Source organism: Camarhynchus parvulus, chromosome 1A (genome assembly GCF_901933205.1).
Source record: "Camarhynchus parvulus chromosome 1A, STF_HiC, whole genome shotgun sequence".
Lineage (NCBI taxonomy): Eukaryota > Metazoa > Chordata > Aves > Passeriformes > Thraupidae > Camarhynchus > Camarhynchus parvulus.
The window spans coordinates 66,110,866-66,172,028 of record NC_044586.1 but is presented as its reverse complement, the minus strand read 5'-3'; the positions used below and the strand labels follow the sequence as shown (position 1 = coordinate 66,172,028).

General features: G+C 46.3%; 1 protein-coding gene across 3 annotated transcripts; it reads left to right on the top strand.

Moving 5' to 3' along the window:
• Nucleotides 1–2,928: 2,928 nt before the first annotated feature.
• On the top strand, nucleotides 2,929–30,959 carry GATA3 (GATA binding protein 3). 3 transcript variants are annotated; one of them, XM_030961003.1, is made up of 6 exons: nucleotides 2,929–3,060; nucleotides 11,966–12,566; nucleotides 15,486–16,022; nucleotides 18,878–19,023; nucleotides 24,451–24,576; nucleotides 30,449–30,959. In XM_030961003.1, the coding sequence occupies exons 2-6, from the start codon at nucleotides 12,326–12,328 to the stop codon at nucleotides 30,731–30,733; spliced, it is 1,335 nt and encodes a 444-aa protein (XP_030816863.1). In that variant the 5' UTR covers nucleotides 2,929–3,060; nucleotides 11,966–12,325; the 3' UTR covers nucleotides 30,734–30,959. The 3 variants fall into 3 exon arrangements, with proteins under 3 accessions (XP_030816863.1, XP_030816862.1, XP_030816864.1); XM_030961002.1 differs by lacking the exon at nucleotides 2,929–3,060 and adding an exon at nucleotides 11,172–11,315; XM_030961004.1 differs by lacking the exon at nucleotides 2,929–3,060 and adding an exon at nucleotides 11,172–11,315 and having other exon boundaries at nucleotides 18,881–19,023; nucleotides 30,449–30,855.
• The last annotated feature ends 30,204 nt before the right edge of the window (nucleotides 30,960–61,163 follow it).

Genomic DNA, 61,163 nt, shown 5'->3' with positions numbered 1-61,163 from the left:
GATTCCGCAGGGATTTTCCCAGCCCTATGATGAGGAAAACACCCCCCGAGTGATTTCAGCTGTATTCTCCTTTATTTTTATTTATTATCTCACACCCCGCAAGGATTTATGCCCGGCTCGTCCACAAGGCTCAGTCCAAACCACACAAGCCTCGTGGCTTTAAAATCCTCTTTTCGAAGCCTTTCCTTAGCAAAAGGCACATTTCTTGTCGATGGTAGATGGGCTCATCCCTCCTCCCCCCGCCATTGGGGTACCCGAGCTGTTTCCATCGGTGCTTGGCGCTGGGAAGGTTCCCTTCGTGCCTCTAATGAGCTTTAAGTTATTACCTTAATTGAATGTGTTTTCTAAAGATAGAATTGGGAGGCGATCGCGTTACCTTTCACCTCACAGAGAGTCACTCTAGAAGCAGCGATAGCGAACTCCCAACGTCAGCAGAAAAATCCCAACAATATCCCTCCGGGACCAGAAGGGTGTGTATATACATATATATTTATTTTTTCCCCCTAGGTGACCAATTTTCGCCCCACTTTCCGCAGCGCCGGGATGTGCCCGGGGGGTCTCGGCCGGGTACTGCAGAGCGGGGCCGGGCAGGGCGGTTCTGCATCCCCCAGGGTGGCTGTGCATCCCTCAGGGCAGCTCTGCATCCCTCAGGGCGGTTCTGCATCCCCCAGGGCAGCTCTGCATCCCCTCAGGGCGGTTCTGCATCCCTCAGGGCAGCTCTGCATCCCCCAGGGTGGCTGTGCATCCCTCAGGGCAGCTCTGCATCCCTCAGGGCGGTTCTGCATCCCCCAGGGCAGCTCTGCATCCCTCAGGGCAGCTCTGCATCCCCCAGGGCAGCTCTGCATCCCTCAGGGCAGCTCTGCATCCCTCAGGGCGGTTCTGCATCCCTCAGGGCAGCTCTGCATCCCTCAGGGCGGTTCTGCATCCCTCAGGGCAGCTCTGCATCCCCCAGGGTGGCTGTGCATCCCTCAGGGCGGCTCTGCATCCCTCAGGGCGGTTCTGCATCCCTCAGGGCAGCTCTGCATCCCCCAGGGTGGCTGTGCATCCCTCAGGGCGGCTCTGAATCCCTCAGGGCGGCTCTGCATCCACCCAGGGCGGCTCTGCATCCCCCCAGGGCGGTTCTGCATCCCCCAGGGCGGCTCTGCATCCCCCAGGGCAGCTCTGCATCCCTCAGGGCGGTTCTGCATCCCTCAGGGCGGTTCTGCATCCCTCAGGGCAGCTCTGCATCCCTCAGGGCGGTTCTGCATCCCCCAGGGCGGTTCTGCATCCCCCCAGGGCGGCTCTGCATCCCCCCAGGGCGGTTCTGCATCCCTCAGGGCGGTTCTGCATCCCTCAGGGCGGTTCTGCATCCCCCCAGGGCGGTTCTGCATCCCTCAGGGCAGCTCTGCATCCCCTCAGGGCGGTTCTGCATCCCCCCAGGGCGGTTCTGCATCCCTCAGGGCGGTTCTGCATCCCCCCAGGGCGGTTCTGCATCCCTCAGGGCAGCTCTGCATCCCCCCAGGGCAGCTCTGGATCCCCCCAGGGCAGCTCTGGATCCCCCCACACCATCACCGCCGGGACCCCCAATCCTGGAGCCTGGGATTTGCCTTATGCATCTGGTTTAGCCCTGGAAATAAAGCTTTATCCCAGGTTTATTCCCGAGGAAGCATCTTCACCCCAAGGGGTGTTCTTCCCCCTCCCCACTTCTCCCGCTCGGAGGTGCTGCCCATCCCGGTGGTGAGAGGGGCCATTCCCGGACGTGTTTTCCGTGGATAATCCCCCTCCCGCCTTCCCCAGGCTGGTCCTGCGTGTCTTGTCTGGTTTTGGTGGCAGGACACCCACCCACCCACCCCGAAATGAGCACCCAGCCCTAGCGAATAAAAATATCATCACCGAAACCCGGGGAAGTTTTCTTGTAAGCGAATCGAGGATCGAGGCCAACGGGGGGAGAACGCTGAGGCTGCAGCAGTAGGTCTGGGGGAGTGACATGAGTGGGGGGTTAAATATGGAAAATCAGAGCCCCCGTCGGTTCCTCCATCGCTGAAAGATCTGGGGCATCCTCCGGAGCCTGCGGGGCGGCCACAGACCGGCTCCCCGGCTTCTCCTGCCCCTACAGCACTTTAGGGGGGTGTTCATCTTCCTTCCACCTTCAAAACGCCCAGGTGTTCCCGGGAAAGGAGGCTGAGGAGCGGGCAGGGGGCTGCAGATGCTCCCGGCCCGTCCCTTTCACTCCGCATCGGTCCCGGGTTCAGCCCGTGCGAGTCTGAGGGGACAGGGAGGGGGACACCAAGGACCCCCAGGGCTGGGGCTGACCCCTACGAGCTCACTGTAAAGGTGCTGAGCCTTCCTCGTCCCGAGGAGGAGTGGGAGAGGGGGAACAACCCTCGTCCCACCCCGTTCTCGAAGCGCCAGGGGATGCGTGTCCATTATTATTATTATAATTATTATTTTTCTGTCTGTACCGTGGAGCCTTACACAGACACAAATTCAAAATAAAATTTAAACAAAAAAGAGAATAGGGTCATTAAAAGTCCCCCCCGGGAGGAGAAGGGGCTACGGAGGAGAAGAACCAGCCCCTTGTCGCTAATGTCACCACTTTTCCTCGAAAGCTTTCCGATGCGGCGGAGCGAGCCCCGGCGTTATTTGTATGATCATACGCTTAATTACATTTTCCCCCCTCTGTTCCCGGCGTTCCCGGCTGCCGGCGCTGACAGCAGCTCCCGGGACGGGTTACATCACGCTCACACCGCTGTACCTGGCGCGTCCCCCTGGCCCTGCCCCTGTCCCCCCCACCTCCGCCTCCCCGCCCCAGCGATGGGTGTGTAAAGAGATGGCCCATCATATTCCTCTCGCTCCTGCTCTGCCCTTTCCCAACCCGGAAGAGCTCTGATCTTCAGCCCAGCCCGGAGGAGGAGGAGGAGGAGGAGGAGGAGGGCAAGGGTGGGCGTTCGGAGGATGCGGCTCCCCCAGGTTTTCCCCCTCGGTGAGAGCTTGCGACATGCCAGCAGCGGCTCCGCTCCTCCCGCACTCCTGCTCTGAGCGCTCCAGCGGAACCGGACAAAACCAAAAGCATCTGCCCAGGTCAGTGAACGCCGATTTGTGTGTCCCTCCATGCCACCCTCCTGCTTTTTTTTTTTTTTTTTAAATTATTTTTCTTTTTTCTTTTCTTTTCTTTTTTTTTTTTTAATTTTTTAATTCATCCTCCTTTTACTCCTTGTGCGCGTGGAGGGCGTTAGGACGGGGAGCTCGGCTCCAAGGATTTGAAACTCAGCCTCGACCCTCCTTTATTGCTTGGGGTGGATGGAAGGGAGAGCCGAGTTTTCTCGGTGACCTTGGGGAAAGCCCCCCTGCTCCGTGAGGGAGGGATTTTTGGGAAGCTGGGGAGAAGAAGAATTTTTTTTACCTATGAGTGTTGGGGGCAAAGGAGTGAGGCTGGGCTTGCAGGGGCTGGGATGTGGGACATAGCATTGGAATAGCTGGGATGAGAAATATTAATCTCAGGACGGGAATGGATTTGTATTTGAGGGATATGCAGGGCCTTTCTGTGCCTGGCTTTGTACCTATGTGCATATAAATATATATATATTTGTGTATATTTATATGGTATATCCGGACCCACACACTCCGGGTATCACTCTGTGCACAGCGATTTTCATGCAGGCAGGCTCGTGTCGATGGCTGCGGTTTTGTGCTCTTCTCACAAATAATTCCGATTCAATTTGATCCTGTTAGGTTGATATGTGCTGTATAATATAAAATACACCCTGTATATGTAGTACTCTATGTCTTCAGGTTAAAAAAATCTGTATATCATGCATAACAAGAATGCTTCTAACACAATGTACTTAGGGCGATTTTATGCAGACATTTCTTATTTTTTTACCTTAGAAACGCAAAGCAGAGCTACCCTAGAGGTGTGTGGTTGAGGCAGGCTGGGATGAGGAGGGAGATGGCTCCGCTCCGGGGCCGGACACGCTCCTTCCCCGCGGCTCCGGGTCCCGCTGAGGAGATCCGCGGGCCGGGCCGGGCCGGGCCGAGCCGAGCCGAGCCGGGCCGCCTTGGGCTCCGGCAGGACTGGGGACTGAAGAGAGAGAGGAGAGTTTCCTCTCTTTCCCGGCATCCCTGCATTCAGTCTCTCTCCTCCTTCCCCGCCTTGTAGGAGAGTTTTTCACCCTCCAAACCGCGCGGAGGATGTTCCCGGAGGGAGCAGAGGGAATGGCTTGTGCTGTCAAAAAATCCACATTGTCTGTCATGGAGCGTTTTGAAAGCAAAAAGGGGAGAAAATCTATCTATCTATCTATCTATCTATCTATCTATCTATCTATCTATCTATCTATCTATCTATCTATCTATCTATCTATCTATCTATCTATCTATCTATCTAATCTATCTATCCATCCATCCATCCATCCATCCATCCATCCATCCATCCATCCATCCATCCATCCATCCATCCATCCATCTCGGCTCCTCTTACCTTCGCGTGTCCGTACACAGGCAGCGGGCTCCGGGTGACGGATTTTAATGAAAGCGGATAATTAATAACCACCGGCCCTGCTTGTTTTCTCCATTATTTATGGGCCGCAGGTGCGGAGCGGGGCAGCCGGGACCTGTCGGTGCCGCGGGCGGGGGCTGCTCAGGCGGACACCGGTCCCACCTCCCCGCGATGCAGGACAGACACCCCCGGACAGACAGGGGGGACACAGAGGCTCCCGGCAACCCGAGGGCCCCGGGAAAGGAGAATCAGGCTCTCGGAAAGGAAGGAGGGGAGAGGGAAGCTTTACCCCCACCCCGCCGCGGCATTTTGCTCCCGGCTGGGGCGAAGCGCTTCCTTCTCCCGGGGATGTGAATTTCTTTTTACAGAGCCGAGGGAAGCGTTTGAATTTCGCTGGGGAAAATAAGGCGAGGAGGTTTTTCCCGGCAGGGGCAGGTAGGGAGAGGGATGCGGAGGAGAGGGAGCACCCGGGGGGAGGCTGCTCTGACCCCCCGGGATGCGGAGGGCATCGCCTTGTGCTCGGACGGGGGCGGGACAGCTCTCGGCGTGCCTGTGCTCCTCGGGGGGGTTTGGGGTGCGGTAGCCGTGTCTTTAGGGCGAAAAGAAACCGTGTGCGTTCTGACACCTTCGGTGCTATTTGAATTTCGGAGGCTCTGACGGTAAACGCCAGCCCAACATTCGCGGAGTGGGCTGCCACAGCCGCTGGGGTCTGTGGGCACGGGAGGTTTGTTTTTGGGGTTTGTTTTTGGCGTTCAGGGACTGCTCTAAACTGACAGCAGCCGGGCGCCTGCCGGAGTAAATCGCTCCGGTTTTAATCCGGGGAAATGCCCTTGCGTCTCACCGAGGAGCTGGTGTTAATTCTGCCGCCTCCTCCTCTCACGCCAGCCGCCGGGTGGGTTTTTTTTTCCTTTATCTAAGTCCCAGGGTAATTTCTGCTTTCGAGTGAAAAAAAAAATGGAAGAAAAAAGAAATAGACAGAAGGAATCCTTAAAAACGTCGGCAGCTTCACTTTCTCCGTGGGCTGCGAGGAAAACTGCTCTTGCCGGGTTTAAAGCCCGCAAGATGCTTCAATCTATCGCTCAAAACGGTCCTGGGAGATAAAGCAAAATCGAGAAACCCTAAACAAACCGGGTCCCCTGATTCCGTCATCTTAATATATATTTTTAATTTTTTTTCCTCTATCGAGCACTTCTTTAACCTCGCCGTAATTTGGAGTGGCTGTTCAGGCGATTTGCTGGCTTTTTCTTCTCTTATTTTTCAATTTTTGTGGGGTCGAAGCCTTTCGGGAGCGCTGCCCAGCTCCCTGCAGGGATTGCAGGGGACCCACTCCAGGGTGGGGAGAGGGGGTAAAAAGGGACAATGGGGTAAAATGGGGAGGTGGAATAAAAGAGAGGAGACCCCCTTGCCAAAGCGCACTTTTGCTGCCTGAGGAAGGAAAAGGCGGGGGGGAAGGGACGAAAGGGACTCACCGGGCTGAGCTCGGAGCGGGGCTGTCTCTGGCAGGGGAGGAAGGAGGGAGGCAGCGGGTCCTGCCCGGGTCCTGCCGGCCGGAGCAGGACGGGGCACGGCCGGCGGGGCTGACACGAGTCCCCCTCCCCTTGTCCCCTTTGCCCGGCTCCTCTCCGCGCACTTTGGGGAATGTGTCGGGGGGAGAGGTCGCCCCTGGGACTTGCGGAGCCGGTTTTTGATCTTTCTCAGACCTTTTTTTTTCCTTTTTTTTTTTTCCTTACTCCTGCAGTGTCCCGGGGCAGTCGCCCTTCTCTCAGCTTCAAAGAAGGTGGGGGGGGGGGGGGAAAAAAAGTCCCAGTTTCTCTCCTCTCAATTTTAATTCTTCGAATTTCTTTTCTACGGCAGAGCAGGGTTTTCCCCCGTCTCTTCCCACCCCTCCATCAAATAGCATCATTTGCGCTGAAAAAAAAAAAAAAAAAAAAAGTGTGTGCGTCTGTGGTGGGTGGTGGTGCACGAAGGGAGAAAAAATTGGACCCGGTGTAATCAGCCGATGATTCGTTCTCTCTTCGAATTTGCATGGCTCGGCACTTCTTTGTGTGCGTGTTTATGTTTCCTCCCGATCTTCACGAAGGGGAGATAACAGAATTATTAGAAAAGAACGGAAATACGTATGTATATTAAAAAAAAAATAGAGCGAGTGAGATAAAAAAAAAAAAGAAAAACCAGCCATGTGGCTGGTTTCGAAGTGGAAGGGAAGACTCGTGTGGGATGGGAAAGGGGAGAGGCAGAAATGCCAGTCTCTCTTTCTCTTTGACTATTATTATTTTTTTATTATCATTATTAATAATAATTTGCCGCTCCTAGCTGGCCGGACGTTGCTTACCGTTTAAATGATAAAGAGGGGGATGGCCTTGAGGAAGTGGATCGTAATTCCTGCCTAATTCACGAAGGGAGGGAAAATAAAAAAAAAAAAAAAAAAAAGAGGAAAACAAAATATTCCCTCTTCTCTGCGCCTTTGTTTAACCCGAGATTATCTCAGCAGGACCCGGTACCCTCTCGGCAGGGCCGTCCCGGGGACTGGCAGGCTCCGTGCCCCGGGAGGGGCTGCCCCAGCCGGGGAGGTGACATCGGGCTCACAACCCGGGTCTGTCTCCCTCGGCAAGTTGCTGTACACAGGCAAAAAAAAAAAAAAAAAAATAATAATCTTCGGAGCTCTGCCCTGGGCCGTGTCCTCTCCATAACCCCCCGATTCCTCGCTCCCGGCTGTTTGTACAGCTTTACCTGTACTATTCTGGTACCCTGGAAAGAAAGAAAGGAAAAAAAAAAAAAAAAATAGCCCAGCCCGACAAACGTAACTTAATCCCCTTCCAGTCAATTGTCGTTTAAAAGGGGGCTAAAGGAGAGGGGGGAGCGGGGGACGCTGCCTGTCCCCGCCCCGAGGTGCCAGCGGCGGCCCTGGGCACCAGCGAGGCCGGAGGAGCCGCTGGCCCCGGCTCCGGCTCCAGAACAACCTTTGCTGTGCCCACTTTAACAGGAAGAGACGAGGGAGATTAAAAAATAAACTCAAAACCAAAAGGGAGGCAGCTTTAGTGCCCTTTCACCGGTCATTTTTAGGGGAGCGGGCTAGGCTGGGGGGCCGCCCCATCCCACCGAGTTTGGGGTTTTGTTGTTGGTGATTTTATCTGTTTGTTTTTGGTTTTTTTTTTTTTTTGTTTGTTTGTTTTTTTCTGAATTTCCCTCTTTTTGGGTGTCTAGGTGACAAATAAAGTGTCCAAAGCGTTTCCTCGTGACCTTTTAGAGGCAGAGTTATCTCCATTCCTCCCATCACTCCCCGAGCACGGAGAGATGCCGGAGCCCCGCTCCCCGCAGCCCCCTCCCCCCCGGCAGAATTAACCCCCGAGTCCCCGACCCTTATCTGGCGGCTGGTGGCGAGCTCGGGGCTAATTGCTCCAACAATGGGCTCCTATTAACGCCGAGCTGTCACTGCAAACCCTGCTGGGGGCTGCCGGGGGGGGCGAGGTGATGGATCTGCAGCCACAGCCTGGGAAAAGGACGGTCAAGGCCAGCGCTCCTCTCAAAACCCCCGGGGATCACAGGATAATCGGGGGAAAAAATGATGAAAATGATGGGTTTGCTCTTTTTATTTTTTAAGTGTTCATTTTTAAATTTTTAATTTTTTTTTTTTTAGTAGGGGATGTTTTTGCACTCCCCACCGCGGCTTCCTCCAGGCTGAGGATGGGGATAGGAAGATCGAGTCTATCGAGGACGGGTTGAAAATAAAGGGACAGCCTAAGCAAAGTGGATTTAAGAGCGGGTGTCCTCCTCCCGCGGCCGGGGCTGTGGCTGCGAGGGACAGGCGGGGAGCAGGGTCCCGCCGTGCCACCCCTGTCGGGGCAGGACGGAGCCCTCAGGGCTGTTCCCATTTCTTTTCCCTCCTGCCACTGATGGGATTTGGTGCAGCTGTTGGTTTATTATATTATTTTATTTTACTTTTTTTTTTTTTACTTTATTAATTTCATTTTGCATTAATAATTCCCTGCCCTCCAAACAGCTGAAGGAAAGCGATTTCCTCGCTACCTCCGGACAGGGCTAAAGGCACGTTTTAAAGTGGTTTAGCAATTTTGTGACCTTTGGATGGAAATTCCCCTCCTGTGATCCCACGGCTGTAGGTCTCAGGGCTGTAAGCGCCGGAGGGAGCGGGGGTGGGAACCTCACCTCACCTGCCCAAAGATCTCAGCTCGCATTAAGCCCCCCCTGAATGTTAAAAAACACAAAGTGACTTTTCCAAAGTGTCGGAAACCCCTCTGGCCCGCAGGATGAGGAAATTTGGGGAGCGGGGATGAAGAGGCAAATCCCGAGGAGACTCTTCCCGCTAAAATGGCCAAAGTTGGGGAGGGGGATGGCGGGAAGAGGAAAGTTTGTTCTCCTGAGCGCTGCTCTCCTCTTGGCCGTCCTCCCCCTGTCCAAGGAATCCCCCACTCCCGGAGGAGGAGGGGTGGGCAGGAGACCACCCTGGTGCTGGGGCGCCCCCGAAAGTGCGTCAGGACAGACAGACAGACAGACAGACAGACAGACCGCGCCGTTCTCCCCTCCGCTTCCTCCTTCTAGTCCTCCTTCTAATCCCCCAATTCCTGGAGCACGGAAAGGAGGGGAAATAAAACCCCTGCAGGCAAAGAGACTCCTGCGATGGGACGGAGGAAACACGAGCGTTCCCGGAGCGGGTGAGAGCCCCCGGCTCGGGGAGGGCCGTGAGCATCCCCCCGCTCCCCCTTCCCCCGATGGGCTGCAGGGAGCGCTTCCCACCGCCCGGGCTCCGGCGTCGGCGGGGCTGGAGAGCCCGGGGGAGCACCGAGCCCTGTCCCCGGGCACTTCTGGGTGGGGGCGACCTGCCACCCCCTTCCCGGCTCGTCCGTGCTAACGCGTGGCTGGTTCAGGGCTCTTATACCAGCCCTGGCCAGCTTCTTTTGTAAATATATATATATATATATATATATATATATATATATGTGTGTGTGCATCCACATCTTTCACGTGTGAAACCTCTGTCCCCACGCCCAACGGCGACGGGCTGCACCGGGGGCTGAAACTCGGGCTTAAAACGGGCGTCCTCGAGGATCCATCCATCCATCCATCCATCCATCCATCCATCCATCCATCCATCCATCCATCCATCCATCCATCCATCCATCCATCCATCCATCCATCCATCCATCCATCCAACGGGCGGCTTGGCTCTCCTGGCCGTCTAGGAGCGGACCCCGCTCCCGGCCGCAGCTGAGCCCAGCCCTGCCCCGCTGACCGGAGGCGGCTCCGGCGCTGCGGAGCCTCGGGATTTAACGGGACCCCCCGGTATAAAAACTCCGGGAGCCACTTCCTCCCGCACCGGGGCTGACGCGCTCTGGCCGGCGTGCGGAGCACGCAGTGAGTGACTCCTTCTAGTGCTTTTTAAAAAAATTAATATTATCCTTTTTTTCCCTCCTCCATCATCCTATCCTATTTCTCTCTTTTCTTTTCTTTTCTTTTCTTTTCTTTTCTTTTCTTTTCTTTTCTTTTCTTTTCTTTTCTTTTCTTTTCTTTTCTTTTCTTTTCTTTTCTTTTCTTTTCTTTTCTTTTCTTTTTTTTCTTTTTTTTCTTTTCTTTTCTCTTTTTTCTTTTCTTCTCTTTTTCTCTCTTTCCTCTCATTCTCTTATTCTCTCTCTTTCTCCCTTTTTTCCCTCCGTCTTTCCTTTCTCTCCACGCCTTTTGTGTGCGTCTCTCTCTCCCCACCCTCTGTCCCTGGTTCTCCCTTTCCCCCTGCGCTCTCCCTGTCCCCCCTGTCCCCCTGTCCCCCTGTGTGTCCGTCTGTCGGTCCCGGTCCGTTCCCGCCGGGATGACCCCGGGGTGCCGCTAGGGGATGCCCTGGCTCAACGCAGCGCCCGCCGCTGCCGCCGGCCCGCGGGCCCGCAGCCAATCAGCGCCGCCGGGGGCCGGCGGGGCGCGGGCCCGCAGCCAATCAGCTCCTCCCGAGCCCGGCGCCCCAGTTCCTGCTGGCCGCCCATTGGTCGAACAGGCGGGGGGGCGGGGCCGGGCGCGGCGCCCGGGGGTCCCGTCAGTGCCGGCCCCACTCGGCTCTCCCGGGTCCCCAGCGAGGCAGGAGGGGGAAAAAAACCCTAAAACCCCCTAAACACCCCCAGATCGAGTGTACAAATTTGGCCGTAGCTGTGCGCTTGTATCCTTAAACACAACAATAATTAAATCCGTTCTGAGCCGCGCCGCTGGAGCAGGCTGCTTTATTCCAGCGGGGAGCCCCCCGCTCCCGCACCTGCCCGCACATCCCCGCTCCCGGGGGGCTCCCAGCCCGCTGGCATCCCCCGGGATGCCCGCCCGAGAATCCAACCCGTCCCCTCCACGCACCATCACTCCGGGCTGGCCGCTCTCAGAGTTCTTGGGACAGCGGGAAAACTTAATTTCCCCCTTAAAAAAAAAAAAAAAAAAGTAGAAAATTAAAAAAAAAAAGAAATTAAGAAAGGGTGTGTGGAGGGGACATGGAGAGGAGTTTGTTGCCGGGGGGTTCCCGCGGGGGCAGCGCGGGGGCGGCCGGAGCCGGTCCCCTCCTCAGGCTCCGCCTCCCCCGGGCTTATGACACTGGAACCTCCTTAAGTTGCGTCTCGCCACAGCTGTCTGTAAGCACTGAGCCGGCTGGCGCCATCCTGCTCCTTTCAGAAAGAATGCCTTCCCTGTAAAAAAAAAAAAAAAAAGGAGAAAAAAAAAAGATAAAAAAAGGGGAGAGGGGGAGAGAGAGAGAGGAGGAAAAAAAGTAGGGAAAAAAAAATAGTGCGAGCGAGCACAATCTGATCTGATCAAGCACTTTCAGCTTCATCCCTCCTGGGTCACATACTGCTTCTCCAGCAAGGTTTGTGCGGAATTTCTTGAGCAACTTGTCGCTTTTTAAATTTTTCTTTTTCCTCTCCCTCTCCCCACCCTCCTTTTCTCCTCGCTCCTTCCTTTCACCCCCCACTCTCTTCTCCCATCGCTTTACCCCTTCCCTCCCTTCTCTTTTCCCCCCGTTCCCCCCTTTCTCGGTTGCATAATAATTAATGAGCAATCAAAGTGACTCTGGGCTGCGCAGCAGCGAATGGCACAAGTTCTCACCGGCTTAAGCCACTGGAGCTTCTCAGGTGCAAATGGAACAAATAAAAAAATAAACAAACAACCGCGGCGACCAAAAAAAAAAAAAAAACGGGAAAAAGAAAAGCCAAAAAAAAAAAAAAAAGCCCCAAACCCAAGGAAAAGTAAGAGCTGGGCGGTAGGAACGCGGTGGGAGCTGCTGGGCTCCGCTCCGAGCCGGGAGAGAGCGAAAGAGAAAGAGGCGCTGGGAGAGAGAGGTGGGTCCAGGGCAGAGCAGGCGCTTCCCAGGGATGGCTGCCGAGGGATGGGATGGGTTTGCTCCTGCCTAAAAAGTCAGGTGCTAAAGTTCAGAACTTCTCAAGTACGTTTCTCTCCCTGCCTCTCTCTCTCTCTCTCTCTCTCTCTGCTCCTTCCCTTTCCTCTTTCTCGTTACAGGTGATCAAAGAAGAGAAACATCTGCAACAGAGCGGAAGAAACGAGGGGATCTCGCTTCGTAGAGAAATTTTTCCCCCGAGATTTTTTTTTGTTTTCCCTTTTTTTCCTCCCTTTTTATTTTATTATTTTGCCCTTATTTTTTTTAATTTTTTTTTTTTTTGGAATCGATCGTTTATCACCATACCCCCAACTCCCTCCACACTTTTAAACCAAACCTAACCAGAAACATCCCCGAACTCGCCGAGCACTTTTAACCCGCCCTGCACAACTCCGGCAGCGTCTCCCGCTCCCATCTCAAGAAGCCCTCCGCGCCTTGCTGAGGACGAGGAGGAGGAGGAGGAGGAAGAGCAGCGGCAGAAGATGGAGGTCTCCACGGACCAGCCGCGGTGGGTGAGCCACCACCACCCGGCCGTGCTCAATGGGCAGCACCCGGACTCGCATCACCCCTCGCTTGGCCATACCTACATGGACCCCACGCAGTATCCTCTCGCCGAGGAAGTGGATGTACTTTTTAATATCGACGGACAAGGCAACCCCGTCCCGCCGTATTACGGCAACTCCGTGAGAGCCACGGTGCAGCGGTACCCCACGGCCCACCACGGTGAGTGTCCGTCTGTCTGTCCCGCCGAGCCCCCAGTCCTGCCCCGAGCCCCCCGCTGCTGCCGGGCAGACCCTCTCCTGCCGGCGGGGAAGCTACGTCACGGGTGGATTTTGGGGTTGGCTTATTGGAAATAAATAAAAATTCAGGCTTCCTTTCTTTCACTTTCTTTTTTTTTTTTTAATATTTTTTTTCTTTCTTTCTTTCTTTCTTTCTTTCTTTCTTTCTTTCTTTCTTTCTTTCTTTCTTTCTTTCTTTCTTTCTTTCTTTCTTTCTTTCTTTCCTTCTTTCTTTCCTTCTTTCCTTCTTTCCTTCTTTCCTTCTTTCCTTCTTTCCTTCTTTCCTTCTTTCCTTCTTTCCTTCCTTCTTTCCTTCTTTCTTTTTCCTCCTTTCCTTCCTTCTTTCCTTCCTTCTTTCCTCCCTTCTTTCTTTCTTTCTTTCTTTCTTTCTTTCTTTCTTTCTTTCTTTCTTTCTTTCTTTCTTTCTTTCTTTCTTTCTTTCTTTCTTTCTTTCTTTCTTTCTTTCTTTCTTTCTTTCTTTCTTTCTTTCTTTCTTTCTTTCTTTCTTTCTTTCTTTCTTTCTTTCTTTCTTTCTTTCTTTCTTTCTTTCTTTCTTTCTTTCTTTCTTTCTTTCTTTCTTTCTTTCTCTTTCATCCTCTCTTTTTATCTCACATCCCTCTTCCCTCTCTCTCTCCTTTCCCTCCTGCTCACCTTCCTTCTATTTCTTTCTTTTTCATCTTCCTCTTGATTTCTTCCTCTCGCCCCCTTCTCTTCCGCTTTGGTTTCTCCCCCCTCTCTTTAATTAGGCTAACACTTAGTGTTTTCACACTGTGTTTAGTTTTTGCACGATTAAGCTGCTCTGGGGAAGCAAAGCAAGCTGGAGAGCAGGGATGTGAAAATTACCCCGCTGTCCTCACGCTTGGGCTATTTAATTCGCACTTGCTGAGCTTGTTAGGCTTGGGACGAAAGTTTTGCACATATACCCAGGGCAGCACCATGGTGTGGGTTTAAAATAAGAAAGAAACTAAAAAAAATTATATGTAGCCCGTGGTGTAATTAGGTATCAGAGCCGGTGTGTTGTCCTGAGGGTCCTGCAGGAAGGTAATGATCCACAATGTGAATCTTGTTCCTGGGTCACAGCTCTCAGAAAGGAGGTGAAATACCTGGGGCCGGTGGGGCCCAGGTCCACGGGGGGATGAGTACTTTGGTGCCGTCTTTTGTGGAGAAGTGGAGAGGTTTAGTGTTTATATCTGGAGTTTACCTGGATGGTTTAAAAAATAAGGAAAGCAATACAAAAAAGAAAAAAAAGGAGGGAAAAGAACAGCGGGTGGTTTGTGAAGCCGGACAGTGATCTCTGTCGTGGCAAAATCTAAATCCGCGAGGTTTGCAGTGGAAGGAATCCCAAAATCATGGAGAAAATGGGATGAGCGGAGTGGAGATGGAGCCGAGCGGGCTCCGGAGGCTGCTCCCAGCCCTCAGCAACTTGTTGAGTGTGAGCCTGCATTAGGCTCCGCTCGGTAACTGCATTGTTCTGCTATTAGTCCCTTTAAAACAATTATTTTTAAGGATCAGCAGCCTTTGTCCTTTCTTTCTTTTCTTCCCTTTTCATTTCTTTTTTTTCCCAATATATCAGCAGAAAGTGGAAATGCGGTCTCTCTGATCTAGCCTGAATATTATTTACTATGCTACTTCCTGGGGAAGATAATGAATCTTGACCCTTTCTATTCGTATAACCCACCTTCCCTTCCTTTTGAGCAGCGACTTTCAGTATTGTTCACGAGTGCCTGGTATGGTGAAAACCAGTTTGGAGCTTTTCTAGGCACACAGGAGCTCCCCATGCAAACAAACACGTGTGTCCACCCTGTAACTATCTGTGGCTCTATACATCCATGTTTGCATCTCTCCTGTATGTTCAGCAGTCTCTATACACGTATCACAATGCCTACAGAGGTTAAGGATCTATGGGTGTCAGAGACTTTCCAGGGCTTTATCATCAGACACAAACTTGCTCCCTTCCTATTGAATAACTGCGTTTTCCATCTTACAGCCATTCGCTCAAGTTGCTGTGGATTTGGATAGATTTAATTCTTAGGATGGATTTTTCTATTTGCTTAGCAAGGGCCAAAAATAATTTAAAATATTAGGTACAAGCCCTTTGGAACATTTATAACCAAAGGGAAAAAATTCGACTGCAGAAATCTAGTGGATTTTTTTTCCCCCCACAAAGTCCAGGTCTGTATTTTAAAAGACAGGTGAAATGTCCCTTGTCACAAAAAGGGTATGGAGCGTTTCTTTTGAGGCAGCTGGTACCCTCAGCATGTGCCGTATCATCGCGAAAAAGCCCTCGAACATTTCTGTGCAGTCTCGTGGAAGAAGAAAAGACAAACTGAGTGGTTTGCAAAGTTTGTCAGCCCCTTTGCAAAAGTCATTATCATGTCTGTGGGCATTTTCTGGTCTTCTTCGTTTGACCAGAGAATTCCCAGGGTTTATAGCTCAAGGCTCTGTTCAGGAAATAATTTTCCAGCTAAGACAAAAAGAAAAATATTTCTGCAGTCGGGACTTGGCAATTTCACGCAGGATCTTTGCTTCAAAGTCTTCGTGGGATTGCCTGGAAAACGGAGAGAGTGAAGCAGAGCTCACAAATCCCGTGTCACAGGGCTGGCACCCTGCTTGGAGGGTCCCGACCCCAAAACCCGCTCCTCAACAGGACCGGAGCTGCCACTCCGTGCTCTCGTAGCTTTTAAAATCTAATTTTTAATGAGGAACGGGGTTTCTCATCAGATGTAATTTTCCTTGCATGCTGAGCTCTTTGGCAAGGACGAGGGGTGGCGGAGGGGGAAGCACGTCCCGGGACCCCCACGGGGGGCTTTGCCAGGGTGGCAGAGGGATGTGACCGACGTGTCTCCGTGTTTTCTCCGAGCAGGGAGCCAGGTGTGCCGCCCCCCGCTGCTGCACGGCTCGCTGCCCTGGCTGGACGGGAGCAAGGCGCTGAGCAGCCACCACAGCGCTTCCCCCTGGAACCTCAGCCCCTTCTCCAAGACCTCCATCCACCACAGCTCACCGGGACCCCTTTCCGTCTACCCACCCGCCTCCTCTTCCACTTTATCCGCCGGCCACTCCAGCCCGCACCTTTTCACCTTCCCGCCGACCCCTCCTAAAGATGTGTCCCCGGATCCGTCCATCTCCACCCCCGGCTCCACCGGCTCCACCCGGCAGGACGAGAAGGAATGCATCAAATACCAGGTGTCCCTGGCCGATACCATGAAGCTGGAGTCCTCTCACTCTCGGAGCAGCATGGCCTCTTTAGGAGGAGCCACCTCCTCCGCTCATCACCCCATCACTACCTACCCACCGTATGTCCCAGAATATGGCTCTGGACTTTTTCCCCCCAGTAGCCTCTTAGGAGGATCGCCAACCGGCTTTGGGTGTAAATCGCGACCAAAAGCACGGTCAAGCACAGGTAGGGCTTTTGGCTTCTTCATCCCCGTTGCTCGGGAGAGGAAGCTGAGGGGGGGAAAAGTGGGGGGCAGAGGAATGGGGCAGAGCCCTCGCTCCCCCTGCACGCAAGGACGTGCTCAAGCATCCCTGTGATGAGCAGCAGGGGCTGAACCCTCGTGGGGGACACACACGACGCTTCACCTTCCCCACAGGTTGCTCTGCTAGGTTTATAACCAAATTCCCCCTCATCCAAGCCTGGCTGGGGACAGAACCGGGCCCAGGACCCCAACCCACCCAGCCGGTGCCGCGGGGCTCCGGTCCCGGGGGCGACCCGGCCCCTGTAGTGCCCACGGTGCGCTCAGCTGCGGCGCCCGGGGAGGAAGCGAAACCGAGGGAACCGCAGCATTAGCGATCTCCCTGTATTTTAATAATGGTGCTAAATCCCGGCCAACTTCCCCCGCCCGCCCTCCGCCTCGCTCTTCCCAGGGCCTCTTCCCATGCGGCGCCCGGGGATGCGGGGAGGGTTTTCCCCGGGGCCGTGCGGGGAGTTCGCCCACGCAGCCCCCAGCCCCGGCCAGCTCCGTGCCGGGGGGTTTGGATCACCCACAAGGACAGTCCCCACAAGTGTCCGCCTTTCCCGGGGGAGCTGGGGAGCCCCAGCTCTGTGCGCTCCCCGCGGGATGGGCTGCGAGGGAGCTCCGGCTCCCGACGGCCGAACACACCGGGCTTGGACCTTCGTGTGCACGGAGGGGTGGGAGTGAGCCCAGGGGAGTGTGTTTGTGTGCAGAGGAAAGGGCCATTAGTCAAAACTCTTTTTCCCCCTTTTATTTTTCTTTTTTTTTTTTTTTTTCTTCTCTATTTTGTTTTTCCGAGGAGGCTGCTGCGGGGTTGCCTGGCATGAATGAGATCAGTTTTCAGGGTTTTTCCAGGGTGACATTTACTCTGTCTGTCTGAGCAGGGACTGTCTCTATTTAGCTGATATGTTTGAGCTAATCCAATTATTTTCAGACTGCTGCACGCGACAGTTGCATTGTTTATCCAGCGCCAGGAACTTTAATAGAGTCCGGATGCGGTTAGAGTGACAAAAAAACCCAGACCTGTATGTTTTGTACATGAAAGCAGGAGAGAGAGAGAGAGATGGGGTGAAACAAAAGAGAGGGACAGAGACTCAAACAGCAGCGGCTGCCCCGTTTAACCGGAGGGGAACAAAATGACCAGGGTATTAACGGGACCGGCTCCCCGGCTGGCCCCAGCACGGACCGGCTGCCATGTCCGGGGTAGGGACCGGTTTGTTGTGGCCCCGGGCGGTGCTGAGCATCCCCCGGCGCCCGCCGAGCCGCAGCTCCCGCCGGGGCACCCACCGCCTGCGCGGTATTTTCAAACCGCCTCGCCCCCCCTCCTCCATCCTCCCCTCTTGTTTTCCTTTTGCCGCTTTCTGTTACTTTAACTTCTAGAAAGACATCTGCGGTTCGTGATAAACCAACCCCAGCAGCAACACCTATTTTTTTTTTTCTCTCTCTTTTATTTTCCCCTTTAGAAGTTGATCTTAGCCAGCTAGGACCTTTCAGACAAAGAGGGTTAGGGCTGGAGAAAAAGGAGGAAGGGGGTGATTTTGCAGGATAAAAAAGGGAGAAGCGGCTGCAAATGTATTTTTTGTTGTTGTAGTTGCTGGGGAGGTGTGAGAGAAGAGGGGTTCAGTGCGAAGGCTCTGGAGAAACGGTTGCCGTTTGTGGTTAGGGCACGGATGCCTCTTGCTCGAAGGCAGCACGGGCTGGGGCAGCGGGGAGCCGGCTCTGTGCTGAGCTGGCTCTGCTCTGCTCTCCCCGGCTGAGCTCTGCCGCCGCTCTCAGGTGGGCCACCACTGACGTTAGGTACAAAAAAACTTCCCCCACTAAACCAAAGACGCAACAAAAAAACCCCCTCAGCCCTCTGAAAGTAGCTGAGAGGCGGGGGCTGCGCCTTCCCAGTTCCCTCCTCCAAGCTGGGGGAGATATCCCGCTGCAATAGACAGGGGGAGGATAAAGAGGTGCCCAAAATGAAGAAGAAGGAGGGAAAGAACTTCTGAGGCAGGCTTGGGGCTGATTGCTACCCCAGATAGCCAGGATGGACCATCAGGCTGCAGATGTGGTAGGCAAACCAGAGAGGTTTCTGAAAGTTCTGGGTGGTGGAAGCTTAATTTCAAATTAATCAATAGCAGATATTGTCAGAGCTGTTATGCATTGGAGCTGGGGAGATGTTTTGGGGGTTATCTGTGATTATTTTGGGGATCCTTGATGTGGTTTGACCTGAGGCCAGGGGAAGAGCCCTCCAGGCTCATGAATGCCTCTGGGAGCTGGAAGAATGCTCAAGGACTGACCCTGGGGTCCTCATACACATCAGAAAGGGGGTCTCCATTAAATTCTGTCCCCATTATTTTGGGTGTAGAGGGCTGGAAGCTTACTGGTGCCTATGGAAACATGGGGTCTCCAGAGTTGTAGAAGCCCTTAATCCAAAGGTGAGGGGAAATTGTCAGCTCCCCCCACTCTCCCCAAGAGACCTGTGGGAGGAGTGAGAGCTTCTTGGGGAGCTCTTGAGCCACCATGGCACTCGAGTTGTCACTGTCACCATCCCACTTCCCTGCTGCTGGGCCACAGGCCTGATGCTGCCTGTGGAGCGGTGCTAGGGAGGGGAACAGGATCAGAGCCCACCAGACTGTGCCAGGGACATCGTTCAGTCATGGACCCTGTTTTGGAAATCCTGAGCTCGGGGGGGACTGGCAGGATCTGGCATGGCTGGGTCTCTGGGGAGGTTCTGGGATTTTTTTGGGGAGGGGGGGCTTTGCCCAGCCCCTTTTATCTCTGCTTTCTCTAAGTGAACCATGTGCTCTCTTGTTTCCAGAAGGCAGGGAGTGTGTAAATTGTGGGGCTACCTCAACCCCTCTGTGGAGAAGGGACGGCACTGGGCACTATTTGTGTAACGCCTGCGGACTCTACCACAAAATGAACGGGCAGAACCGGCCCCTGATCAAACCCAAGAGAAGACTGGTGAGTCTCCTTCTATTTTATTCTTCTTTTTCTGCAGCTTTTGCTTCCTATCTGCAGCTTGGGATGGACAGGGAACCTCAGCCAGCTCCCACTGTGTCCGAGGGCTGGGAGGGAGGGATGCTTGGAGAGATGGTCCCAGCTGCTGTGGGCCTCAGTTGTCTGATCCTCTTGCAAACTGCAAAAGTAGAAAAGCAAACTACTCTAGCAAACTGCAAACTGCAAAAAAAAAAGGTTTAAAAATCAAGGTCCAGGGCTTCTTGCAAACCAAAACTGAATTTTCAACTCCACACGGTGACCTGAGGACAGTGACATTTTCCAGGGCCTAAGGGCAGGATAATAATTTCCTAGTGACCAAAGAGATTATCAGGAATACAGGATTTCTCCTGGGCTCTCCAAACTTCTGCCCTCCACTCTTTAATGTGTCTCTATCCTCCTTAGCTGGTGGTGTCATGGAAAAGGGACCCAAACTGGATCTCAGGTGTCACTGGGGTGTCACTGCTCCTGCAAAGAGCTGGAACCATCAGCTCCTGGTGCCACTGGTACCTGGTGTGGTCATTTATGTCTGTGCCATCTGGGTCTCAAATGGTGTCACAAGGGCACAAGGCAGAGAGGATGGTGAACGTGCAAAGCCAAGTGTGTGCCCAGGCTACAGAAGTTGGAGGAAGATGAAATTAGTGGGTAAATGTTTGAAATAATAGTTGCAAGACTGGTGACTGTTCTAAGCCCAGGCAATAAGTTACAGCATCCCCAGCGATCTGTTCATGCATTTCCCTGGAAGCCACAAAAAGGTCTGGGAGCTGTGGGCATGGCTAATAAATGTGTTAAAGTGTATTTGGCAAATAATCAGGCAGACCACAAGGGGAAAAAATATATCAAGTGGGGGAAAAAAACTGATGGTCCCTGCTTGGGAAGTTATTAAATGTTTTGAATCGAGGCACGTTTGGTTTTGTCAGGATTAAAGATGTGGAAAGGCTCCTGGGGGCTGCTCAAAATGTGGAGGAAAAGTGGCTCTTGCCTCTCTGTGGAATTTCTGAGCTGATCCATGGATCTGGCCAGTTTGGTGAGGCCTGTGCCCGGCATGGCCCGACCCCACAGGCAGGACAGGGCTGGTTCATTTGTGCTCCCCTTGAAGGTGCTCACAGCTCTTAGGTCGGGATCAGCCTCCTCACCTGCGAGACACCCATAAAATCATATCAGCTTTGCTCCCTCTGGCTCTGGGAAGCATTTGCAGGGTACATTCCCAGGAAGGGCTATGCTGTGAGGGGCATCAGCAATAACTCTGTCTGGCTGTGTGAGTTTTGGGGAAGATGTGGGTTTTCTCCTCTACCCCGCCAAATTTCCTGCGTGTGAAACCTCTCCGTGCCCTCCTGTACGGGCTCTTCCCGTATAGGAAAAGGTTTGTCTCTCTCATCTTTCACAGTCTTGTTAGAAAAGAGGAAAAGCTTTCTAGGGAGGGAAGTACAGGCTGGAATTTTGATTTTTTTGGGCAGCTCTCTTGTTCTCTTCTCCTCCTCCCCCTGGCCCTTCTGTCTTAAACACACAGCCCTCATTTTCTTTATTTTTTTTTTTTCCTCGTTCTCTCTCTATGTGTAAAGTTAACTTCCTAGGAAAAAGCTGCCGGATATCTGAGCCCTGGAGATAACTCCTAAACAACAGCTCCGTTTCCCCAGTCCAAACACACAGGAGCTTGAGCATATCCAAACAAGCAGAGGGGGAGGCAGAATAGGAAAGCGGCTGGAGAGAGGGGGAGAGCTTTCAAAAAGTGTCTGATGGAACCACGAAAGAATGTCCCGAGTCACCCTGAGCCCGGCACATGTAAAATGAACTATATAAATAAATACATAGTAAAAGGTCATTCTTGGGGAAAAAAAAAAAAAAAGAGGAAGAAAGAAAAGAAGTAAAGAGAGACCTTGTCTTGCATTATCGCTCCAATCTTTTGGGCATTTTAGTTAAAGTTACAAAAAGTTCCCATTCTTTAACTGCAGCCTTTGCTAAATGTGAAATTTGATTTTTCTACTTTCTCCGTCCCCCACCCTCAGCACTGCCTGGGAAAAAGAAAAAAAAAAAAAAAGAGAAACATCCCTAATGCTGTTTGCACCTATATTTATTTCCTTTGCTAACCTCTGAAAAAAAAATTAGTCAGAAGGCACCAGAGCTGGGCTTGCATTTGCACTTTCTGTGCCTGGATGTGGACGTGCATGTAGCTGTGGCTTGACTGGATCTCTCTTGCTGTGAAGGCAGGCAGGCTGGACAAGGCTGTGGATGGAGGCTCAGGGTGGGGATCCAGCTCCTTCCCTCTGCCACAAGGCTCCTGCGTGACCTCGGGCTGGTTTCATAGGCTCTGATCACAGCTGCACTGAAACTAATGATAGGATTTGAGGGGTGGGAGAGAGGAGGCACAGAAATTCTTAGATGCTGAGAACCCGGCCCAAGCCTTGTTAAATTCAATGGGTGTCTTTGTGAGGGTGTTCTTTAAGTGACAGGGATGAAGTCTTGCTGGTCGAGGGGGCTCAGGCAGCTCTGCTTCATCCTGAGAGAGAAGGTGGAAGACCTGGAGACGTTGACAGGGGAATCAAGAACAGGCAGGTGGTACCACACCATCACTGCCTAAAAAGCCTTCAGCCCTCCTGGAGGCCATTCCTGTCCTTGTCACAGGCAGTGGCAGCCCCATCGCTGCTGAGATAAAATCTTCCTTTAGTTTTTCTCCCATTCCCTGCCCATGCAGATGCAGAGCTCTCAGTTTCCATGTCAAGCCAAGCTGGTTTTGGAAGGATTATAGCCAATTTCTCAGCAGGCCCATGCACATGCAATCTTATTTTAGGAAAATGATGCTTGGAGCTTTGTGGGTAAATACAGACACTGAAAATGCCCCTTAATTAAGCATCTTTATTAGCACTTGGTTCCTCCAACCTCCTCAATTTCACCTTTTCATCACTGCTAGCGCTTCTGAAGTTGTTCCTTTGCTCACCGGCAGCTGTGCCATGGGCTGTGGTCCTGTAGATGATATGGGGCAGCTAATTAGTCATCCCATTACTGCCATGGCCAGGCCCCTAGTCGTTGATGAGCGTCAGTGGATGCCATTGCTGGGAGCTTTACAATAGTGTTATTATTCATTGTTTCCTGCCCGCTGCCTGTGTCTCTGGTAGAAGTTGCTACAGCATAAAAAGGTGCAGCCTGGGACCAAAAGAGCTTAAAATACTCAGCTAATGATGTTGAATTTTTGCAAGTGAAACACAGTAGTTGGAAATAGTTTAAGAGAAGACAGTAGATGTTGTGATTTATTTGCTTATTTAATGTCAGAATTTGTTTGAAGGCAGTGAGGTGGTGACCAGGCGTGTCTTTTGAACGCGCTTGCTGTAAGAGAAATTACAGTGAGCGCTGCGTAGAAACCCCAAGTATCTTCAAAGGGGATGTTTCCCCTGTGTGGGCTGAGCCAAATATCACTGGTTTTTAGAAATTTCCTTAGGCTTGATTTTTGGGTCTGATAAAGGCAAAGCTGCCACCAAGAGACTCCATCCAGCCTCGTGCCCCTCCAAGCCCCGCACGCCGAGCGTCAGGAGTTGGGGGGCAGAGAGCTGCAGAATCTTTTCCAGCTCTTTAGTGAGAACCTGGCTTTGCAAGCTGTTGTCTCCTTGCTGCCTTTGGAACACATTCATTATTTCATTATCCTGGTGATTTTGAAGGCGGCCCAGTTTGGGTCCATGGCGTGGTCAGGAGATGTGCACACATCAGTTCGGTGCTCTGCTCTTCATGGTGGGATGTTTCATCTTCTCTCCTGGCCCTGAGATTCTTTCAAGTCCTGTGCGCTGTCCCCAACTCCTGCTTGTCACCAGTGCAGAGAAGTCAGCTAAAGGCCTCCTTGGGACTGGCTTGGTTCAGAGTGGTTTATGGTCAGGCAAAATGGAACTATCCCTACGGGCAGCCTGAGAGAGCCACTCGCTGTCGGATCAGCCACTCTGTGATGCTTCCTAGTGCTCATGGGCATTGTCTTATTTATTTTTCAGACAGTTCTTTTTGTCTAATTAAAAGAAAAAAAAAATCCTCCCCTATCTAAAGAAAAACCAACCCGTCCTCTCTCCACCTACGCCGCATTCAATTAAGATTAAAATTGCAACATGACCTAACAAGAGTTGGTATTAACGCTAAGGCTGTGCCAGTGTCCATGTTTGCATTTTGGGTTTGTTGTACGGTATCCAAAGATGCGGTATTTTCTTTCTTTCTTTTTTTTTTTTTTAAATGTTGGATGTGCTACAGTGTGTGGCTGTGTGGGGTGAGGGGTAAATTTGAAACAGTAAGAGCACAAAAGAGAGCATTAAAGGCTCAGTTCTGCAAGGTGCCAAGCATTGCTATGATCTGGCAAATCGCTTAAGCACATGTTTTAACTTTAAGCACATGAGCAGTTCCATTGAAAGCAACGCATCGGGATGAAATCAGAGCTCTGGGACCATGTCATATTGATGAAGAATAGATAGGATGGGGATCTAAAGGTCTTTTTTTTTTTAGGAGCTGTAGGCATTTGCACACATGCAAGCACACATACGCGCTCACACAGCAGTCTGAAAGCTCCTGTTCCTCCTTCAGAGGCAGAAACACAATTTGTTTGCTAAAGTTACAGTTTTTAAATGATAAGTACAAATTTATGCATGTGAAAGAAGAGCAACTTTACAAAATTTGACTTTGCTAAGTCATTGTCACAGCTAACAAAAAAAATCTTCTGTATACACTTTGCCACGTAGATTTTTTTCTTGCTCCTACCCCTTTATGAAACGGTGAATTCTTCTTTCAGGCTTGTTACCAATCCTTAAATAAACATGAAGGTTTGGGCTGAGAAAAGGGTGTAATTAAAAAGTTGGGATTCTTGCTCCTTGCCACGGTGTTATTTCCGATCTGGAGCCTGTCTCCTTTGAAGCTGAGCTGAGCTTACGGGACCGGGCTGTGCTTGCGGTCGGCCCGGCGAGCAGCTGCCCACCCTGGTCTCACCCAGCTCTAGCTGGAGCCGGAGTGACTCACGCCCTTGACTCCAGCAATTGTCAGTTCAGGCCCTGACTGCAGAATTAGACCCCTGGGGGGTCTGGGAGAATTAAGATGGAAAGACATGTTGGCATTTAAATAACATTTTCCCCTCTGGAATGGGCTGTGCCAGCGCTGCCAATTTTGATGAGTTCTATCACAGGTTTAGCACTCACTTTTAGGATGCCCTTTGGCACCTGATTCAGTTCACATATAATTTGGGATTAAAGTACCTTGGGGATTTTTTTTCACAATTATTATTTGTTCTCACAAGTCAGTTTCTGGAGGCCTCTGCTGATGTGTGTCAGTCTTGCAGGGTTGATATTTTCTTTCTCAGAAATTTTGCTGATTGTATTTTTTTTTTTTTAACATGGATGTTTTTCTCTTCCTCTCCTTCTCTTTCCCTCCTTCCCACAGTCTGCAGCCAGGAGGGCGGGCACGTCCTGTGCAAACTGTCAGACCACCACTACCACCCTGTGGAGGAGAAATGCCAACGGCGATCCCGTCTGTAATGCCTGTGGGCTCTACTACAAGCTGCACAATGTAAGTGTGACTGGAATACTCAATAATGGGGCCTCAGCTTTGGTGCTCAATGATCCAAACTCTTCCTTAACTTGAGGATTTCCAGTCTCGGGTGGTGCCGAGACCTCTGTTATCCCTTTGGGGACCTTGGGGTTTGGAGCGATGAGTTGCCAGCCTTTCAAAGGTAGCCTGTCCAACTTACGGAGGTATAAAACAAGGCTGTCCATGGGTAATGTTAGAGCTTTTCCTTGCCTGAGCCAAGAAAGGAGGGGTGGGTCAACACAGAGAGACATTATCTGCTGCTGATTGGGCTCAGAGAGTTGGAAAAGGCAACACACTGTCCTGCAAGCCGATACCCCTCCTATGCGTAGCTTGGTTCCTCCAGCAAATACAAACTCTGGAAAAAAAGAAATACGTGCCAGAAACTATTTAGATCATTCTTGGGTTTGTGGCTGCCTTTGTCCTGTCCCCAAAGATGATTTATTTAGGCCGTGTGTTTGTGCTAGTTGATGCAAACGAGTCCCAAACCAAAAAAGGACTTGATTTAGTTAGTGAGTTGCAGAGTCTGCTCAACCTGTGATGTGAATTTCAAAGCATGTGTCATGGAATGGAAGGAGAAATGAAATGAAATGAAATGTAATGGCTGGCAGATTTAATCTAGTATCTCCATGCAAAGCCAGCTTGCAGGAACCAGGAATATGTGCCCCAGGAAAAGAGCTAAAGGGACCTGAAAAGTCTTCTACTGAATAATACTGCTAATAAAGGAGACTTAAGGCTACTCCTGCTCCTCTCATTCCACTTGTGGCATTAGAATAATTATTATGTCAAAAGAAGGCAAAGACTTCCAATTTCTCTGCTTTGATATATTTTTTTTTCCACTAGTGGTTGATTGCTTTGTGTTTGGTTTGGAAATCTGGGGCTGTGCTTTGTCCTTACGTCCACCCATGGAAACACATCAAAGACGTATAGAGTTTTATGGGGCATCCTACCCTTGTGGTATCTCAGTCCCTTCCATTTGTTGTTTCAAACTGTTTGGTTTCTCAGGATGAGTAAACAAGTTTGGATTAAGTAGGAAAAAACCCCCAACAAACAATCAGGCTAATTTTTCACCTGTTTCATGGGAGGCATCTCTCTAGGAAAAAAGGAAAATGTGTTTACCTTTTAGTGGGCAGGTGTCTCAGCACACTTTGAGTCTGATGTAGCAAGTAAAGCTTGTCATCAAACTCTCAGTGTGATCACTGCAAACACACTGGGTTGGACCCAGAGTTAAAACTCTCAGCATATCACGAGAAAATATTCTGTTTGCTATTTCCTTGGCAAGAAGGGATCAAGGCCAGCCAGCTTCACTGAGTGGGGGATCTATGCTTGTGGTCTGTTTCCATTTTGGCCTTGCAGCCACCAGCGGCAGGATGTAAATCAGGCAGTTTGGGAAACCTCTAAGGAGCTGCTCCTCCTGTAGCCAGCAAAGCTCTTTGAAGAAAATATGCCCTTCTCAGTTGGTGCTGGTGGATGCTTGTGTTTCAATGAGGTGACTTCTACCCTTGAAGACAGTGTAGTTCCTCCCATGCCTGCAAAAGATGGCAGGATGATGAGTTACGATGTGCCTGATTCCACTGTAGACATTTGACTGGAGAAATCTCCTCCTGAAGTGTTTAGAATGATGTCTGAGTGTTGAGGTTCTTCAGAAATGTGCCTGCAAAAGCACATCCTTTTATTTTTTGCACTAACACTGCAAACCTAGTTGGCCTGAATTGACCTCTAGATCCAGTGTTTAGAGAAACGCCGATCCAGCTGTGAAATTTGTGACAGGGGGCAGGCCTTGAGCACATTGGAACCATTTTCATATTCATTAAAAACACCAACAGCTGCTTAAAAGCTCAGCACAGCTACTTACCAAAGTCAAGTAGTATCTTGCCTTATGAGCAATGCCATTAATGGATCCTGCTTAAATGAAACCCCCAGAGGACTGAGCTCCTGTGCGCAGCAAAATAACCAGGCAAGGATACTAAAATCCAGATATGAGTGGGTAGAGCCTTTTTTAAAATAAATTTTCTTAAAGTACTTACCAAAGTATTTAGTGAAGTGTTTAGTATTTAATGAAGTATTTACTAAAGTATTTAGTTATGACTGTAGTGAGAAGTGTGGTCTTGCTCCCTGTGTGTATATTATCTTGTGATTTCCATCAGGAGAGGGGTCAGAAATAGAGAGACTGATTGTAGCATGTCCCTCCCAAGCAGCTGTCAGCATGGGTGTTGTGCCAGTGCCAGTGGAAGGTCTTTGGATGCTTGGAAGTCGACTTAACCCTGTTTCAGGCTAGGCTGTAGCAAATTCCTGTCTGCTGTTTTATCTACCCCCACTCCCCATTTTTTCTTTTCTTTGGGTTTAATGACATTTTCTGGTACCTTAACATCATTAGGATATTTTAATGGATTGATCTGCAGTTGAAACTTACCCAGATTTTATGTCCACACTGGGAACAATTGCAGTGAAAAGGCGAATTTTTTTTTCCATGGTGTTAATTTTTTCATGGAGCTATATCAGTTTGTTTTACTGTTGATTCCCACAGCTTAAGCAAACCCATTTGTCAGTAGGATATAAGCAATAATCATAATAGTCTTGGGGTGCATTTAGTGAAGCTGTTGGCATTCCTCCCACTGACTTCCACAAGAGCCGGCTCCATTAACACCAGTGCTAACAATGACTAATATTTCACATTGATACGGTGCCTTTCATCCCGTGGCATCCCAGAGTGCTTTCTAAGATACAGCCAGCCTGGAAGATTAACCCAACGTTGTAATGACTATGTCTGAAGGATAAATCCACTTCGCTGACAGGACCTTATTGAGGTCAATGGCAAAATCCCATTGTCTTCAGTCAGAGCAAGATCAGGCCTATAATGGTTAAGACTATCCCCTGGATTTGATCTGTTGAGTATGAGGTTCTCATCCTTGTTATTTTAGTCCTTAGAAGTGGGATGAGCCTTTGCACACTTCAGGGATGGTGGGAGTGTACCTTGCTGGAGGTGTACAGCAGGCTGGCCTGAGCCTGTAGAAGTGAGAGATTTGCCATTATTTTTGGTAAAATTCATCAGAAAAGGCCCCTTTCACAATACCCTAAAGCAGGTCTATGTGTCCCAAGAGCAGAGCAGTCAGTATTTTGCATATGACAAAACAAAGAGCATAATTTCTGCCCATAATTAATTGGCTCCATCTGAAATTAATGAATTTCATATACATGCGTTGGGCTGGTTTAATTTTAATTTAGCATGTGTTTGTCATTTTTATCAGAATGAATTTTCACGGAGAAGGTCTTCCCTCCGGGTCTTTCATTTCTCTACCCCAGAAACAGAGATGGGTCCTTGGCTTTGATGTTTTGGGGATCACTTTTACCCTGCTGTGACTGGTCTTTGAAGTCACTGGAAAAAATTTCCAGCTTGCTGCTTTGATTGTGCTGGTTCCTGACATTTATCTGAGTCTTTATCTGTTTGGTTAGTTACCTGCTCGGAGTGTGAGACCATTTACACTGGGATGATGTGGCCAGACAACAGCTTGCGTGGCAGCTCTGACCCCAGCTCTGGGGCTGGCCATGGCTTTGTCACCATCCTGAGACAGAGCTGGTGTTCCCATCCTTGAGTTTCACATCAAATCGTGGCCTGGGCCATCCTGTTCTTAGAGATTGAGTGAAACAGGAGAGATGTTGCTTTGGGGAAGTGCTCACTGTCCTGTGGGACATGACACCAAGCAAGGGTCAGGACCCTGTGCTTGTTCCAAGACCCAGAACAGCCCCAGTCCCACCACCAGGCTTATGTCACTTTGCCACAGCCAGCTGCTAAGCTTGAAACTTTGCTGCTTCAGCTGGAAATTGGTTCTGTCTGCCCCTGAGCCTTTGTGTTGTGATACAGATCCTCATTTGAAGCTGGTGGGGCAGGGGCTGTGTGTGCCTCCCCAAATCTGAGCTGGATTTGTCAGGGATTGGCACTTCCTGGCCTCCTCTGATGTTGCTGCCTGCTGGGGGTCAGCTGGGACTTCTCCATGGCTTTCAACTTGGGGAACACATCCCTGTTAAAAACTTAAAACAGGCCAGGCAAAGCTTTCCAATCCCAGCCATTTATCTGGAGAAAAGGGCCATTCTTGTGTGTGCATCCTCATTCCCTTCAGTGAGGACAGAAAGCCAGGGAAGTGGGTTATGTTGTGTTTGGAACTCACAATATTTTAAATTTTGCTTGTTGCTGCCACAAGGCTGTTGTTGGGCTGCTCATAGGCAGATTCTTCCTTCCTACCTTTAGCTGTTGGCAAGCAGGGCTGCTCTCTTCAGGTCCCTTTTTCCAAAAGCAGAGGAATCAGCCTTTTATTTACCCAATTTTAGGCGAGGTGAAGGCTCTTGTCGCTGCTGGTAAAAAGTGCCTGGGGTCACAAATTCAGACTGGAATGACAAACCAGAGATGAGCCTGGTCGTTCCTCTCCCCATAATTCCATCTTTGCATGTAACAGGGAGCTATTTTGTCCTGGCCTCCCCGGGGAGAGAAATCCAGGAATGATTCTCATCCTGTGAAAAGGGACCAGAAAGGGGCTGAGGAGCAACAAGTGAAACTTTGCTGTGATCTGGAAGGAGGGAATTCTTTGTTCCTCACGCTGATTTAAGGTCTTATGGATGAAGAGTTGCTCAGGACCTTTGCAGGGACATCTTTTCATTGTCCTCTGCAGTAGATCCTGGTGGACAGTGGATCCATTTTTTCTCCCTTTTGCAGAATGTCCATCAGCACCATCATGTGCTTACATTTATTATGAGAAATGGCTCAGCCTCAGGGTGATTTGCCGCCTTCTGCTACAGGTGAAATCCTGCAGAGGAGCCAGAGCAAGACCAATTTACATTCTCAAGCCCAGATTTTTTAGTTTGTTTAGGGACACTGGAGGCATAAATCCCTTCCCAAGTGTGGGAGTTTCATGTCACCTGTGCTAGTGCATGTTTTGATGCTGGCTCTCTGTGCAGTACAGAATCACAAAATCACGAAATATTCTGAGCTGGAAGAGACCCACCAAAATCATCAAAGTGCAATCCCTGGCCCTGTACAGGACAGCTTCAAGTAATAAGAATACTAAGAGTTTCTTACAGGGTGTCCAGCAAATCTTTTGCTACCATTTCCTAACCCTGATGGATGCATGGATTATAATTTCTGATGTGTTGTTTCAGGAGGAGATTTTAATGTTTATTTTCCCTACAAATACGTTTGTCTGCATGTAGAAAATGCTTTGCTGGTCAGCACAGATACTTGTTTCAGCCCCCTAAAAAAACCTGGAAGCCTTTAGAAATAAAACCAGATTAGCTAAAGAAAACCAGAAAGGATGATCAGAGCAAAATCTTTGGAAAGAAGAAAAACAAGACAAAACCCCATGCCTTTTGTGGAGAGTTGCCCAGCTTCCTAATGGAGCTGTGAAAGCCTGAGACCCCTCACAGCACTGAAATCCCAGCAGTTCTTGCTGCTAATGGTTTTAGATCAGACAGGAAGCCTCAGGGTGAGACGGTGTCTGTGGGGAATATTTCCAGGAGGTAATGATTGGTTTCATACCTAAACACAATGCAATTACCTAATGTGCAGATAGTTGAAATTTTTCAGCTGCTGTGAATTATTCGGGTATGTTTTGCTCGTGTGTGGCTCTGCCAGCAATTTTCTGTCGTCTTGTCTTCAGAAATTTCAACCGAGCTTGGGATTTCCTGGAGGGATCTGAATTTTGGGATGGAAATGGAGAGGTTGGGTAGCACATGGTGTGTACAGGGGAGGAGGGGGGGCTGTGACCAGCTGGTCCTGCTGGGCTGGGGCATGGGGTACACGGATCCCATGGTGATTTGGGGAGAAGGGATGGAAGCACAAAAAAAATAATTGATTTTTGTTTAGATTAACAGACCCCTGACTATGAAGAAAGAAGGAATTCAGACCAGAAACCGAAAGATGTCTAGCAAATCCAAAAAGTGCAAAAAGGTCCATGACAACCTCGAAGACTTTCCCAAGAGCAGCTCCTTTAACCCCGCAGCCCTCTCCAGACACATGTCCTCCATCAGCCACATTTCACCCTTCAGTCACTCCAGCCACATGCTGACCACACCGACACCGATGCATCCTCCATCCAGCCTCTCCTTCGGACCTCACCACCCCTCCAGCATGGTCACTGCCATGGGTTAGCAAGAGACTCCCCTGCTGAATGCTTACAGTCTCAAAATGAGATTTACTTTATATACTACTTGCATTTTTGCAGGCGCGTGGTTATGGGTCTGACGTCCCGAATCAAACGGGAGAGGGAAAAAAAAAGAGTTAAAAAAAATTAAAAAAAAAAAGGTTATTTGAAGGCGTAAGAGAGAGAGAAAAAAAAATTAAAAATGCAGAAAAAAACTACAAAAAGTATAAAAAAAGGAAAAAAAAAAAAAAAAAGAGAAAAAAAGTAAAAAAAAGTTTTAAAAAAGTGATGTTTGCCACTTTTTAAAGGAACTCACTATGGCGTCTATGTATTCTTACCCACTGAATCTGGATACCATTTGTGAATAAGCCATTCAGAACTTGCATTCCCTATTGGACAGGATCTCTAGTGCTGTGAAAAAAATAAAATAAAATAAAATAAAAAACGCTGAACATTGCATATAACTTATATTGTAAGAAATACTGTACATTTGAGGAAGACTTTATTGCATCTGAGGAGCTGTAAAGAAAAAGGCATGAAGGACTCCGAGAGAATTTTTTTTAAAGGAAAAGAAAAAAAAAAAAGAAGATGGGAGGACAATTTAAAAACCAGAAAAACAAACAATGCAGACCAAGAGGAAACGCGGTCTTATGAACAAATGGACCAACTGCCAGTCATGTCTTCTCCTTTTATTTTATTTTTATTTTGGTTTTTTTTTGCTTGGTTTTTATTTTTGGTTTCTTTTTTTGTTTTCTGTTTCCGGGGAGGGGGAGGGGGCTGGCTAGAACGGTTTTGATGATGCATTAACTAACTAACTAACTAAATAACTAAATAAATAAAACCTGTAGGGAGATCATTCATTTTGGGCCATGGGCCCTTTACATAGGAAGTACCAATGGTGTCAGGCAATCAGTGTTAACATGCGGACATTGCCAACAAGGGGGTTTCAGATAGCCATTCTCCAGGTCTATACGCATTGTGAACAAGTTCCTGTAATTGTTGTTTGTATGTATAATTCAACGCACCAAAATAAGAAAGATGTAGATTTATTTCATCCTATTATACAGACTGAATGGTTGTACAAATTTATTTACTGCTAGTGATAAGACCTGCTCTTTTTTTTTTTTTTTTTTTTTGTGTGTTCATATTTTTTCCTCTTTTTTTTTTTTGGAGAATAAACTAGATTAAATTCTGTTGACTTAACAGTGTTTTGTGCTTGGGGGTGGGGAAAGGAATATTTTTCTTTCTTTATTAATTTTTCTTAGCATTTGTTTGGATGGTATTTATGACATAGTTACCACGGGTACGGGAATGTCTGTCTTTGCGCTCATGCTGACAGCCAAAGCAATGTTTGCAGTGGCTTAATGATTAAAAAAAAGATAAACCACAGAACAAAGGAAAAAAAACCCTCAAAAATAAATGGACTGCATGTTAGTGTAACCCCACTGTCCGGTGTGTGCTCCCTGTCCCTTGAATGCCAGTCCAGCTGCTGCCCCTGCGTGATTTTGGGCTCCCAGGCGGGATGGGTCCCTTTGGGTCTCAGGCAACCATGACCAAGCTGGTGTTGAGGACAATTTGGGGCTGGGATAAGTGCAAAGATACAGCAGGGTCCTTATGATCCTGGCTGCTTTTGAAAAAAGCAAAGGTTTGGGATAGGAGCTGGAAAAACACATTCTGCTCTGTCTCATTGGGTACTCAGTGATAGATCAAACAAGAGACAGTTGAGATCTTGATGTGAAATCAGGATGGAGCAGATCTGCCCTTCTCTTGGAGGCATAGGCAGAATCCATTTTGAAAGGCTGGATTTTAAGACAGAAGAAAATTCACAAAAATTCAAAGGCCATTAGCCAGCCCTGTCCTGCAAGAACTCTCTTTAACAGTGCAATTTTAATTAATATTACTATTGATAACAGCAGAGTTTGGCTCTTATTGTTTCATTTCTGGTGGTTTAATCCTTAGGAATCCATCCTTCTTTTAGTTCTCAGAGTTTACTCATCCAGTTTCTTTATACTATCATAAGGATTGGGAATTCACCTTCCAAATGAAGGGTTAAACTTCTTATCAAACCACTCCATTTGCTGGAGATTTTAGCTCAGTGTGATAAGACAGAGGTTACCAAGGCTGTGAGAAAACGCTTGAAAAATCCCAAACAAAAATACAACCCCCAAATGTAGAAAACCTCAACAGACGTGACCTGCAAATTACTTTTATATTTTTAATGCCGAGTTAAATATTTCACCCAGAAATATGTGTACCCCTGCCTTTCAGTGCCAGGTGGATGGAAAAATACCATCATATCTGTCACAGCTGTTTGAACCCACTTTGTCTTGGGTGATGTCTGCAGAGAGGGGTAACAGTGGCATAATCTAATGTGCTGCTGCAGGATGGTTCACACCAGTGAGGGTTTTTCATGTAAGGAGTAAAACACTTCAAAACTTTCAGGATGACTACACAGAGGTCAGTTAGTCGGTGATTTGGGAATGGGGGAGGAGGGGCAGAGGGTTGACCTTTATTTGGGCTCTTTCTCCCCCGTTTCAAAATGAACCTGGTTAAAGTATGTCTACCATAAAGGAGGATTTGGCAGATGGAAGTGGAACAGGCAGTAATGGTTTTGTGATGTTGTTTCTTTTCTTCTCTGTTGACAAAAATGTGTAAAAAATAAAAAGTCAGAACAAATGGTACACATTTAAAATCTTATGTTAATCACCTTTCTGCTTTCTCAATGAGTATTTTAAGCATAAAGACTAAATGTCGAAATAAAACAGTGAAGAATTACCAAGATGCAAATGGAGATCTTGTTGGCTCCTAATTAATCATCTGTGAACTATAAAGCTATTTTCAATTAGCCTGACAAATCAAAGGAAATAATCATCTTTGCTGATATTAAGCTTGAGAGATTATTATTTTTTAATTCGCAATGCTACAACCTTTCCCTCCTTTCGCTCATCAACAGATTGCAGTTGGACTAAAATATTGATTCCAGGACCTCAACAATGGCAAAAATTAGAGGAAGATTTGCATGGCAGAATTTTGCAGTCAGCAATTATTGTGAGTTTTTTTCCCATTTGCTTTAGATGGAACGGGCTCCTGAGTTTCTCTCTCTAACTCTTTTTTTCCTAAAAAGTTCTTGAAATACCTTCTTGCAGTTTCCTTCTGATGTTGTTTCACAGGTCTTAGGGGCATTGAGTGAAATGAAGCAGGATTGGGGCCAGCCCAGAGAATGAGCATCCTGTAAAGGACACAAATGGAGACAGTCTGTCTGCATATACTCTAAGAAATATATACATTTTGTCTAGAGACTTCTTACATCAATTATCTTATATTTCAATGTCAGGAGGAGGATGAACAGAATCCCTGAGATCACATCCCCCAAACTACCACATAAGATGCTAAAGTAACATCAGTGTTCTATCAGTTTCTCAATTAATTTTAATTTTTTAAAAATTGTATTCTCTTTGAGCAAATTTTAATGTCTTGAAGTGTTTTGTTTGTGTGTTTGTGCTTATGCTTTATGTTTGCTTTGTTTTGTTTGCTTGGGGGGACTTGTATTCCTTCTTTTCTTCCCTCTGATGACTAAAATCTGGTTTACAGAACAGGCTGAGAACTGTTGTTCTTGGGCAAACACCTTGTGAAGGGCCACTCTGCCTTTCTTCATTGCTGGGATAGCAGGGAAGAGCTGATGATGGGCAGGTTGGAGCAGGAAAACCCTCTGAGTCATGGCTCCACTTTGGTAGTCTATATTGTGCAGAAAACACCATGGAAGTCATTAGTGGGGTCAAACCTTGTGGTCTTTTTGCAGGGAAAATTCCTTTTGGGAATTTGAGTGAGTAATAGCTGCTGTGCTGCTGTGTCTGTTGCAGCTGCATTTTACCCCAAGCAGAAATCCACTGAAATCAGTGGTAAGATTCCTAATGAGTAATGCAATGAGACTTGAATCAAGACATCCTATGGATTATTTTCAGCCTTCTCACCTTGATTTACCCAGCCTGCAGAGGAGGAGACTGAGGAGAGGCTTCATAGCAATCTACAGCTTCCTCACCCAAAGGGGATGTGCAGTGGCAGGAACTGATGTCTCCTCTCCGGTGACCTGAGGGCATGGCCTGAAGCTGAGTCAGGGCAGGTTTAGGTTGGATTTTAGAAAATTCTTCACTCAGAGGGCGTTTGGGCACTGGCACAGCCTCCCCAGGGCAGTGGTCCCAGCACCTGACAGAGTTCAAGGAGTGTTTGGACAATGCCCTCAAGGCACAGGGTGTGACTCCTGGGGCTGGGAGTTGGACTCAGTGACTCTTGTGGGTCCCCCCCCAACCCAGGATATTCTAAAATTCAGGCTCTCAGTTAATATTTTAGCTCTACTGTTCCCTTAGTAGTATACACAGTGCACACAGCTGTTGTGACATTGAAGGATATTTTTAAGATTACCAGCCTCAGTGCTTTGAGGTTGAAGAAAAGAGAAATACTGCAATTAGTGCAATCAGCAAACTTTTAGTCTTTAGCCTGTGCTTTTGAATCACAAGTTGACTTAGGATGCATCTAGACCTGCTTTTAAGCTCAGATTAGCAATGTGTTTTTCAAGTGATTTCCTACAAGGTGGTAGTTCCACCTTGGAATGATGAGATTTTACCTTGGCTCATAAAGCATGGTTTCCTTGAACTTCCACCTATTACACTCATGGCAACACAGGCCTCAGGGCCAGAATAAAACTACACTGAAGTTACCCCCAAAATATGGTCTTTGAGTCCTCAGCATGGGTTGTTTTCCCCTTCAGAATCACTTGTATTTCTAATGTCCACAGACTCATAGACCACAAGTTCTCATACTCCTTTTTGGTCACTGAGACTCTTGGTTCACTCCAGACTGGTTTTAATCTGGGGAAGAATCAGAGTTGGTGATGAAGAGACAAGAGGGGACCTGTTTTGTTTTTTGTAAAGCTTAGGGGGTGTTTGGGATAAAAAACCAAAAGAAGTTCTTATTAAAAAAACCCTGTAAATTAAACCTTTAAAATATCCTATCTACCCCTACTTCTTCCTATTTACCCCTTCTATAGAGGTTCCATACATGGCATTGGAAAACCCAACCCAGTCTTGTAACATGGAAACAGGTATTAAATGTGTGATCATTATTAAGATGCCAAATTTCACACCCTGAACTCTGCTTTGTGGGTGCAGAACTCTCGGTGGCATCTAAAGTCAGAGAGTCTCATGCCTGTATTTATCCTTCAGAATATCAAATATCAAATTCTCTAAAAAGACAATGTTCATCTCAACCTGAACTGCAAACCCAGTGCTTAATTTCTTCCACTTCCTCCCATCCCTAAATCTGGGGAGAAGATATGTTATGAGGATAAATCCATCACTTGTGCAGAGTTTGGATGCAGGTTGATGAGCACCATGGAAAACCCACCAGTTTTGACATGTCTGCAGGAAAGCAGGAGGGAAAATACAGGTCCATGGCTCAGGAAGGGCAATGTCCTCCATGTGTCCTGGATGAGGCAAAGGAAAAACCCAGGTGTGACTGTCATATGTAGATGGAACAATAGAGGAGGAGAGAGTGTGAATAATTCAGTCTGGTATTTCCTAACATTCTGGTGGCTGATTTTTTAAATTTTCATTTTCACACTATTTTTTTTAATGCAATTTTTTTGTTGCATTCTTCTGTAGAAATACACATGTACAGGTGTAGGTGGGTGCTTATGGGTGGTATGGACTCCATACCTTGTCACGAAGGAAATTGTGTGTATGTTGTGCCTGTGCCTAGGTGTGTCTATACCCAGGGACCTGGAGGGCCCCTTGTGTCACCTGTCTGTCTGTGCTGGTTCTCTGTGTGCCTGTGTGCATATCTAAGCCACAGCTCCACAGAAACCAAGGCACAACACAAATGTATAGCAAATTTATACCTGTTTCACACAATTCCCTGAGGCTATGCAGACTCCTGGGTGCATGTTGGATCACTCTATTGTAGAAGTATATTTCCCTTGTTATAAGTTTAAATTAAGGCTTTGACCTGAAGCTCAACTCATTTTTTTCTCTTAAGGTACAAAACACCTGGTTATTTAACCTGTCCTTTTACATTTCCACTCTGGGTTACTGTCGACTGCAGAGGCACTGAAATAATTAATGAAAACCTGTCCTCTGGGAAGACAGAAGTGACTGAAATGCTCAGGGAAATTTTGCTTGCAAGCCCCACATGCTGCTGTTCACGCTATTGTGGATAATTAGTGAACCACCTGCATGCCTATTTAGACTTAGCCCATGACCATTTCAATTCCCAATTATTATTGCATTGTAATATTACAGTGCAACTGTTTTTTCACTGTGTGTTAGAATCACATTAACCTTCTTACACTTGTGTGGATAACTCTTTTCCTGCTAAATCACAAATCACCCAGTGCATAACGCGGGGTGGTCCCATGGCTGCAGGTAGCACTGCTGCCTGCAGACTTGGATTTCTTTATTCCAAGTCAGAACACAATCCTTCAGCTCCAGTTCTGCTTTTAATTACACTCTTCCCTGATATTCACCAGTCATAAAGGAGCTTCTTCTCTCAGCTGCAGCCATTGTGAAAAATTAAGAAGTCAGAAGGAATGGAGAAGTCACAGCATGGGCTGCTGTGAATGCAGGGGGTGATGATGACTTGGTTTTTGACACTGGTGGTTTGTTCCCCCACATGCCAAGACTGCCCATGGCTAGGAGGGCAGAGGATCCCTTTCTGCAAGAGGTGAAGTTGCCTCCCTTGCAAAACCTCAAGCCAGTTATAGAAGGTCATCCCCCTTCTCCACGCATGCAGAAATGATGGCTGATGAATTTACTTCCTGCAGTGTCGCACTGGAGCAGATTTATAGATTCTGTGATAAATTTTAAACTATATTTAGGGACTCTGAGGAAACAGTAATGAATAGACACAGGTCCTGAACTGTTATTCTTGATTGCAGCTGCTTCATAATAGACTTTTTTAAAAAAGTATCAGTATGGGACAGGAAGTGGAGGGGAATATAAAATTATGCTGAGCCCAGAGAAAGGAGGATCCTCAAGTAAGAATTGAACAAGACCCATGGGAAAGCCAAAAATGAGGAAGGAGGGACTGAACATATGATGGATTTCTGAACAGTCACCCAGGGTCTTTCCATTAATAGCAGGCAGGATGTTTTCCTTTATGAAAACCCGATTAAATTTGTCAGACACTGATAACCTTTCTATAAGGATTTTCCTTCTGTGTACTGGATGCATGGACGTAAAAGGGATATTCTTGCCTATTAATTTCCTAGGGTGACTTTTCTATAAAATCCTAGACATCCAAAAAGAGTTATGCTTCCATCTGCTCCTGCCAACCTCATTTTTATTTAGGAGACCTTTTCCAAAGGGGTCATGGGAGAGGAAGGTGAAAGCCTATGGATTTGATAATGCCTATTTATCCCTGTCATCTCTGCATAGGTACTTCACAGATGCCATATAGGAATGGTTGTTTTTTGTTTTATAGGGTTGTCCTTTTGCATCAAAAAATGTAAAACCAGGCTCTGGTGGGGACATCTCTCCTTATCACTCCATTGGAAAACTGACTGGAAGTTTTATCACACAAACCTTGGGCAGCAAATTCTGTATCTCTGCTCTGAGTTGCTGTTTCAGTGTCCTGTCTCTCAGCTCTTGCCCTTGGAGTGGACAACACCCAGGTCTCCCTTGGCTTCTGGCTTTATCAGCAGGTCTCAGATTTCACTTGCCCGTGGTGCAGAGAATTTCTGCCCAAAGTGTTCCTGACCTGTCTGAGTGGAAGGAGTTGGTTTCTGGAAGATTTCTTTTTGTTTTTTTTTTTTTTTTTTTTTTGTTTTTTGTTTTAAAGAATTGAGACAGAAGAGAGATAGGAGGCAACAAGCTTTTCAAGCCTCCTGCATTCTCAAAGATCTCAGGATAGCCAAGCATTTAAGTGCTTGCTTTACTGGAGTATGATAGATCAGCACAGAATGACTAAGCAGCTCAGACATGATTTATGATGTTTGGGGAGATGAGGAAATCCCATGTTTTCATGGAATTTTCTTTCCATTCCCGCTGGTCTACTTGATCCACCTCTCTGACATGGTGTCATGCATCTTCACTGTGCATGTAGAGTGAATAACTCTCCAAATCAGATCTGTCTTCAAACTTTGATGACCAGGTCTTCAAGTTAGTGTGGCTAAAATCTGTTGCCAGGTCTCATTCTCTGCTCACTCTCAGGAACTACTGAATTCTCTCTTCAGGCTATTGGATAACCAAATTTTCTCTCTTCTCCACCATAAATCTCATGGCTTAGGAATGAGCTATTTTTCCTTTAAGGCAGTGGAAGTCTGTAGTCACTGACAACCCAGGCACATGGAAGGGAAAACATCTCTCATGCCTATAGAAGTTTATTGATTTTAATAAGTGCTCTGGCCGAGATTGATCCATATAAATATATTCCTACTGTAACAGGATAATCAGAAAGATTTCCAGGTGCTTTTAAATATCTCTGTAATGTAATTTAAACATAATCTTTGACAATTTTTCAGTCTGGTGGCTGATTGTGACTTAGGAACATGGGTAATTTATATAACCTAGGTAGGGGATGTGCCCTCTCCGCGGTTTATGGGTATGGAGATATTTGTGTTCCCATTACCTGCAGTATGGGATTAGGAGCAGTGTGAGAGACATGTGAATCTACAGGAGCTATAGCACATTGAAACATAACAGATGATGGGGTGAGCATCCACAAATATTATCATATTGACTTTCAAAATAATTTGTTGTGCATCCCTTTTGCTAAACCAAAGTGAAACCTTTCCTATATATAAAATAATATGATCTCACTTCAAAATCCCTGCACTGAAATGTCTGCTTCTTAATTTCTGAGACTATTCCCATCTCATATAATCCATCCTTAAGGCCTCTAGTCTTGGCTAGATTTGCTGCTTTTGTTCAGCAATGCACTTTGAAGCATTAAGTGCAGCAGGATAGATTCAGTTGACTCAGCAGTTGTTTCAGAAATACAAATCAACCCAAATCCTGATCTTATGGAAGAGGTGGCTTCTGAAAACCCCTCTCCCCTCCCTTGAGGTGTTGATGGAAAACATCAACATCCTGCCGCATTTGTGGGCTTTGGCAGAGCCCTGAGTGAAGGTTGGATTTCCTGGGCTGTCAGCCATTCTTGGTCCTCAAAGGAACAGACAACCTGCTACAGGTGATCAATAGGTGCCATTGCCTGCTCTGATGTGTGAGGCTTTTCAAAAAGAAACTCCCAGGAGGAGATTCAGGCCTGGGATATGATCTTGACCACACTCAGTTGACATTCAGTGGGAGGCAATTTTGAAGGTGGAGTTTTCCTTCCAAATGTTCACAGCACATGTGGCTCAGACAATGAAAAAACAGATGAAAAAGAGTTGTCCAATCCTTCTCTGTTGCTTTTTTTGTTTTGTTTTGTTTTGTTTTGTTGTTGTTTTTGTTTTTTTTGTTTGTTTTCGTGGTGTTTTTTTTTTTTTTGTATTTTTGGGTTTGGTTTGGTTTGGTTTGGTTTTTTCATACCAATATCTCGATATTTTTTTTTTCTCCTTCATACCTAAGGAAAGTGGAATTACCCCTGGACTGGAGCCATCATTTGGGCTGGTCCTTAAAAATTTTAGGTACTCAGGAGAAGTCTATCTCTGCCTTCAGTTGTACCAGTGTAATTGGTTTTGGTGGTGTCGAAGCTGTGACACCAAGGCTGGAATTAATCCAGAAAGTTATGCCTGAATTAGTAGAGCTGCATGAAACAGGAGCAACATTTGTGTTCCAACTGTCTTTGCAGTGAGTATCCAGTAGCAATGATCCTGGTTTTGAGAAAAGGTTCTTATTTGGAATTCTCTGATCCCCAAAACCTGCATCAGTGCTCGTGGGAGCTGGCCAGTGACTCATGGGGGCACCGAAAAAACCTGAGATTTCCTCCTGAGGTCTCTTGCAACAAATTTCTCACTGTTCATTACCAGGACCATTTGGCATGTTTCTCTACCATCTAGGCTTGGTATTAGGTCCTTAGACAGGCTAAATGTCCAGCTGGAGACATGATCTTTTTAGGTATATCTAATAAAATATGTGTCCTCATGCTTAAGGTTTCCCAGGATACAAATACAAGGTTTACTTGTATGAGGTCTGGAGTTTCTTGACAGCAAGTAGAGAGAAAAAGGCACTTCTACGGTTTTAATCTTATACATATTTTAGACAGCCTTTTTAGGATGCCATCCACATCCTGTAGAGGCCCATTTCTTTCATGGAGCAGCTCTACTGAAGATGTGGGCTTTGCCAATATCTGGAAATAAGGGAGATAAGTCCCAGCCTGAACTGACTGCATGCAAAGCAAGGATGACTTTGCTGGGCTTTGGCCTTCCCACAGAAGATTTTCTGTTTCATTTGGAAGTGGCCATGCACTGTTTAACTGCAATGGATTTTCCAAGGAATACAGTGGATAGGAGAGAGACTCCTACTGCTCCTCTTCCAAAAACTTCCACCCAAAATGGCGTCCCAGTAAAGCTTCTGAGGCCCAGACCTTTTCAGATCTGTGCATCTCTGTTTTTGTGTCAAAACTGTGCTCAGTGCTGCAGTGATTCTTCTTTATGTTTATTATGATCAACTAATTTGCATTAATCAGGTTTTTTTTTTGGTATCAAAAGGGCTCCTGGCAGCAGCAGCAATAATTATAGACACAAATAATTTCAATATTTATCTTATCTAACATCTAAGCATGTATTTGGAGGGCACCCAGACACAGCAATGATGTTAAAGAAGCTTGAAATGCCATTATATAGGTAAATAAACAAACACATAAATACTTTGATTCTCAGCTACATAAAATTAATGCTTCACACATCTTAAGGGGATGTTATTTCATGGTAAAGCATTGTTAAAGCTCTAAAATCAAGTCAAGACTACTGAGACCTACTTTAACTTGTTCATTTATCCTACTGTAATATTATGGTCATGTAGACACAAATCTATGAAGTAGCCCTTAAAAATTATATATTTTTTTCCTTGCTCACATTAGCTTTGATTTTATTTGGGATGGTGGCAGAGATCTTGAGGCTCCAATGTCTAATACTGTAAATTAGGTTTTCACCTTTTTGTACATCTGAAAAATGGAGCTAATTAGCCTCATGTCATCAAACATTGTGAAAGCATCTGAGATGCAAAGTATTGTATCTCCTTCATTATGCAAGAATAACAATGCACTTCTGAAGGTGAGGTTAAAAGCTTCAAAGCTAAAAGAAAAAAGAGTAAAGTCACTGCCATAATAGTACCAACCCCATCCAACTGCAATGTGTGACCTCAGAAATGCCAAAAGTCCCTTTTCAATAAACCTACTATTGCAGTACTCTGCCATGGCAGGAACAAGGTGATGCTCTGTCTGAGAAATTTTGTTTTCTGAGATTAAAATCCTGATAGATCTTCTAAATCTGCAACCATGCCAACACACAAAGCATGGCTGCGCAAAAAAATCAGTGGTTGCTTCAGCTGTCAATCTTTAAAAAGTTAGATATTAATAACATGAAAAATAATTTTGGCTACAAAAGACTGTTAGATTGTGGCACTGCACTGGGTTCTTCTCACAGCAGCTAAGTTCCTGGTGAGTCAAATAAGTTTGTAGTCTCCCTGAAGCTGGGTTTTGTTTTCAAATTAGTTTTACTAAAAAAAAATAACATGTGAAAGGGATGGAGATTAATTTCAAAACTGAGCTTGAAGGTGACAGAAAAAAAGCTGTGGGGAAATTAATCCCCAAATATATAATTTCTACGTTTTCAAAATATTTCTCTTTTGGAAATGTATTTACTTTCATACTTAAAAAGCAAAAACTTTTGATATTTCATGCTGTAAAAGCACTCTGCATAAAAAAGGGATTTACTTAAAAAAAAAACAACTAACCAATGAAAACATATATTAATAAAGCAAATTAATGTAATAATTTTAGGGTCAAGTCGGACAAAATATTTTGCCTTAGCCTATAATGCATTTAATAATAATTCAGCACAAAATGAAAAATGAATGTTAACCATCTTTAATTTTTTGTACTCCATTTTTAAATAGAATCCCTCCAACAGGATGGACATTTCTAGCAAAGGGTAAGTTTTTACACACCCAGATTATTCTTGGACCTAATCTGCTCTCTTTGTGATCAATTACTGAGCTAGGCCAACACAGCCTGACTTCAGAAATCCTGTCATTAACAGGGATTGTGACATTTTACTGCTCTTTTTAGGCACCCTGTAGAGATATCCAGAGTAAGAGAAGCTTTATTTTATCTATGACTGACATGTTGAATGTACCCATGAATGAGATCACACATTTCTGTCCAGGCAGGACCATGAACAGCAATGCTGCCACGTAAAAAGAGCTTCTGCACACATGTGCAGGGTGAGAACCTGGACTTCTGTGTTGGGCATAAAAATTTAAAGGCTTTAAACAATGGAGTTATCAATTCAGCTGTCAAATAATTGTACCTCTTCACACTGGGTTTTTGGCATGAAGATTTCTAAGGCAATCTTACCAGAAGAGCACTAAGATGTAGAGGACTCGAGAGTTTGCATTCTCTTCTCTTCTCTTCTCTTCTCTTCTCTTCTCTTCTCTTCTCTTCTCTTCTCTTCTCTTCTCTTCTCTTCTCTTCTCTTCTCTTCTCTTCTCTTCTCTTCTCTTCTCTTCTCTTCTCTTCTCTTCTCTTCTCTTCTCTTCTCTTCTCTTCTCTTCTCTTCTCTTCTCTTCTCTTCTCTTCTCTTCTCTTCTCTTCTCTTCTCTTCTCTTCCACCACTGTCTTTCCAATACAAGTTAAGTGTCCCATCACAGAGGTTCCAAGGACAGAAGCAGGTTCTTTTCAAGGCAAGGAATCTGTCTCAGATGGTTTCAGAAACCTCATCCTGAAGGGTAGGTATCTTGCCAGGTTCATGGAATGTGCGTTGTTTTACTTTAGGATGGACTTTTGGAAGGTTGCTAAGATATTGTGGTACAACAGATTCTTCCAAGGCATCAGGTACTGGTGGGGAAAGAGAAGCCAGCCTACATGAGCAAAAGCTGTGTATTTTCACAAGTCCTTCAGCTGCTCCCCTATAATCCAGGAACGCAGGGGTGTAAATCCCAATCTAATATCTTGGTTATGTTTGTTCTACTGCTAATAATAGCTCCACCTACTAGACATGGGGCATAACTCACTGACATTTGTAAGGCCATCTGGGTCTTGCAAGTAAGATACAGTATGAATCAAATGTTCTGTAACAAAAGCAGGGCTGAAATTTCTAATTTTTGCTAACAGAGGTCTTACCAGCCTGGAAATGAGGGATTCCTGACAAGAGAACCCCAGAAGAGAGCTCACAAAATTTTTCACACCTTGCCATTTATCTCCCACTCCTAAAAAGATTAGTAAAAAGGAATAAATCTTGGGAACATGGGCAGGCTGTGCCCAAATTTTGATTTAAGAGAGGAACAACCCATCAGGTCAAGAGAAATGGTTAAGTGCAGCAGTGCTCAGTTACCTCTGCGTGACCTTCCTAGCAAACATGGACGGGAGCCTTTCAGCAGTGCTGCAGATGTTGGATGACTCTGCTTGTGCTGTTGAAAGACAGGGGTGATAAATAGCATTTGAGCCACGTTTCTCCCCTCCTTCAGGCAGAATTTGAGAATCTCAGGTATACAGCCCTGGGAGAGTGATTCACGAGGTACCACTCGCAGCGGCTTCCTCCAAGGGAGAAAGCTGACACTTCCAGGACACTGACCTCAAGCCCGTGTGCATTTTATGTGTTTCAGCACCCTCAGGAAAACCACAATTGGATGTTGCCTCCCTGTATTTAACACTCAGAGATGAGCAAACAATGCTGCTGGGGAGCAAATGCTTAAAAAACAAAATATCAGAGAGGAAAAAACCCCAGCCAACTCTGACACCACTTGGGTAAATTGGAGCTTGTTTGGAAGTGAACTGAATTCCTTTTTACATCTCCCCACATGATCATGGTGCAGAAAAACAACACCTCAGCCAAAAAAAAAAAAAGGGGCAAACCCACACAGATTTTGCACTTTGTAGAGGCAAATCTGCCTTTGTTATACAACTATGTCTGGCCAGGCTGAGCCTTGCACCCCTCCTTGTGCTTTCCCCTCCCGTGCAGCACTCGAGCTCGAGACATTGGCAGCTGAGTGTAGGCAGGATCTCAGATATCATGGCAATATAAATAAATAGAGAATGATGAGATAAAATACACGGGCAGATGGAGGTGCTGATAGTGAGATAGGTTGATAGGGTGGTCAGGGTTACTGTGCTTTAGCACATGCATAAATACGTGGGTTGTACCCCTTACCCTGGGGGCAAAATATCCAGCATCCAACATGACACACACGTGGCCATTCAGCCAAAAGTACTCCAAAGCCTTTAGGAAGAATAAACCTTACTTTGTATGGAACACTCAGAGTAACAGCACTTTGTATTCTTTTATTTTTTATATTTTTTTTAGTGGCATATATTCAAAAGTGGGACAGGCATGATTTGACCCCAAGGTTTCAAGAAAAAGATAAAACCCCCAAACACTCCAATATTTCCCATACCAATCACCACTTTTTAAAGCAGGCAAATACTCTGTTACTAAGCTGAGAGATGCTTCTATTATGAGAAATGTCCAAATGGCCATTGGATAAGTGATTTTTTGTTACACTTCCAAACATTCATAGAGTGCTTTGGAAAGGTCCATAAAGATCATCAAGTTCCAGTCTCCCTGCCATTGGCAGGGACACTTTCCACTAAACCAAGCTGTTCCAAGACTGTCCAGCCTGGCCTTGGACACTTCCAGGGATGGGGCTGCTATAACATCTCTGGGCAGCCCTTGCCAGAGATGCCTCAAAGTAAAGAATTTCTTCCTTCTAATATCAAACCTGTCCTCTGTCAATTTAAAGCCATCCCTCCTTGTCCTATTGCCCCATGCCCTTGCAAACATCTCCTCTTCAGCTCTTGGTCACCCTGGAGCCTCCTCCTCTCCGGTCTGAACAAACTCAATTGTCTAAATCTTTCTTTATAGGAGAGGAGTTTCATCCCTCTAATCACATCTTTTTTACCTCTTACTGCTATGAGAACCATCAGAGAAAACGTGAGGGCCATGGGCTGCAGCCTTCTCTTGACACTTGAACAGCTTTCAGTGTCCAGATGTTATTGTAGATCTGCACAAGCTCAGTGGTGAACCTGAACTCCTCCCTGAATTCCTTCATCCTTCTGTCTGTGAGCCCCTTCCCAAGGATAATGGCCACAAAACACACTCTGGCTCTGGTCTGGTTTGATACAGAGCCTGTCACTTGCTGGGTTTTTTTGCCAGAGCACTGGTGATGATTTGGAACACTGTCTTGTTTCATGCTCACTTACTGAATTCAGCTTTAGGTGACAAGCAATTAGCACTTTGTAATCAATGGTGTAGAGGGCAATATATATGTTTTAATAAACAGAAGATTTTTACCAGGGACTAAACACTGCCTGAATTTGCTGAAGAAATTTGTCACCAAAATAAATAAGAGAAGTGTTTAAAAATCATGGCACATGGGCATTTTTAGGGTAAAATGCTTCCTTTGTGAAAAATAACTATTTGAAGCTTTTTGCATTTTTCATTTCCAAATGGCATTTTCCTTGAAGGATTGCCCTAATTTATATTAAAAGAAAGAGATAAGAAAGAAAAGTTTTAAATGACTTCCAAATGGTACTCAACATTTCATTTTCAGATGGAGAAAATGTTTTGAGCTGACTCAAACAATTTTTGTTGTTGTTGTTTGTTTCATTAAAACCAAATGAAAACCTTCAAACTTCCCGTTTTGCTGTGCTTTGACTCTTGCAATTTTTTCCTCTGCATTTATTAGGCTTGGCCCTGCTGCTGGAAAATGCAGTAACTCTCTGAAGTGAATCACCACTGGTGACCTCTTTGAAAATAGTTTTGGTGATACACCTCAAATATCTCCAATCTTTCACATCTTTCCTCAGGTCTGAGCATTTGTTAATTAAGCATTGCCACACAGTGCCAAGGGAAGAAAGCTATTACCATTAAATGCATGCAGGATTTTATGTGACCCCATTGGAGATATCAGGGCTGTCATTTTTTCCAAGCCAGGAGTAAAACTGAAAATCTTGGAACGTTTCCTCCTCAAACCACAATAGGTGATTCTGCACCACTGTTGGGGTTGTCTGTCCATGTAAAGTGGTCAAGAATGCAGCCACAAGTAACTATGGCTTAGAAATTATGATTTTTAAAATATGGATAAATGACACTCTCCAAACCACAATGTTGCCTTGTCTGGGACGTTTCACAGAGGCTAATCAGGCACTGGTGCAAAAATAAAGAAAAAAAACAACCAACTGAACTTTCTGTGGATGTGCAATGCAAACAAAACCACAATTTGCCTTCCCCACCCTTGCACCAAAACTATGTTGAGGTTTTGGAAAGTATATTCATATTTTCATTTTCCCTTCTCCAAGGTAGGACAAGAAGCAGGATGTGCTGAAATACCACAAAGGGCTGCCTGGTCTGGGGAGGTTTCCAACACGTTTTTGCAGGGCTCAGGATAGCTCTTGCTCATGAGCAGGTTTGGAGGTGGGGCCTTTCCCGTGAGTGCAAACCTTCCCCAGCCTCGCTGTCCTAAGAGTAAAGATTGAATCTTTGTTGGGGGTGACTGAGAATGGGTCTGGCTTATGGATACAAAAAGGGAAAAATAAAATCATTCCTAAACTAGAATTGTAAAATCATAGAATATCCTCATTTGGAAGGGACTCACAAGGCTCATCAAATCCAACTCCTGGCCTTGCCCAGGACAGCCCCAAGAACCCCACCACGTGCCTGAGAATATTTTCCAAACACTCCTTGGGCTCTGGCAGCCTTGGGGCCACGACCACTTCCTTGGGGAGACTGTTCCAGTGCCCAACCACCCTCTAGGTGAAGAACTAATGTTAGTTCAGCCCTGGCCAAGTTTTTAAGAATGCAAAAATTTCTGTTCTCATTGAAATCAAGGTAAATTTTAAACGAATCTTAAAGCAGAGGTGAGCCAACCGATAGGGACCAACAGCAGAGGAGTCAGGGAGAATAAACCAAGATTATTTAATAAGAGAATTACAGTCTTTTATTTGCATTGTTTCTTTTCCCCAGCTCCAAGCTTTACATAAAGCTGTCTTTTTTAAAACATTGTGCTAGGCTTCAGTCTCAGATTGGCAAAAAGACCTTAATGCTGGGGTTTAATGCAGAGCAAAAACAAGGTATAGTTGCTTTAAATGAAAATCAGGGTTAGGCAGCCTCCTGAGAGCCTCAAAGTTTAAACAAATTACAAGAAGTATTTCTCAGGTGAAATTGGAAAAGGTGCTCTGTGATGCAGAAGAGTGGCCATGAGTCCTCTGTGTTCACACCATCCTGGGTATTGTAAGAAGCTTTCTTGTGAAACTGTTTGCCAAACCAGAAGTCCTAAATTGAAATGTGTTGACAGAAGGAATCTTGCTACTTATTCATAATTTGAATACATCTGGAGGCAGGTTATGAGATGATGCGGGTAAGCCATGATCCACCCTCCTTCCTTCCTCCCTGTGTCCTGGTGCTCATCCCAGCACTGGCCAGGGCATTTTGGGTGCTGATCATCCTTTCACCCTGTGCTTCGGAGGGGAGAGAGGGTGCTGGGAACTTGGCAGGATCAGGCCCTTCACCTCATGCAATCCTATGACCCCGAGGGAGCCCACACACAGATTTGTTCCGTAGTGCATAACAAACAACCTCGTTTTACTCACAGGGAGGGAGATGAGCACTTTGAGCAAATGATGCATTAAATCAGGGCTGCCAACTGCACCTTGATGTGAGTGCTCTATGCCAAGATCTGTCTATCTATCTATATAATCTTTTATATTCCCAGCTCTTCCTGCTCATCTATCTATCCATCTCTCTCACTCCCTCCCTGTATGTATTTTCCTTATTTCAATCTCCTTCTGTCTATCTGTCAGTTAATCTATCTACTTATTTTGATGTCTGTCATCAGAATAACATCTGTTAGGGTGTTTTAACTGTGCTGGCAAAGGACACATTACAATTCCCTTGACACAATTACAGTTTCATGGAAGTCAGGCCCCAGTTTACCTTGACTGAAATCAAGTGAAAACAGCAGTTGGGCAGCAGTTTTTACTGTCAAGTGGTCAGAGTCTGGAGATGGACTATAGGGCTAGGATCAAGCCCATGGTCTGCTGTGGGGTTGTCTCCTTGTAATCCCTCTTTTACCCTCATAAAGTTTTCCTTGGTTTCTTTTTCTCATTTCTACACTCTCCAAACCTTCTGTCAGCACCATAAACAGGTTTCTGGTTTTTGTCTGGAAAATTGACCCATGGGCTCTTTGGCACATGTAGATGTGACACTTAGGGAGGGACAAGGTTTTGTGGGAGTGGCAGTCATCGGACTTGATGATTCTAAAGGTGTTTTCCAACCTGTATGATTCTATGATCCCTAGGTGCTACTGAAAGGAAATTACATGCTGTTTTCCTCCTACTCTGCTCTCACATGTGAAGGGTACCCTCCATTTCTCTTTAAGGGCATCAAGTGTGGATCTGATATTTTGCATTTGCATTTGAGTGTGGGTAATTTGTTGTACCCTCTCATCTCCAACTGTCACATTTTTTATTCTTTATTTATGTTTTGCTTTCTGTCCTCTGAAAGCAAATGAATCTGACCCTTTCTTTTCTCCCCCCATCTCCTGTCTCTTTGTTGTCCCCATGTTTTACTCTCTGTATGTGGTAAAACACATGCTTAGCTTACTTGGATTGTGTTCCCATGTATTAATTTCTACAGCCTGCAGCGAGCCATGAAAACCCATCTGAGCAGGGAAATAACAGGAGCTGTGCATTGGCTGGTAAAGGCAGAGGAAGAGTTTCAATGTACACAAGGAAATCGAACCTCTGATTTGCATGAGACTAGACTGCGCTAATTTGTTGAGTGAATAGATAGATGAGGAACAAAAACATGCCTTAAAGCGTGCATGGATAGTTACTGCAGAAACCAGTACCCAAAATGGGTCAGATCCAAAAGGGAAGCTGTCAGAACCCACTCACTGGCACTGCTGCTGGAGCTGGTCTTGATCAAAGGGTGAATGAAAAGCAAATATTCATCTGCTCCATGAAACCACAGTCCTTGGGTTTGAAAGGCATCAGGCACCTGGCACAAAAGGATGCTCCAGAAGTGATGATATACCTAGGGATGTGTGTGGGATTATTCTAAGTTCCTGCAAAACCTACGTTCATTATTTTTTTGTCAGAGTTTGCAAGCCATATAAATCTCTCCAGAGTTTGTTAGAGAACTTTTGCTAGAGAAGAACAGAGTGAGGCAGATGGGAACATGATCTCATTTCCTTTCCTTTCCCAGCGAAGAGCTTGCCACTCTTGCAGACAAAACTTAAATTTCTCAAGGGAAATGAAATCAATGGAAGTCTCTGGGACTTTCCCTCTTTGTTACCTATGAAAGAGACAGACTTTAGGTCTGTACTCAAGAAACATGATCACATTCAGCAGTGGACAGAGAGACTTGATATTAGCCATCACATGAATGTATACACATTTGTGAGATATAGAAGAGTGCATTTATATAAGCGTGTGTATAATATATATATATATATGTAAATCCAGCTGAGTAGGTTTTGCACGTTGAATGAATACCTGGGATTCCCAGGATCAGACAGTTTGATGAAACACACTTTTGCTAAGCATTTGCTATTTTCTCCATCAATTTTATTTATTTAACTAACAATAAAGAGTGATCTCAGAGCAAGAAAGAAAATAATCATTTCTCGATGCGAAAAAGCTCTAAAATAATAAATGCCAAGAGCTCGCTGAGATGAAAGTCCTGAGGTGGTTATTCTGGAGGAAGGGAAGCTGCTTTGTGGAAGTGCAATAATATTTTCCTTGCCTTAAGACTATGAAGGCTTTTCTGTTCAAGCTTTCCCCTGGAGCTTTCACAGGATATGGCCGTGTTTTTGCACCTTTGATAGCACACAGCCGGGCGATAGCTGCGCTAGCAGGTGTGTCAGGGGTTGTAACAAAACTTTACAGTCAGGGCTTGTTTTCAGGAATCCGTTTGATTATGTCTTTAATTATGTTTGATTTATGTACGGCGAGGTGGCAAGAGACCGCAGTGAACCTGCAGCAAACCCGTCCCTGTAGATGAGGTCCTGGGTGGCTCAGGAGCCCTGCAGTGTTTCCAGCTGGAGGTTATGTGAGCTCCCCAGGTTGCTGAGCTGGATATCTATGAAAGCAGTCACCTTTTATGCCTGCATTTGGCTTGATGCTGGCTGAAAACACTGGTCATAGTCCTCCCAGTCTGAACACCTTCAGATGCAACCGGTACAGGGACCACCTGACCTCTCTCTCTGTAGAGAGCAGAATGGAAGGAAGAATAATATTTTCCTGAAAAAAATGAAAAATGAATAATTTTTTTTTTAAATAATATTTTCCTGAAAAAAAAAATCATGAGAAGAACCTTCATGGGTGAGGGAAGTGAATCCATCACTCCTAGAGGCATCTGAAGACAGGTTCAGCTCTTCTCTCTACAGGTTGGTATTTGTCAGTGCTTCTTAAAATCTCCTCTTTCAGTGATTAATACACTCAGCATTAGAAATAATTTCTTTTGTCTTGTCTGATGGCTCCCAGGAAAAACAGAATACTTAATAGTATCCCTAAACCACCAATTACTTATTAGTTACATGGCAATCCCAGGAGATCACAACTTGCCCCTTGGGCAAGCCATTACCCATTATGGAAAATAGCGATCTGACTTTTGGATAACTGAAAAGGGGAGGATTATAAGCAAGGAGCTTGGTTTGTCAGGGAACTGCCAGCCATTTCATAGCTGGCAATCACAGAGAAGGTATCTTTGCTGGCAAACCACAAGGGAAAAATATGCAGCCATCCAAGGGGTTCGTGACCCCGGGTACATGGCTGGGGTTGTTGTTTTTCCACTGTCCTACCCTACAGAATATCTAATGAGACCAGTGAGATATGAGCTCTGAATTTAAGTGCGAAGATCCAAGTGAGGACTTGGATCTTCAATGGGTAGAACTATAAAACCTTGCTATGTCGACAGGTCTATGAGGACTGCTTTTGACTCTTCATAATCATTTACCAAATTCATTAGCTATGCACAAAAAGCTAACAGGCACCTTTGCCCTTACAGGCCCATTATATCCATGAGACACAGGTGTCTGTTTTATAGTGACTTTCGACAGGGTCACATTCTGTATATCCTCTCTGCCCAGGAGTTTCCAAGGAGAGGAGATCTGTACATTTGTTTTTCTCCTGGATGTGGTGGTGCGTACTGTCCTTCTTCCCATGATGTGAATGTGTGCAGTGGCAGAACGTAAATTTTCTGATTCTGGCATGTTGATATTCTGTTGACAGTATTTGAGATTCTTCAAAACAATTCCTAATTAACTACTGCACTAATGAACACTATAGGTCTTGGTAGATTTGTAACCCCTTTTGTAGCCTGTTCTCCAAGATTCCTTTCTAGTCCCTAGGAAAATCCTACATGTAGCTGAATGGGAACCCGTGTCTCTGCATGGTCTGCTCCTGATTGAAGCGGGTCCCCCTCAGGGACCTTGAATCTGATTAAACTATTCGATCATCGGATTTTCTGTACACCACTCCCCTTCTTAAAGGGAATTGTTTATCCTGCTTTGTGCGCTCCTGCTCTTCTTTCTCAGTCTTCCTTTCCTCAGGAAGATTCTAGCAGGAAAGCTACTACTGAACTTACTGTGCAATCTAAGTGGCTGTATATTTAGGGGAGTATTTGGAGTAGGAATACTGGGGGGTCAGTTAGCTTTGCCATTGAATACTGGTCACAGGATTTTGTTGCAAGCTGTATCTGTGGTCAATGAATGTGCAGGGTACAATGAGTTCATATGGCTCTGGCATCCACCTACTCCATGCCATACACCCTAGGATGCCTCAGTGTGTGAAATGCCAAAGTATCTGCGATCCTACTGCACCTTTTCTCCAAAAACATTCTGCTGACTCCAGCCTTCCCCAAGCTCTTGCTGCAGTTCCCAGTTTGGCAGAGTCCTGCAAGCCATTTCTTAGGTACTAATGACTGCACAGCCCTCATTTTGAAGGCTCCTCAGTGTTTGCTTCAGGTATGCCAAAAAGAGAGGGCGCGGTGCAGGTTTTGGTGAGTTGGCACCCTCAGACTTGAGTCAGTATTTTCAAGCCCTCATTTTTGCAGATGGTGGAACCTGGAGTGCTGGCTCTGCTCATGGTCTTTTTTCTCCTTCCTCTCATCCTTCAGGAGGCTGGCATGAGGGCAGAGGAGGCTAATGGGAGCATTTGGGATGGTGGCATGAATGAGAGAAAGGAAACAACACCCATGTGGCAAGAACAAAGTGCTCCTCACTGCACTGGGACGGCCACTGGGCCATGCAAGGCCCTCATCTCTGAGAGGACATTGTGGGTTTGAATCGTTCCACTCGGCTGGGAGCTGTCCCCACTTTGCAAGTATGCCATGATTACTGTCTACACCTGTGTGGGGTTATCTCTGGAAATTCAAGATGCAGCACTGAGAGGATACAGTGTCACAGCTATGTGTTATAATAACTCATGATGGAACCTTTGCTGTGAGGCCTTAGGGACAGCAGAGCAGTTATTATGGAAAAGTGGGGACTGTATCATATAGAGTATTTAAGGCCAAGGATGTATTAATCCCACCTTGCTGGAATGCCTTACCCAACCTGCCTTTTCCTTCTTTGTGGTGTTTCCTCACCTGAGATCACCCAGCTCCTGGTGACAATAGATGAGGAGGCCATGCAGCCTGGCCTCTGGCCAAGGTGGGATCCTTCCACCTGCCCCGCTTCTGCCACACACCACAAAGAGACTGCTGTTAGCTCACAGCCATTTCCCCCAGCTCTTGATTTTTTAATATTGAAGTAAACATGCTGCAGCTACAGGACGGGTGGTATGCAGACACCGGGCCAGGGCTGGCTTCCACCATGGCGGTAGGAACGGGAATTCCACTGCAGGCTAAGGGGAAGGGAGAGCCCTCCAAGCTAATGTGATGTGGGAGGTCTAATTCCTACCATCACAGGTCTGATTTGTAGGCAACAGATTATTTCACTGGCTTTCACGATGGTTTTTATATCTTAGGATTTTTTTTTAGCTTTTTTTTTTTTTTTACATGAAAGCAGGAGTGTGTGGATTTTGCAGGTAAATTATAATGAAAGCTGATGGGTGCTTGTGTAGGCTTGTAGAGGGTTTGTGCACAGAACGCAAGCAGGGGCTGGAGGGAATAGCTGAGTGCCCAGGGAAGGTTTAATTAGCATATAGTGAAAAATCTAAAGGCTGTACCGAGCCCCAGTTTGGTGAAAGACAAAAACTCACTGTTCTCAGAACATACCTCAGCAGCAAGCTCTGTCGCACCTGATGCAATGCTTCCCTCTTGGGCCACCCACCTCCAAGACATGATTATGCAGTGAGAAAGGAGCAGCACTTTGCACTTTCTGTTATCATGGTCCTTCTTAATTATACATGCGTAAGTGTTCAGACATGGCCACAATGAGCATGGTACACATCCAGGGGAAGTGAGATTCATCTGAGAATCTCCTACTGCTTGGCAAGCGTTTATTAACTCAGCCTCCCAACACTCCCGTGAGGAAAAATGTGTCGAAACCCATTTTCAGTACTAATTTAAAAAAACAACAAACTTAAGCAAGCAAAGTGATTTGCTCAAAGCCAAAGAGCAGGTTGGTGTGAAAGCACTTGCCTTAAAAATCCAGAATAAGGGATTTTTGCCCTTTGTCTCTTCAAATGAGGCTGTGTTCCCACGTTGCTTTGTGTTTCTACAGAAACTACAACAGGGGGGTCCCGGTTCGTGACTCAGGGGCTTGGTTCCAATCCAGAGAGCCATGTTTCCATGATTACTCCTGCTTTATGTAAAATGGCCCTTGTACAGGCTCATCTTGCTGAGCTTTTTGGCGCTGTTCCTGGGCCTGACTGCTACCATAGGGTAGGACTGCAGGATCACATTTCCATTTTGTAAGGAGACACGCTTTCTCAGGATGCGTGGAAGCCTGCTTAATTTCAATAAGAATTCTGTTTGAAACAGAGATGCAAGCCTAGATCTAATGAATTATTATTATTATTATTATTAATTGCAGTGGAGTGTCAAATTCCTAACCAGCAATCAGACCTCTTGTGCTAGGAAACAACAGTTGTCCTTCATGATCTCAGGTCTGGATCCACCAGTGCTTAACTTCTAATTATGTGCTAACACATGTGAGTTTTATTGGGAAGCCATAAAATGGGAGCAAAACTGGCTTTGCAGACCTTGGCTGACATCTTTGCAGTGCAACACCCTTCCTTGGCATCCCAGTGAAAAGCTGTTCTCCATGCAAGGAGAAGCTCCCCGTGTGAGAGCCGGCCATCCCGTGCGTGCTTCATTTTGCAGGATCAAGGCTTCTATTAATGACAAGGCTTGACAGTGGGGTGAGACCTACAAAGACAGGGGGAAGGAGGTGCCGAGGGTGCCTTGTGATTATGTGGTTGGCGTGTGCTTCTCCACCATGCAAGGAAAAGGGAAAGAAAACCAGCTAGACTACAACAGGCATTGTGCGGCATCCAGACTGCAGCCTCAGTCATGGCCTCACTTGGAAACCCCTGCAAAGTTTTATTAACATCTGGTCCTCCATGAACAGTGATATTTTATGCACAGAAACTCAGTTTCACCTCTGTCTTCCACTCTATTCTTTTTTGTGTGTATGCTGATTCTGTCCTTTTTCTTCCTCTTTTTTTGGTGGTTGCCTAGTAGCTCACAGTTGCATTCTGCCTTATCAGATTGTGTCTAGTTACAATCTCTCTCTATGTGCCGAGGGCAACCCACCATAAGAGCATATGGAATATTTTAGTGTGCATTGTTTTTTTTTCTCCTCCTGTTTTTTTTTAAATTTTTAAATAGACGTCAGTTTTGTTCCCAGCATAGTTTTGTTGCCATTATGATTATCTTCTGTCTCTGATAAAAGCTGAAATCCACAGCCTGGGAGCTATCAAAAAGAATCAGGTGAACTGAGGAAGGGTGGGAGGTTTGACAACTTTGGGGCTCTCTTCAGCTTAAAAAACCCCAGACCCCAAACCCCTGCATTCTGAGCAGAATTCAACTCTTCTTCCTTCTGACATCTGATGGAAAAACCTGTGTTTATTTCACGTAACACGCAAATTGCCTTTCCAAGGTGCCGAGAGTAGAGAAAGCCTCCAAAACATGGCCTCTGAAATTCAGGCTGTGCCATAGATACAACAAAAAACCACACATGTAGCGTGCTCTTCCAGTTTTGTTTTGCCATGCTGGCTTTGCTGGGTGGGACAAAAAGGGAAAGTCAATGACACCTCCAGACTCTTCCTTAAGCAGTGACAAAGGAAAACATGCTGCTTTTGGCACAGCGTGACGTCACAGTTAAATGAGGGCTCCTGGGCTGACTGTCGCTGGGCTCTTGGCAAAATCTGGTCTTCCATGTGGGTGCAGAGCAGTGTTTCACACCTGGGGTGTGATCAAGGGGGAGTTGGTCGTGTTGCTTTCCATAAGCTTCCTTTCTGATGGAAATTTGGCTCATGAGATGATGCTGTGTGGCGGGATGTGTGTACATGTCTGTGGGTCTGTCTGCCTGGTAACTTTGGAAGCCATTAACCAAATTCAATCACATTTGACAGCAGGACTGTAGATTTGAAGATATGCAGCTCCTGTAAGCTGCTGGAAAACAGTACAGTACTGGAGCTGGAGCTTTTGTTGAAAGAAAGACAACAATATTAGGTCCACCCTTGTTAGACATTAAAGAATCCATACAGGAAGGATATTTTGAATGCCCTACCTCTGTAGGAACAGCTTTAATAGGTTTATGCCCTATCAGATACTTATTCTTTCTCTACTCATCTGCTTCTCTTCTGTTTTCTCTTCTGTCTCCTATTATCTTAACTCTTCTCTTTTCTTCTCTTTTCTTTCTTCTCTTCTCTTCTCTTCTCTTCTCTTCTCTTCTCTTCTCTTCTCTTCTCTTCTCTTCTCTTCTCTTCTCTTCTCTTCTCTTCTCTTCTCTTCTCTTCTCTTCTCTTCTCTTCTCTTCTCTTCTCTTCTCTTCTCTTCTCTTCTCTTCTCTTCTCTTCTCTCTCTCCTCTCTTCTCTTCTCTTCTCTTCTCTCTTCTCTTCTTCTCTTCTCTTCTTCTCTCTTCCTTTCTCTTTTCTTTTTTCTTCTTTTTTCTCTTCTCTTCTCTTCTCTTTTCTCTTCTCTCTCTCTCTTTCTTTCTCTCTTTCTTTTTTCTTTTTCTCTCTCTCTCTCTCTTTATATCTCTTTCTCTCTTTTTTTCGACTAGTGAGGGACCCCCTGCTGCAACCTTAGTGCTACCCTGTTAGAAGTCAACCAACCAGCAGATAAAAATCACTTACACATGAGCTCCCTGAGACCGGCTGTCCACCTACTATTTTTTCCCTCTTCTAATGCTTGGAAAGGGAGTTCCAGAAGGTGTAAGAAACACTTATTAGCTTATTATTTGAGGTAAATCTAATCAGCAGATGATCTGTCATAATGACATTTCTCCGAAAATAGGAGGAGAAAAAGCCTGGGGACATGGCAGTGATGATTTTCCCACCCAAGACAAACCAAAGTGAGCCCTAGTGGATCAGAATGTGACTGATCATCGTGGTTGTACCCTGTCACATATCTTGCAAGGAAGCTCACATCTTCTTGTGGGTAGGTTAGTACTGTTTCTCATTATTAATATGGCTCTGTAGGTGTGCCAGGCCCTTTCCAGACTAATTAAATAAAAGGTCTCTGCCCCAAGGAACTAACCCAGCAAGGGATGACAATAAACAACAAGAGGAAGAGGGTTACGCAAGTGAAAGATCATGAGATACATCTCATGTTGTACCAGTATGTTGGGCCAAATCCTCAAGTAATTACATAAAGCACAATTTTGCCAAGTTGTTCATTGTTAAGTTGCTCCACCCTCATGTAAGAAACCCCATTGAATTCACTTAATGAGAAAAATCCAGAGCTCTGCAGAGAGGGGAATGATCACACCTGCAGCCCAAGAAAGTGGATCTGGTTGTGGGGAAAGGTTTATCAGCAGATAAAGAGTACAACTGAGCTTTAAGCTGTTATCTGGGTGATACATGGATATTTAGTTTCATTAAGCACTGCAACAAGATGGAACGATGCACTCGCATTCCCTTGAAATTATTTTCAGATTTAGTCATTATGATTGGATAAGGCACTTAGGAATCAATGGGAGACAAGTGTCCCTGAGAATCTACCTTCGTATCTTTAAAACTGGATCTTCTGCATCTGCTATCAATTCCCATCTCTCCCTTGGAAAGACCTTGTCTGAGAGGTTCCCTCCTTCCTGAAGCCACAATGACTCACACTTACAGTTGACATTCAAGGAACAAAGAAGTCTTCAGCATCTATCTTGATGTTCATTTGGGCCAAGATGGCAAGTCCCAATCTGCTTTGCTTTGAGCTTGGAGAAAGAGGGGCTGATGCTATAAAGATCAAAGCAGGTCCAGACTCCCCTGACGTTATTCTGCTTAAATGTAGAGTTTGGGGATAATTCCCAGCTCTAGTTTCAGGAAAATCTCCTGCCTTTCAGCTGTGAGTCTTGGTCTTTCAAGGAAGCAAATGCTCCTGTACCAAACGAATCTGGGTCTATGGCAAATAACAGCTCTGGTGTTGGGAGACCTTTTTTTTTTTTTTTTTTTCCACTGGATCCAGGCCATAGGCAGCTGAAATACAATTCCGAGAAGTGGGCAAACAACTGCAGGGAGGGAATAGTTGGGAGTGGGACTGTGTTCAGGTACGTAGGTTGAAGGCAAAGGAAACTTTGTGTATGTTGGCTCTGAAACCATATGAGGTAGAGGGTGGTACAGAGAAAAACTCAGACGGTAGCTCACCTCCCTCTCCCCCAGGGGCAAATGCCTTATTTTCAGTTAGGAATGGATACATAATAAAGGAGCCAGCTCTGTTGCCGTCATGATGCAGAACCTGGCAGTGCCTGTTTCAGAATGCTGGCTTAAGCATAAACAATACCACATGAGAACAGGGAGAATGATGATGGACCCAAAATTTGTTAAACTACTTGCAGAGCACACATTTTGCCTGTGCTCTGGCAACCAGGGCTCTCACAGAGCTTCCTGAGGCCCATGTGCTCCCAGGGGACTTTCTGCCCTCAATAAGCAGGATGCTGAGATTCTGTTGTTCCCTTTTGGGTAAGGTTGGCTCAGAGAAGAAGGGGTAGGACATCAAGGATCCTATGAAGAAGCTGATGTGGTACTCAGTGAACATCAGGGCCTTGCATTTGTCAGTCCACTGTCACCACTTGTCCCAGCTCCTGGCCAATGCTGGCCAGCCAATCCAGCCCTGAGAGGGTATAGATATGCATCCCAGGAAGCACAGATGGATGTCTGCTCAGCACCATCAGGGACTTGAGTTACCCCAGGCTCCTGTTTATGCTGCCTGCCATAAATGAAATAACCCGGCGGCTCAGACAGGGGACTCGAGAGGGAAACTGATACAGAACAGTTAATACAACACCAGTCCTTTACACTGAGGATGAGCCGCTCACTTCTGAGCAACATAAGAAATCCACTCCAGCTGAAAAGCATATGTTTCTTTTCTCTTTACAGCAAAGCTCCCATTTCAGGCACAGGTATTATTTGTTTCTTGAAATCCCCTTTCCTTGTGTCTGCTTTGCTGACCTGATCATCTGAGAGCCCTGAGAGTGGTAGTTATCCCTTTCTACTATTGTTTGCTGTCAAGACCAGTTTGGAAGTGCTGTGTGCATGTGTGTTTGCTTTGTTTTTCTTGCTAGTTGCTGTTGGGTTATTTTTTCCTTTTCTTTTCTCTGGGCTTAGATGTACACAAATACAACAAAGAAATCAGAAGAGGGAAGACTGTGGCATGCAAATCTGTCAATGTGCTATTCAATTAGTGTATTGTTACAAGTGAAACACCAGCAGCCTGGCGAGAAAAAGGAAGTGCCAGGTGCTAAAAGGACAACCAGGCAGTTTTTGGTGTAGCACACCAGACAGGTTTTTTCTGTCTTCAAGAAGTTTACTTGTTCTTTCTCACATACAGATGAGTAAAACTGGAGGGCATCTCTTGATTCTCCAAATTGTATCTCTTCTTTCTTTTAAACTCTTCCATGAGCTGAAAATGGTTCATGTGGAAGGAAGTTTCTTGGGGTGTTTTTGATCTCATTGCACTAACTGGAAGTTGTTCAGGTCTTTCACCCTAGTCTTTCTTCAACCAGTGTGTATTTATTTCATTTCAGTTTATGCCATTTGTTGTGCTCATGCTGTCTTTTAGTTTAAATAGACCATTTTTCTCCCTATTTGCTCTCCTGATGCATTTATATATAAATCAGCACTGTTGTCCCAGTCCTTGCTTTGCTCAGCTAAACAAGCCAAGGTGCATTTACCTTTTCTATGTCATGGATTCACCATTTTCTGACACATCTCAGCGCTGTAGCTTTGTACTGTGAGATCATCTCTCCTAAATTCAGGTAACTGGGATCTGTTTTGTTACATTGGAGATTGTCCTGCATTTTGTTGCTTTGGAGGGTGTGTGTTTGTGCAGATCAAGACAGAAATTCCCCTCTCCTTATGGGAAATACTTTGTGAGGCACATTTTTGGTAGCCATGTCACTTGCTCTCTTTTAATGCTTGGTCCAATCCTGTTTAACACTGAGGGGATGAGTATATCCTCAGTAAGTTCACAGATGACACTAATTTGGGTGGGAGTGATGATGGAGGGTGGGAAGGCTCTGCAAAGGGATTTGGACATGGGCTGAGGACAACTGGCTGAGGTTCAACAAGGCAAAGTGGCGGGTCCTGCCCTTAGGTCACAACAACTCCTTCCAGTGCTACAGGCTTGGGGGAGAGTGTCTGAGCAGGACCTGGAGATGTTGGCTGACATCTGGATGAGCCAGCTGTGCCCAGGTGGCCAAGAAGGCCAATGACATCCTGGTTTGGATCAAAAATAGTGTGGCCAGCAGGACCAGGGCACTGATTGTCCCTCAGACTCCATACCTCAAGGCCAGTGCTCAGTTTTGGGCTCCTGCATGAGATGAACTTTAAAAGTCTCTTCCAAGATAAACTACTCTGTAAGTCTATAAAGAAAGACATTGAGTGCTGGAATGTGTCCAGAGAAGAAGAAACCAAGCTGTTGAAGGGTCTAGAGAGTAAGTCACATAAGGAGCAATCAAGGGAACTAGGGTTGTTTGGGCTGGAAAAAAGGAGATGTACGGGGGGCCTTATTGCCTTCTACAACTGCTTGGAAGGAGGCAGTAGTGAAGTGGGGGTTGATTTTTCTCCTAAATAGCAAGTGACAGGACAAGATAAAAGTGAAGATTTAGACTGAATGTGAGGAAAAGGTGTCTTCTGCAATTGAATAGTTTGCCCAGGCAAGCAGTGGAATCACAATTCCTGAA

What these genes read in the sequence shown, in the direction of transcription:
- GATA3 (XM_030961003.1), top strand. Translation starts at nt 12,326, where the DNA reads ATGGAGGTCTCCACGGACCAGCCGCGGTGGGTGAGCCACCACCACCCG. An exon ending in TCAAACCCAAGAGAAGACTG is followed by an intron (nt 19,024 to 24,450) that starts GTGAGTCTCCTT and finishes TCCTTCCCACAG; the next exon opens with TCTGCAGCCAGGAGGGCGGG. An exon ending in TCTACTACAAGCTGCACAAT is followed by an intron (nt 24,577 to 30,448) that starts GTAAGTGTGACT and finishes ATTTTTGTTTAG; the next exon opens with ATTAACAGACCCCTGACTAT.